Here is a 55482-nt window from a genome sequence, read left to right as displayed (position 1 = left end):
CCCACTGTACAGTTGTTGTAAATGTGGCTGTTTGAAATAAATTACTACTATTACTATTACTATCCAAAATGAAGTAAGATATATTTAAAAAAAAACTCCATTTTAAATTCTACTTTTCTAGGTCGGGAAAGTTTTTCTCAAATCCCCGCTATATTGGAGACTATTCACATCGTCATTTGGAAAACCCTATGCTGCGAAAGAAATACTTTAGGTTGTCTCGAAGAATCCTGTCCAATTTGAAGGTCAAAAATAAAATATTGTGTGTGTCCATTCTGAAGTTAAACAGCACCGAGTCAAAACTACAGTTTGTAGTTGATATCTGTACTCAGATTGAAAAGACATTTAGGTGGACAGAAAGAGTTTTCAATATATTCGAATATGTATTCGAAGTTGTTATTCCGTCTGGTTCTCACTACATTGAACAGTGTTGCTCCAAAATTGTTCAATGTTTTCAATCAGCATCTGTTTGATGATGAACCAGAGAGAATCCATGGTCCTGCTATAACGGAAATGATTCTGGAAACTTATTTCAATTTGAGGAATCACCACGAATTGAGAAATCGACAGAGTGCAAAATTAGATTTGAATCGGTTGAGAAGTAGATTGAAAAAAACTATATTTGAAAATCAATAGATTTTTCTAATAATATTTGAAACCAATAATTTTATTTATACTGTTTTTCTGTGATGAATATTTTCTATTGTTCTATTGAACCAATAGATTTTTCTAATAATATTTGTAAACCAATATTTTATATTTATATTCTGTGATAAATATATTCTGTTATTTTTTCTAATGTATTTTCTCTCTATTGCTTCATTCATGATCTGTTTTCATATGATTGAATAATATACAGTTATATTTTCCTCAAATCAAAGTCTTGTGGATTGTGAAATAATAATTTCAGTTTTAAATTGAAATTCGCATAGTGAAAAAAATTTTATCCGTATTTATGTTGAATTCTTCTTTATGTGCCGTCTCCTTTAAGAAGGTTGGCTATCATCATGGCGATTTTTACCCTTGAAGTTGCGGATCTGAACAACTCAACAGAGCTACTGTTGTACCACTGCCTTAGGTTTAGGTCAACCAGGAGATGCTTATGTTGAATAATTATCAGAAATTTTTTTTTCCTAACTTCACAATGACTAAATCACAAAACTGAGAAAAACATTGACCTTTTCTAATTACGAAAGAATTTTCATATATAAATCTCATTCTAAACCATTTTTGAGCATCAATTGATTATTTCGAAATAAATCAAAATATGTTACGCCACTGCTATAAACGCCAGTCAGACAAGGAGCTACGAATGTTGGCATAAAAAAAATGCTTCAGTTACAATACAAGGCGATTTCCATTCCTCTTATCAATGTTCTAAGGCTTACGTACAAACCAAAATACAAATTTTTAGTTTTTCTTCTTGGTTTGAAATGATAATGAATACTTTAATTAATTAATTATGATATTTGAAACATAAGGCATTGCGAAAACTATGGCAGCCTTAGTTTCAGAATTTGAATCTATCTTTATGAAATTATATAAGTATTATTTTTTCTTTATTTTTCTGGAAACGCTTGGGAATATCAAATTGCGGGGAAAAATAAAATTTATGCGAAAGACTTCAAATTCATTTCAAATTCTAATCTTGTACACCAAACATATGCTCCTTCAAAAATATGGGTAAATAAAACTCACGCCAGCCCTGTTTTCTCCGACCCTCACCATTTTTATAAGAATTCCAACACTAGTTTGTAGTGAAAACTTATAACAATTTTTCAAAGGTTATTTTGATATATTTTGTGGTTTCCAACAGAGCTGCGACGATCACTGAAAAAAGTGCTTGAGCACTAAGCACTAAACACTCGAAAAAAAAGGGCTTTGAGCACCAAGTACTAAGCACCGATTTTCACAAAAGACTAGCGATTACTAAGCCCTTTATAAAAGTAATTCAAAATTTCGAGCACTAAGTACTTTAGTAGGAACTCTTGAAAGTGAAGTTTTTTAATCGGAATAAATATTGTTCCTATAAACATATGTAATATTATGTACGGGTAAAAGAAAAAGTTCACCAGAAGTTCATAGAAGCGATCTGATTCGAAATAGGTAGTAAATTTTCGCGAATGAAAAAATGGGGTTATTATTTTTCAGAGTTGACAATATAAACACGATTATCAAAATAAAAAAGAATGGACAAAATGAAAATGAAAGAGAACAAGTTCAAATTTTTCAAATATGGTTTTGAACTTTTAACACTTTAATTTTTATTTGTAGAAAAATGTTTGACTATATTTTTAATAATAATAACTTTATTTAACCATCAAAAAATTATTACATAGTAAGTCAATATGAACATGTATATATAAGAGGAATTCGCAGAGCCTCTGAGAAACATTATTGAAACAATCACAATAACACATTAAAATTTTTAAAACTGAAATGACATAAATTCATCATCAGAATAAAAGGTTTTTTCAATGAGAATCTCCTTCATCACTTTCACGAATTGATTTCTTGATAATATCTTCAGATAGTTCGGGATCTTGTTGAATAACTTAATGCACATATGGTTTGTCACTACCTGAGTTCTTTTAATACGGTGATGTGGAATAAGCAACTCACCTCTTTTCCTCATTTCATACTGATGTCCCCCAGAGCAGCAAATTTTTGGCCATTCTCAAGTGTATATAACAGGCTGTTCAGTATATACACAGATGGTAAAGTAAGTATTCTTTCTTTTTTGAAAAGGTCCCTGCAGCTTGTTGTTCTTGAGACCCCACATGAGGCTCTTATTTCCTCCTTTTGCTTGAGAAATACTCTCTTCGCTGCAGAGCTGTAACCCCACAGTAAAATACTTTAGGTTGTTATGGAATGGAAATTAGCGTAGTACGTTAGTCTGCAAACGTCTGGAGAAGATATGGCCCTCATTCGCCTTATAGTAAAAATAGCCGTAGATAATTTACCTGACATCTCATCTATATACGGGTTCCAAAAGAGAGAGTTGTCAAAAACTACACCGAGCAAATTTATCCTTTCAGTATCTACACCACATCCAAAACAGATCTTTTGGGTTTTTTCTTTGTTGAGCTTCAGTCCATTAGTAGCGAACCAATCCTCTGTCATCTGCAACGACACAGATGAAAGCTGTTTCAGTTCATTTATTGAATTTGCCCTAGTTAGAAAGTTCGTATCGTCGGCGTAACGCAGTTTTACTGGTAAGTACATTCGCTAGTAGATCATTGGTATAGACGATAAAAAGAAGGGGTCCCAGAATGGAGGCCTGTGGTACACCTCGCCAGACATGGAATGCCTCCGAAGTCATTCCTTTCCAATCAATTACCTGGGATCAATCTGTCAAAAAGGACTCGAGTATGGAAAGAGCCTTACCCCGAACACCGTAATACTCCATCTTGTCTACCAGAATATCCTTCACCACACAATCGAATGCCTTGGATAGGTCGCAGGACAACACTTCGCATTTTTCTTTCCCGTCCAAGGCATCGGTAATTGCTTCCAAAAGACTTATCAACGCAGTTATGGTGGACTTTTCCTTGGTGAAGCCATGTTGATCATTACTCAAGATATTATTCTTCTCCAGGAAACTCAGCAACATCCGCCTGAGTAACTCCTCAAGAAGTTTAGACAGAACAGGAAGCACCGATATAGGCCTGTAATTGTTTGGATCATTGACATCTCTTTTCTTGAATATTGGCACGATGCTTGCTGCTTTCAACTTTGACGGAAAAACTGTTCCAGACATTGATTGAACACCTCACATAGTACTCCTGATATGTGAGGAAATTTCTTTTTTAAAACGATGGTGTTCATTCCATACACATCTTGAGTGAATTTGCTTTTCAATTTTTCTACAATGTTCTCAAGTTCTGTGACGTCTGTGGGATGGTTGAACATTGAATGATGAACTATTCCTGATTTATATTTTTGAAGCAGTGCCCTCGCTTCTACCCCGGAAGACTTACACGTGTGCGACACACTCTTTCCTATGTTGGATAGGAAGTGACCTATATCTTTAATAGAGAGTTGGCTATCATTCACACGAACTCCACTTCTTCTACCAGTCTCCTGGTTAATGAGGGTCCAAACTGCCTTCTGTTTATTTTCAGAGTTCTTGATGAAGTCAGAGTTGATCAACTTTTTACTCGAGGTATAGTATTCTCTCAATTTTTTCTTCAAACAATCTAGAAGTTGCTTGGAGTGACTATCATTAAGAACCCAGTGAACCGTCTCGGCTGCTTCTATGGCATTCTTCAAGATCTTACAGTCGTGAGTGTTTTGAAATTTACGGCTTCCGCGATTTTTACGTTGGACTTTTGTAAATGACTTCTGAAAGCAGCGTTCGAGCAGCTTATGAAAGTTGTCATAACTTTTTTCACCATTCATATCCAGTACCTGGCTCCAGTTGACTTTTTTTATCTCAGTCTCAAACTTCAGTATGTTGGAATTACTAAGGAGAAATTCGTAAGTGTAAGTTATTTCTGGTCTGGTGTTAAAAGAGAGTTTCAACTCCTGAACTCTGTGATCCGACAGTCTTGGATCGAATGTTCTAGTTTGATAAGAAAGACCATCTACACTTAAAAATAACCTGAAATGGTCACGATTTGTATTTTTACAGGGGCGGTAGAAACGCTTGAGCAGGCACTGGACCTCGATCATCCAATATTACTTTTTAGCATTCTATAGAGTTAGCTTCTTTCTGTTAGGGCGACAGTTTGGCAAGCGACCGCCCTGATTTCAGTAATAAAACTTGGAAGTTATTCAATTATTCTGCAGTAGTTAATTTAGAAAAACTTTCAGAACCCGGATTGACAGTGAATTCTCCAAAATAATCAATTTTTATGTCAATTTTTTTGATTTTCTCGGATTCATATCTAAGTGCCGAATAAGGTCCACTTTATTATTTCGAAATGAGGGCCGGGCCTTGTTAGGGGTACGGAATTAAAAAAAAACATACTCAGTTAAATGTTTTCCCCCCTCAATACCGAGGTAAAATAAGATTTAATGTAATAAAGCGTAAAAAAAGTTTCTTCAATGATGTTAAATTTGTAATCTGATTGATACATCTCCCATACGTACCTACATACAAAACAGGCGGCGATCCTTCGCTGCAGCTAGACAAATTTCGATGTTTTAGCACTTCAACTTTTAATTCAGAAGCGATAGACGGAATTTGATACGCCATTCACGTTCTATTTTTCAGAAAAACTAATAAAAGTAGTATTCATTCTTGGCCACCTTCTCTTGTTTTGAGTTATAAGTGAAAATTGGAAAAATGGCGATTACGAAAGAAAATTAAATCTCCGCTAATACTGATGATAGAACTCTGAAATTAAGACATTATACAGGCAGTTGTCTACGTAGAAGAAGGTGACCAAGAATGATAATAATAATAAAGGAAGTTCTTTATCTACAACAATGTACAACTATATGAAATTTCAATTATTATTTGTAAATTCCATTTCAAACTTTATGTTTTTCAATAAATTCTTTTTTTATCTGATCACGTTCTTCTATAGGAGGCAATTACTGCTCTTATTAGTTTCTCAGAAAAATAGAACGAGAATGGGGTATCAGATAGGAATTCACGACTTGGCTTGATTTTCAAGCTACTTGGTAGTAGTTTTTCAATCTCAAGTCAAGTATTTATTTATAAAGAACTTGAATCATATCAAGCTAGGTACTTGATTTTTAGCAGTTTCATTGTGTAGTATCACATCAATAAAAAAATGATGAAATGAGAAGGAACCTTGCAAAAAACACTTTTATTCATCAAACTTATTGTGTAAAAGAACCGAAAATATCAACTTTTTTGAAATAAAAACATGAATTGAATTACTATAAATCATAACAAATGGAAAAATAATAAAAAAATAAAGTTTCTGAATATTCAGAAACCTCCTTTGTTTGATTCCATAATTTTCCATCCAGTATCTAAAATACATGAGGCATCTTATAGATTTGTTGCCTTACCTATTGCGGTTTTTTATTAGTGTAAGAGCAGGTCTGGAAAATTGTCTTTTAACAGGTGCTGAAGATGCAGGCGTTGATAAAAAGTTTTCGGCCATTTTGGCCAAGAATCATTCAAATTGTTAACAGAATCGACAGTTATCACCTCTACAGGGCAGTCCGAAAGTGATAAAACACAAACCACTCTATTTTTTTTTAAGAGAATGCCCAATTTTTATATCATAATCCTAATCTCCATATAATTCTGAATACGAGATACCCCATTTATTAGCATTTATCTGTGGTACTTTTTGACGTAAGCCACAAATTTCAAGAACCCGCAATGTTTGAAACTAAAGACTAAACATCATATCTTGGAAACCGTTCGAGATACGATTTTTTTAATTGAATTCCCGAAAGGTTTTCAAGTCTTCTGCAAATTTACGGATCACTCTAGAGGTGGTGCGAAAGACACTGCAATTTTTTCAAAATGACGTTTAAAAATGTCAAAGTCCGTTTATTCAAATGACATGCCCTGAATTTTTTCGCCTGTCTGATTGTTTGATGATACATATTGTGCTTAAAATGAATAGTTTTCAAAATGCTTAGCATTTCATGTTTTGTACGGAGGTACTTATTTCTACTTCCGCAACAGCACTACTCACTATCCAAAATAAAAACAGTCTACTTGAAGCTTCCACATCACGAAACTGGTTTATATTGCTCCATCATTTTGAAGTGGGGCAACCGAAACAGACAAGTGTCAATTATTTAGTATTGAATCCTAAAAATATGATAAAATATATTTTTAAAATACTGCTATGAAAAGTAGCGTATTCTTCATAGATTAATTAATTTCAAAACTATTCATTGCTCATACTGTGAGAAATATTATTCCTAACGGCACGAAAATTGGTCGTTTGAAAAGTCGTTTCTATGGAAACATTGGAAACGCAAGAAATGCATAGGTACTGTCAACGAAGGTCATTTTGAATTGACCAAATTCACCGTCGCCATATTGTTGCGCGACAATACCAACTACCCAGTGTTCCCAACGAGGAAATATTGAGTTTACTAAAAAAATTCCACAATATAAAGTTTATAAGTGAAGTTTATATGTACCTTTTCTGGCTTCTACGCCAGATAGGCTTGTTTGGGACAATATTTTGCAAAAATTTCACTTTTTGGAAATAAAAACATTAGTGAAAGGTGTTTTTATGAACAAATTAACTGTGGCCGAGTGTATAAATGAAGGCTTCGCTCCATTTTTGGAAGTAGTCAGTGGAAAAATAATCTCTATGGCTGATAATATTTTTGATATTAGCGGTATTTTTCTAGTAAACTCAATATTTCTCCGTTGGGAACACTGGGTAGTTGGTATTGTCGCTCAACAATATGACGACGGTGAATATGGTCAGTTGAATCAGGTACATTACTTGTATTATTTAAATTTGTGAAGTTGTAGGAAAAGTTCTTTTCCATAAAACTGCTAAGAAAAGTAGCATACTCTCAGCCACGTGAGGGCCAGTCCATATTTGTTATTATATGTATATGCCTGAGAATATAGATATTAATGTTCTAAGGTCTATGTATAGAAACAAAGGACTTTTCAAAAGCACAATTTCATTGGTCTACCAACCGAGGTGTGGGCAAAGTGCCGTATGGAATAATATTTCTCGAAGTATGAGCAATACATAGTTTTGAAATTGAGTAAGCTATGAAAAATTCGCTTCTTTCCATAGCAGTTGTAGGAAAAAAACACTCGTGTGTTTGAGTCTTTCACACTCGTGAGAAAAGTTGGCCTTTCCCCACTTGTTGCACGATATACTATTTCTCCAATTCTGTGGTTATTCCGTTCATTCTTCCACATCTTGTAGAACAAAATCGTGCGAGAATATATCAGAAACGCACAGTTTTCATGGTTATATTTTATTATTCTATGTTGGTACTCCGAACTTTCCGCCACGGCTTTATCTGTCAATTCATCAATTTGCCTTAAAGAAATCAGTTCTACCAACCAACATTTTTCAATGCAAAAATCACTAAATTATATTTATGGAAATATTTCATTAATTTCAATGAAAATGCAATGAATTCGGGAAAATAATGTATAATACTCGTACAGAAGGCTCATTCTACCACTCGTTCATTCCAAAACTCGCCACTTCGTGGCTCGTTTTTGAATTTTGAACTCGTGGAAGAATACTAATGCCTTCTGCACTTGTATTATAAATAACTATTCTCTTTCGTGTTTTGGGGCACTCGCTTCTCCTCGTGCCAGAAACTTCCGCACTCTTGAGCAAACATTCCCCTTTCGTTGCACAATATACTATTTTAGACTAATTTTCAATGGATAGTAGTTCAAACGCTCTTCAAAAACTAATCATAATTTTAATCATTGAGTATTCTACAGAATCAGCATTTATTTACTGTTGTCTTTTAACCAATCGAAACTTAAAACCATGTATAGGCCTCAACACCAGCACGCTTTTCAGTTGTATTTCTTCTACGGATTTGTAGGCATCACAGTATATCCTATATTTTCTCATTATGAGACTGAGCTGCGTCTTCAGATTCAACAGTGCGAATCGTTGGCCTGAAAAAAAACAAATGTTACAAAAAGGTTTATTAATCCATTCGCTATTCAAATATATCTCAACTAATAAAATAACCTATTGTCAAATATTGCCGTTCATTATTTACTCGCTATACCAATGTACAGGGTGGGCAAATTTCGATGTTTTAGCCCTACAACTTATAAACTAGAGGAGATAGAAAAAATCTGATATCCTATTCTCGGTCTCTTTTTCTGATGAACTAACAAGGGTAGTATTCATTTTTGGCCACCTCCTTTTGTTTTCGAGTTATAAGCGAAAATTGGAAAAATGACGATATCGAAAAACATTCATATCTCCACTAATACTGATGATAGAGCTCTGAAATTAAAACATTATTGAGGCACTTTTTAACGTAGAATCCAGTGACGTGCTTGTCTTTTCTAACGAAGCTATGACCCAAAGTTATGTTTTTTCATATAGAAACACTAGATTTCTGTGCCATTTTTTGAAGGCTTAATTTTTTCTGATTTCAAAAATATATAACATCCTATGGTTTGTATTAAAATAAATAACAGAAAATGGTCAAAAACCTTTTTTACCTAGGAGTCTATATTTCTATGGTTTCAACTGTTGATGAGCACAGAAAATTGAGCTTTCTATAATTCTGTCAATCTGATTATTTCTATGCTTCTACCTAATTTCTACAAAACTCGAATCTATATATATATTTTATAAAAATAGTTATGAATATACATATGAATGAACTCGGAGAAAATTTCATAGGTTGCTTGAACACAGTTTCAAATATTCATCTATTGAATTCAGTGCGAAATATCGAGAATATGTGTCGACTGTGCATTTTGCAATTGTTGTCATTATTAGGTTAAATCTCGGGTTAAATATTATTTCTTGTTCGTTGCTTTCGTGATTGAATTGTTGAGGTCAATCATATATGCGTTGTTTCAGATGTCTTTTAAAATGGATTGGTATTTGTGCGTAATCATTCTGGAGACCTATGAAAATAATCTTCCGATACATCCATCTCATTACAACTCTTTCGATTGAAACATTCGATCTTGTGGATCTTTTCGTTATTTCCAAATCAATTTTTAGATAAAAAATTTATAAAATATATCTAGATTCGATTTTTATAGAAATTAGTAAAAAGCATAGAAATAATCAGATTGGCGGAAGGACACTGCTCTTATAGAAATCTTAATTTTTCTGTGCTCATCAACAGTTGAAACCATAGAAATATAGACTCCTAGGTAAAAAAAGATTTTTGAGCATTTGTTGTTATTTATTTCAGTACAAACCATACGATGTTATATATTTTTGAAATTAGGAAAAATTAAGCTTTCAAAAATTGGCACAGAAATCTAGTGTTCCCATTTGAAAAAACATAACTTTGAGTCATAGCTTCGTGATTAAGAACCCTTTAGCAAAGACAAGCACATCACTGGATTCTTCGTAATGCCTGTATAATGTTTTAATTTCAGAGCTCTATCATCAGTATTAGCGGAGATATAAATGTTTTTCGATACCGCCATTTTTCCAATTTTCGCTTATAACTCGAAAACAAAAGAAGGTGGCCAAAAATGAATATTTAAAAATTTAATTACGAAGCTATGAAACAAAGTAATGTTTTTTCAAAATGAGAACACTAGATTTCTGTGCCATTCTTTGAAAGCTGAATTTATCCTGATTTCAAAAATATATAACATAGTATGGTTTGAATCAATATAAATAATAGAAAATGGTCAAAAACCTCTTTTCATCGAAGAGTCTCAATATTTCTATGATTTCAACTGTCGATGAGCACAGAAAAATAGAGCGATAGTGCGAGAGTGCTGTCGCCTTATCACGATAGTACCTTTCGAGTAGTTCACATTGTGACGGTTGCTGCGATAGTTACTATCACTATCACACTATCGTGATAGTACTATCACCGTGAAAATGAACCCTAAGAGAAATTGAGTAAAAAAACATAGAAATGAAAAATTTAATAGAAGGAAACTGTAGTCATTATGCGATATCAAATTTTTCTGTGCTCATCAACAATTTAAACCATAGAAATATCGAGACTTTTAGAGAAAAAGGTTTTTGACCATTTTTTTTTATTTATATGGATGCAAACTGTTGTGTACTTGGTAATAAAAGGACGTAAATTTCCTTTTAGGTTTTATTACTAATACGATTATCTCGAATATACAATTATAATAATTGAACATATGCTTTCATTTGTAGTGGTAGCTTCATACTGAGTTTTCGTACTTCTTCGAGTCGGTCGGTCACCTGAATTTCCCTCTCTCCGTTATCGGCGCGTATATTCAAAATATGAACTTATAAAATAATATCTACATAACACCTTCCTCTCTTAGAAAAAAAAATTCTTCAATAAGTATAGTTAAAATGAAATAAAATATGAATTGTTAATATAAAAATATTACAATAAAAATAAACTTATTTATTTCTTCAAGTAATGTATGAACTTTAAATTTAATTGCTCAATTTTACTTTTCTGTTTGATCTTCTTGGAGCTGAACCCACAGTGTCTAGCTTCATTGTTGGTGTTTCACTTCTTTTCTTATAAGAAATTCCTCCTACAACCGGATCCTCCACAGCCGTTTCCACCTCCGAAGAAGATTCCATTAATTGACAAAATTTTTGGTCTATCAAAATACCTTTTTCAAACATGTCTTTTTCAGTTTTATTGAAAATTTTAATTATTTGGTTAATATGACGTTTCCAAACAATTGTATCATCAATCTGTACCAAGTAATGAAGTTTGCCAATTTTTTTTATTATCTCACCCTTTTTCCATTTAGGTTTACCATAATAATTCCGACATTGTACCTGATCGCCAATATTCAATATTCTCACATTTATTTTATCGTCATTCCACGATTTTTTTTCTTTGGCTTCAATTGGAAAAATTAGATCCAACCGAGATCTTATTTGTCTTTGAAACATTAATTCGCTAGGTGATTTACCTGTGGTGCAATGCGGTGTGATTCGATAGTGTAATAATAATTTTTGTAATTCTAAATTAATAGTATCTTTTGATGCTTTCAAACCCATCAAATTCTTTTTTAATACCTGCACAAACCTCTCGGCTTGTCCATTTGTCGATGGATGGAATGGTGCCGTTGTTTTAAAACTTATACCGTTGAATTTTAAAAAATTTTGAAATAAATGTGATGTAGATTGGGTACCATTATCCGTTACTTAAAGTTCGGGTAATCCAAAAGTGGCAAAAATTTCGCGACATTCTTTTATTGTATTTTCAGACGTAATATTTTTAACAATTTTAACGAAAGGAAATTTTGAAAATGAATCGATTAAAATGAAGAAATAATGATTAAGAAAAGGTCCTGCAAAATCGGCATGAATTCTTTCAAATGGTCTCTGAGTGGGTTCCCAAATATGCGTTTCTGCTTTCGTTGGTGCATTTCTGACTATTTGACAAGTACTACAATTGTGAATTAGATTTTCAATGTCGCAGTCAATGTTCGGCCACCAACAATAACTACGCGCTAGAGCCTTGGTTTTCACAATGCCAAAATGTCCTGCGTGTAATTCTTCTAACATTTTCCCTCTAAGTGAACTTGGGATGACTACTCTATGTCCGCGAATTATAATGTTATTTTTTTGACTAAATTCTTTCTGATCTAAATTGAAACAATCACTATCAATAAGCTTTTCATTCGACTTCAATTTGGATAATAGTTTAGAAAGCTGCGTATCTTTACTCGTCTCCTCTGAAATAATTGTTGATGAGACAGGTAACGAATTAACTAAATCTACCTGAAAAAGATCCACAACATCCTCCTTAGTTAAATCATTTACATCCTCTACTGGTAAACGCGATAATCCGTCCACATTAGCATGTAATTTCGTATTCTTATACATTATTTTATAGTCATAACCTTGCAGAAATAAGGCGTAATGCTGCATTCTCATTGCACTAAATTGCAGTAGCCCTTTTGTAGGAGAAAATATTTGCGTTAAGGGTCTATGGTCTGTGTATAATTCGAATTTATGTCCATACAAGTATTGATGAAATTTTTTGATTGCGTAAATTATGCTATATGCCTCTTTATCTATCTGAGAATATTTTTTTTGTGTGTCACTCAATATCTTTGAAGCGTATTGAATGAGCCAATATTGCACCTACCCCGTAGGAACTTGCATCACTCGCTACAATAAGAGGTAAATGAGGATCGAAATGTACAAGAAAACTATCATCGATTAAAGCATTTTTGGCTTTCTTGAAAGAATTTTCACATTCTTGTGACCAAGTAAATTTTGTATCTTTGCGTAACAATTTATAAAGAGGAAATAATAATGAGCTTAGATTTGGAATGAATCTACCGTAATAATTAATCATTCCTATGAATGATCGGAGTTCGGTTGTAGTTTTAGGGTGTGGCATATTCGTAATTGCTTCGATTTTCTTGGGTTCCTTGTGCTTACCGTTCGCATCTAATATATATCCGCAATAATTTATTTGTTTTTGAAAAAACTCACACTTTTCCTTATTAATTTTAATATTCAAGTCATGTAATCGTTTTAAAACTTCTTCTAGTCTTTCCAAATGTTCCTTATCGTTTCTACCCGTAATTTTGATATCATCTAAGAATACCGTAACACCAGGAATTCCCTTCAAAATGTTTTCAATTTCTCTCTGGAAAATAGCTGGTGCTGATGCAATACCATACATTAACCGTTTACATCTATAGAGACCTTTATGAGTATTGAGTGTTAGTAAATCTCTATGTTCTGGTACTACTTCTAACTGTAGATATGCTGAACGTAGATCAATTTTAGAAAAGGATGTGCCACCTGCCATTGACGCAAATAATTCATCGATAGTTGGCAGAGGATGATCATCAATAATTAAATTCGGGTTTAATGTAGTTTTGTAATCGCCACAAATTCTAACTGTATTATTTTTTTTTATTACTGGTACTATGGGTGAAGCCCATTCTGATGAATTAACTTTTTCTATTATACCATTTCTTTCAAGGTTATCTAACTCAATTTCTATTAAATTTAAAAGTTTGAATGGTACTGGTCGTGATTTATAGAATACTGGCTTGGCATTAGGTTTTAAAGATAATTTTGCTTGTATTCCTTCAATTTTGCCAAACCCCGGAGTTGTTATATTCGCGTATTTTTGTAAGAGACTCTTTATTGCTAAATCACGTGCATTTTCTTCCGTAACTTTATTGATAAAATTAAAATTGAACTTGATTTCACGTATCCATTCCCTACCAAGTAGTGGAATACTATTAATATCTGTCAAGTAAATGTCTAAGTTATATTGGACATTGTTGTAAGTAATATTTACTTTACTAGAACCGATTACTGAAAGTGAATTTTTGCAATAAGTAATTAACTGTAAATTAGATTTGATGACACGATTGTAAGGAAACAGATTTTTAAATTCTTTATATCCCATCCTCGTCGCCAGTTGTTGTGTACTTGGTAATAAAAGGACGTAAATTTCCTTTTAGGTTTTATTACTAATACGATTATCTCGAATATACAATTATAATAATTGAACATATGCTTTCATTTGTAGTGGTAGCTTCATACTGAGTTTTCGTACTTCTTCGAGTCGGTCGGTCACCTGAATTTCCCTCTCTCCGTTATCGGCGCGTATATTCAAAATATGAACTTATAAAATAATATCTACATAACACAAACCATACGATGTTCTATATTTTTGAAATCAGTAAAACTTAAAATGGCACAGAAATCTAGTGTTCCTATTCAAAAAAACATAGCTTTGGGTCATAGCTTCGTAATTAAAAGTCCTGCTGAAAAGACAAATACACTACTGGATTCTTTGTGAAAAGTGCCTATATGAAGTTTTAATTTCAGATATCTATCATCAGTCATAGCGCAGATATAATTTTTTTCGATATCGCCATATTTTCAATTTTCGCTTATAATTCGAAAACAAAAGAAGGTGATCAAAATGAATACTACTCTTATTAGTGTCTCAAAAAAGAGTACGAGAATGGGATATCAGATATCCTCCTATTTGAAAGTTGTTGTGCTAATACATCCAAATGTTCCCACCCTGTGGCCTGTATATTCTCATTCAAATAATTTGCATGTTGAATTCCTGAACAATCGTTTAATCTGATCGATAAAAACTATAACCAATTACAAAATAACCCATATCGATCAATAATATTACATATCAACTTAAATCGCTTTCATGGTCAGCTTATAATGAATAAATCTTATAGGTACGTGTTTGTTATTTATGAATTATATAAATTAGTCCTGGAAATTGAGATATCTGGTTATAAGCGATAAAAGTAACAAGTTTGACAATGTATAGCTAAGTGTTTTCAGCAATTATCTCATCTAAATATTATATATTGGAAACATGACAATGAAAAACTGCGAAATCATTTAAATTGTTCAACAATTATTTATTGCTATCTGAAGGTGAAGTGCATATCAGAAGTGCAATTTAAAAATTATCTCACCTTGTCAAATATTTTTTTGTATTGAGAATTACATTATAGTACAAATTGAAATTAACTCGATCTCACCTTTCAGCAATAACTAGAGGTTTCATAGGTATGACCAAAATTTTCATTGATATACCTACTGGGTAGCCCACTAAAGACTAATATCTCATTTTAAGGGTGTATATAAAGATAAAAAAATAATAATAATAATAATAATAAAACGTTTATTCACTTGTGAAGAAAAAAAAAAAATACATTCTTGTACCATCACAGATTGAATAAACACAAACCATCGAAAAGTGTTGAACACTTGTTTCGAGATAAGTAAAATAAGACAAAAAAAAGAAATATACAAATGAAAGTTAGGCAACATTAAGTAATTGTATATACATCCAAATTCAACAACAATGGAAAAGTCCACGCACACAATGCAAAACTATGACACACAATGCATAAAAGATCTAAAAATCGCACACAAACAACATCAACTCCGCAGTTCAACCAGATCGGCAAACACTCCCCGACGCTGGGTCATGATGAATTCTCTCAACCTGCTTCTGAATCTCGATAATCCAGTGATGTGCTGAATCTCTTGAGGTATAAAATTGTATAACCTTGGGGCAGTATAAGAAAACGATCGCTGTCCAACACATTTTTGCACCCTAGGTAAAATGAAAAGCTTTCTTCCTCGGGTCTCATAGGAATGTACGGGCAACGAAGAACTATTTTCGCCGCAACGGTATTTAATGGTGACACTGAAGTAGTACAACTGTCGAATATCAAAAACATGTGCTTCCAAAAACAAACTATCCGATGGGTATCTAGGATCTTTACCAAGAATCGTCTTCAAAAACCGTTTCTGCAAGACTTCAAGTTTGAGGATATGAGTCTTCAAAGCATTCCCCCAACAAACTATACCATAACGCAGATGACTCTCGACCAGAGCATGATATAGGATCTTCAACTGATGAACAGTAAGTAGACTCTTCAAGTATTTGAATTTATGTAGAATAGTTCTTAACTTGTTACATACAAATTGTATATGCTCATTCCATTTCAAATTGCAGTCCACCATCACACCCAGGTACTTCACTTTTTCTTCGGGCAGTATTGTACACTGTTCTCCTATTGTGGTAATATTGATAGATCTAAAAGATGGCGTCCCAGATCTATTACAGCTGAATGGCAGGTAAGATGTTTTCTTCAAGTTGACCGTGAGTAATTTATGTTCAAGCCAATTTTTCAGCTGAGGGAAACCTGTCTCTACAATGGTCCTGAGATTCTCCCAAGTATCTGCTTTATAAAAAACTACAATGTCGTCCGCAAATCCCAGAACTTCTCCCCCACATCTCACATTGAACAAACCATTTATGTAAATACTAAAAAGTAACGGTCCCAAAACCGTACCTTGTGGGATCCCGAACTCTACTCCTCTCCTGTCACTCATCACGCTGTCCACCCTCACAGATTGAGATCTACCTGTCAGGTAACTTTTAAATAAGCTAAGTGAACCACTTCTAATACCGACATCTTCCAGGGTCTGCAAGAGTAAATCATGGCTAACGGTGTCAAATGCCTTCGACAGGTCGACAAACATACAAAGACTAGGCTTGCCTTCATCCAACGCAGTGGACACCATCGATGTCATAGACAACAGGGCATCCTCCGTGGAAACTCCCTCTCTGAAGCCGAATTGTTTATCGGACAAGAATTTATACTTAGCGATGTAAGCAGATAACCTCTTTTTGAGGACCCTCTCCATTATCTTTGACAAATGAGTTATTAAAGTGATTGGTCTGTAGTTTGTTATTAATTTGTCATTTCCTCCCTTAAATATTGGTATGATCACTGTCTCCTTGAATGCTCTCGGCCAAACACCCTTTTTCAAGCACATATTTATTATATATGACAGAGGCTCCTGGATAAATGGTGATAAGGTTTTCAAGGCGTCCACCTGTATTTCATCGACTCCTGCTGACTTATGAGATTTAAGTCCACTGATCAGATCACCGACTTCATCCTTATCAGTTGGGAGTAAAACGAAGGAACCAGAGGAGCTCGGTCTTCTCGGGATGTACATTGGATCTCTCTTTATAGCATCGGCCATTTTTTTCCCATCTGGGAGTACACCTGATTGAACTCATCAGCCACCTGTTTCCTATCAGTCAATTCTCCGCTCTTTTCGCTCATTATCACAGATATTTCGTGTTTGTTTTTCCCTGTGTGAGTGATTTCCTGTACTATCTTCCACAGCGTTTTAGTGTCTGAGGAGCTAGCTTTTATTTGTTGCTGATAATATTCATATTTAGTTCTTCTTATCAGGTTTGTTAGTTTATTTCTGTAGTTCTTGTACCGTCTTTTCAGTTCATCGTTATCAGGGTGTTTCTTCAAATTCCTAAATAGTTGATTCTTTATGTGTATGGATTTAACCAGTCCTTTAGTTATCCAAGGAGCTATTTTTGATATCTTCCTTTTAGCATGTACAGTATAAGAGCACTCCTCTATGGTACGCATGATGACACCCACGAACCTGTTCGTTGCCTCATCTGGATCACGCGTCGCAGTCAAGTCGTGCCATGAAATATTTCTGGCTGCAATCACTAATCTATCGTGGTCGAGCCGGACCCTCGCACGACTACCAAGCGGCCTATTCTTATTAAAATCGAGAATCATCTGAAGTGCGATAGTGTAGTGGTCAGTGATATCAGTTTCCACTATTAAAGGCATCATGTTAGATAGTATGTCATATCTTGACCTGACAAAAATATGGTCTATACACGTAGCCGTTGCACCCTGCACTCTTGTATGCCCATTTATCACGGACGTATAGCCGAATTCATTGAGAATGCTCAAATACTCATTGGTGTAGTCGGTGCTACTCATTAAATCCACGTTGATATCGCCAACGAAGATGGAATAGTTGTTTTTATCATTATTTTCTTGCATATATTCTTGCAAACCTTTATTAAACTCATACACATCCGTTGAAGGTGGTCTATATAGTGCCGTTATTTGCAGGGTATTGTCCGCTTCCAGTTCAACGGTGAGCCGTATAGTTTTTATGCCCTTTATAGGTATTATTTTACAGGTGCAATTGTACTCTGACCTCACATACACAAAAGTACCATCGTTTTGATTCAATCTACCCTCATTGTAAAATAAATTATAGCCTGTTATATTAAACAGCTCGGGGTCATCTACGATCCATGTCTCGGTCAGTACCACACAATCCACATCGGAATCAATGTTGCTCAAAAACAACCTGAACTCGTCGAAGTTTTTATTTATGCTACGTATGTTATTATGTACTATCTTGAAATTGCTGAATTCATTATTTACCTTCATGATTTTGTTGAACTCCTCACAGTCCCGCAAGGTAAAAGTCTCCACAGTATTAACTGTGAAGTCGCGGATGTACTGATCCATTGTGCAACAGGCCACCACTGAATTGAGTTAGAATTTGAGAGGGACAATCAAAAACATAAAGCGCATCCACCATACCATCCGATAGTGCTATTGTTTAACGGATCGAGTCCTCGGCTTATCCTTCGGTATATTCTGCACTTGCTTACTAATTTGGACTGGGTGAGCTGGCTTGTTTTTCACCGGAATCTTTGGCGTGTCGGTCTTGTCGCTATGTATTTTAGGAAAAACTCTATCAATGGGGGTATCAGGGGCGCTAGCGGGTTTACTAAAAATTGTTATGTCCTGGTTTTCTCTTTCTTCCAGATCCTTCACCTCGTACGTTTTTCCATCCACAATCAATTTGTTTCCCCTTATTGAACAATCCTTGTGTTTTCCCCCTTGTCTAAACAGGAAAAGATGCTTCCTCAACAGTTTGCTTTCCTGCCGTTGCAATGGGGTTAGATCTTGAGATATAGAAATCTTTTTTCCCTTCAGTTTACTACAGTTGCGCAAAACACTCCTCTTCTTCAAATTTGAGACAAATTCCACCTTTATAGGGAAACTTTGTGACTTTCCAAGCGGATAAACATCACCGATATCACTTGAAGATAAGTTCACACCCAGCAGCGTTCCGATGTCCTTTGAAACATTTTCAGGTGTTATGTCCTCCCTCCTTCTATCCAAACCATGAATTATGATGTTCCTTCTTATCAAAGACCTTTTAAGAAACTCCACTTCCTCCCTCAGCTGGCAGTTCTCCTTCTCGAGTGTTGTTACAGTACTCCTTACCTCTTCGATCTTCAGTAAAAGGCGAGTTTCATGAGCATCTATGAAATGTTTTATCTCGTTACGATTCTTCAAGATTTCATCATATAATTGATCAATTGTTTTATTCTCTCCGGACATTTTCAAGAACAGCGATATAAATAAATACCGTGTATGGGCTCCTTTAAAAAAAAAAAATCCAAGCTATGCGTCGTCTGTCGCAAGCAGCTGTTCCGTTCGTACCCAGTGATAATTTTGCCGATTATAAACAATCGAACTCAATAATGAATAATTATATTTAATTTAATTTCGTGTACACACGAATTCCATATCGTTCAGTCAGACGATGGTGCTGTCACTAAATATATGCTCTTCTTTCTCTAATTTAGATTGCAGTTATTTTCTAATTAATTGATCACCCGAAACGGAGGAAACGTTTGCACCTTTCAACTTCAATCATTTCAGATATTCTGAAAACCCTATTTTGCGCTATGTATAGGGTAGTCAGAAGCACAATTTAAAATTATTTTCAACGAAGATATGGACAAAGACACTTTTTTCAAACATAACACCCTGTATATCAATTTAAAAATTAAATGGCAAGCTCAAATAATGATGAGTTTCTTCAGATGACTATCGTTTCGAACGTTTTTTTAAAAACAGGTCAACTGAAATATTTACGCGTCGAGAATGAAATATTTAAATTTTCATAAATCAGCAACTTCAATTTCTATTGAAACAAACTAATTTCGTGAGGAATAAGAAATATCGGAAACCATTCTTGAGGTCCATCTCCTAGAGTTTGTAGCAGCTCTCAAGGGGTTCATTTTCAGAAATAAACAAAAATGTTCTATTTTACAACCTTCTTATAAGTAGAGATAACAAAAATAGTATTCGTTGTGATAGTGCCGCTAGCATTAAATTTGATGTACATATAGTAAAATCAAAATGATGTTTATTTTTGTAATTGTATGTGAACGATTAAATTTACCTATACATCCTCTGAACCCTGCTGAAAAAGGTAGAAAAGTGTATGGATGTCTTTTGGCCATTTCTTCTGGTAGAAAACGGTCTGGGTCGAACTTTAGTGGATTATTCCAATATAGATCACTGCGATGAATGTAAAAAAAACAGATAGCAATAGAAGCTCCAACAGGAATAACTCCATCGGCTGAAAGAAAAAACTAAATAAGAATTCCAGTTTCAAAATATTAGCCATTAGGCTACCCGGGAAATAAATCTATTGAAAATATTGTTATAAAATTCAATTTGAAATATTATTTTTTTTATTCAAACTTACTGTTGTTTCTTCAATTTTGTTTTTTCAGCTTTGAAATACTATAATTGGATTCTGTTGGTTAAAAACAAAAGTGCTTTTGATTTATCAGTTCTATGAAATTACATCGAAATCGTTCTAGAGAAAAAAATTTAAAAATACTTTTTTTATTTTTTCTTATCTTCTATTTATTTCGGAAAGAGAATTTCAAAACAATTCTATCAAAACTGGAATTTTATGATAATTTGGATTTTTCTGAGGTTTCGAGAGAATTGTTGAATTTTATTTACCCGAAATCGGTAGCGGATACGACAAAACTACAAGAAAATAATAAAGTTTAACTATATCTTACTGAGATTTCAAACTACCAGTGGTTTACTAAGTGAACTAAGGAAAAAAGAGGCACTGTTCCAGCAGAAATATCGCCTGTAAATTTGCTCCCGAAACTGGCATGTCACCTGATGTAAACTATAAAATGGAATACCTTTTCCAAATTTCAGTTGAATATATTAACTTTAATACCCCGTATCTCGAAAACAAAGTGTTTGTGAGCTCATGTTTATAGCACTTTCTTTCTTAGAATTGCCCATCCTATCATTTTCGTTTCTACTCCATTTTATCGGAAGAATTTAGAAAATTGAAATTAATAAATCTCATACTTACAAATCTTCAAGTCTCCTCCTGTATTTTTTCGCAAAATAATTGGGGCTGGAGTGAAGAGCCTCATTGTTTCTTTCAGACATCTTTCGAAAAAATGCATCTCATTCAAATCTTTTACGGTGGGTTGTCCTTCTGGTCCTAAAACTCCCATGACCTCTTCATACACTTTCTCCTGTAAAATTGAATGATAATATTCTTGGTTTTCCCATAAATATGAAATGAATTTTATCCGAAAGGGCAATTGACGTACTGCCATGAAAAGATTTGGCCATATATGTATATGTACATAAATGTATTGGCGGCACAGAATAGAATAATTATGTACATGTGTGTCACACGAAAATTTATATTACTGTAATTGTATTATACAGAAAATTGGTAACAAGAGGTTTTGGGTGCAAGTTCATTCATGTGCCTCAGAACTGTTTAAATATATATAAATACGTTTATCTATGACTGTTCCATTTTGAAGCTATTTGACCACTGATTTTGGTCTATTTACATTGGGTAATGATTATTTTACACAAGTCAAATTTCATTACGTAAAAATTCAGACAATAAAAGACCTTAGGTATACTGAACCTTCAACTAAGATGACTAAAATCCTGGTGTATGGACTGATTAGATTTTGTTTTGCCAATTTTGAGAATATAAGTTAAGTTTCGTTATGTCAGCTGTAGGTAGCGCTTTTAACAAATTTTGTCAGATTCTTGTTATATATTATTTATGAATTTTATGATATTTTGTAGCTATGTATCTTTCATTATAGTTATGACCTTTGTAAGCAATTTTTGAAATAGTAAGAACGCCAATCAACTCTCTCTCTATTTCGAATATTTGAATTAATTCTAGTAAACATTTTGTGTTTTGTTCGCACGATCATACTCGGTTACACCTCGCTTCTGATTGGCTAGGATCAGGTTTTAATTAATGTATCCTGTCAAAATCAAAGGAAAAAAAGATCGAAATGACAATTATGACATTGCAGCGCCACCTCGAAATAAAACTAATATTTTCAAATTGGTCGAATGTCATTCCATTCAAAAATTGACGAGTGCGTACACCATGTTTTTAGACATCTTACCTATAACCAACACTACTCCTTTTATTATAAAACAGAAGTATTTTATTTTTGAATCACTCATTTGGACCGAACACATGATATACTACCCGAAAATTTCATTTAACGGCATTGTTTACAAATCTAATTGATAGAGGTTAAGTGGTTTTCAATGTAGTAAACATTTTTCGATGATCTCAAGCCAAATGATATCCACTAGAATATTTTTAGTTCAGTTTCACAAAATTCAAACATACATGTGTGATAATGCATCATTATATTATCAGTGTGTTTCAAAATTCGTACTACGCACTCGTTTGCAACTTCCACAGTCAGAAAGAAATGATAAATGATTCCTTCATCCCACTTGTTTCGAATATTAAATCAGTCCGTCCGCCGTTCAGAACTCTTCTTGGAAATAATAGGAGCTATTTTTTGGGTGTTATTCAGATACATCCTGTATAAAATGTATACATATAAAGTGTAAAAATGCAAAATTTTATCTTCTAGGTAAAAGAACCGACGGCAATTTTTTGATAAATCATATTTCATATAATATCGTATAACAACAGCTCTGCGGTCTGCAATAGGCATAATTTCTCTCAAAAATTACTGATAACCATTTAGTATGTTTAAAGATTCTTTTGTAAATTGAAACTGCAATAAAATTAGTGAATGCAAGATTTATGGATGGTTTTGATAAACCTCTAGATAAAGAATAAATAGAAAAATATAACGAGTTTATTTAATTTCGTGGTCAAGAGTGCTGTGGAGAAATCAGAGTTGATTTTCTGTGATTACAAGTAGCGCTTAGCTTGTACCATATTATTCCCTGATTAGACGTATAGTATGTAAACAAATGTTAATGATATAATAATAATAATAATAATAATAATTTTTATTCATGCTATTATCTTTCGACTTACATTCGTCACAAAAATTTGGAATTTACATAATTTTCTTTACAAGAAATTCTTCTATAGAATAGAAGGCATTTTCAGAAAGATATTTTTTAACAACACTGTTGAATTGATTCTTCATGTTCCTAATTGAATGAGGAATCCTATTATATAATTTATAAGCCCAAAAATTTGGACCATTTTGAGTCTTAGATAACCTACAGAAGTCATTTCTGACATCCAGCCTTGCTCTTGTATAGTGATGGTGAATATCTGCATTTAGGGCACGTGAGTGCTTGTCATGCATGAACTTCAAGCATTCAAAAATGAAAATACTCGGTAGAGTAAGAATTCCAAACTTTTGGAAAGAGCTTCTGCAATCTGCTCTGTAATCCAGATTGTCTAAGATTCTGACTACTTTTCTCTGAAGTGAGAAAATCTTAGCGGCGTGTGGAGTGTGACCCCACACTAAAATTCCATACTTTATTAGAGAGTGGCATAGAGCATGGTAGGACGTCAGCAATGTCTCTACTGAAACCTTAAAGGACAGTGTACGAATTACAAAAATATTCTTGCTCAACCTCTTAGAAAGTTCTTCACAGTGAACATCCCAAGTAAGTTTATGATCCAAATATAAGCCCAAAAACTTAAAACTATGTTTCAATTCAGCGTCCAGTGGTTTCAAGGTACACACCAAAACATTTGTTTTGTTCTGATTAAGCATTAGACCGTTCTTACCGAACCAATCCTTCGCCGTCGACTGCGCATCGCGCGAACCCTCCATAACCTGATCAAAATCGCTACCCCTTAAAAGAAGTGAAGCATCATCCGCAAATAAAATAGACTCAATTGTGTCTGGAAGACTAGTTGGAAAGTCATTTATATATATCAAAAATAAGATCGGTCCAAGAATAGAACCTTGAGGTACGCCCAGTTTTATATTTTCTATATGCGATTCCTTATCATCTTTAACGACCTTTTGACACCTATCAGAAAGATACGATTGGAGTAGTTTGATGCTGTTATCTGAAAATCCATAGTTTCTGAGTTTGGCCAGAAGAATTCACGGCGAGACGCAGTCGAAGGCCTTGCTCAAATCTAAAAATGATATTACAGTATAATCACCCTCTTCAAACCCCTGCATTATATGAGTAACAAGTCTCAAAATAGCCGAACCAGTGCTTCTATCCTTCCTATAGCCAAATTGATGATCGCTAAAAAATTTATTTCGTTCAAAGTAATTCACTATTTGTATGTTCAAAACTTTCTCCAATACCTTAGAAAAAATCGGTAAAACTGAGATTGGCCTGTAACTTGAAACATTATTCCTATCACCATCCTTGAAAAGGGGCAATACTTTTGCCACCTTCAAGTCTGAAGGAAACATTCCAGCTTTGATACATTTGTTCAACATTTTTGTGAGAGGTATACATAACGTGTTAATATTACGCTTCAATATCTGAACAGAAAGTCCGTAAATATCTCTGGATTTTGAATTTTTAAGAGATCTGACAATATCCCTGATTCCCGTGTAAGTGACCTCCTCAAACTAAATGATACAAGCTAAGCGCTACTCGTAATCACAGATAATCAAATCTTATTTCTCCACAGCACTCTTGCCCACGAACGCTCATTATAAATATCATATTCATCATATATATAATATATAATATCATATGCTCAAATACTGTTTTTACCTGTATGTCTTGGTGCATACCCATCATGGTGAGGAAGAAACAGGCAGTAACTGCACTTGTGTCGGTTCCCTGAAAATAAAACATACCCGTAACAATTACATAGTATTTCAAAGAAATGTTGAAATATTGATTTTGATTTAATTTCAAAATTGAAAAATTATGTTTCAATTCATGGCTCCTTTAATACTTCATTTAATGAAATAGGCCAAAAGGAGCATTAGGAAACCTTCTTCTTTTATTTGAGCAATAACTCTTTGTAGATTGAAATTGACCAAAAATCGAAATGAGACAAATATTATAGACGCATTATTTTGAGTCAACTAAAATTGAGATTATTGTTAATATCCGTCATGGATAAGGCGACTCGAATGCAGAAAAGTCGCAACCTCCAGCTGTTACGTATGTCTTTATCAAGTAGATATTTTTTCAGCAAGTAGTTCTTAACAGAGAAACTTTACTAACGAAAGTTTGTTGCCAAAAGTTGCTATAGTTTATAGTAAATAAGCCTACAAGAAGTACAATCGTTTCTCCTAACCAGCACAGCAGCTCAAAAGTGTTGTGGTTTAATTTTCTTTTTTCTAGGTCAAAGTTGAAAAAAATTTCGAAAAAGGTCTTAAGGTGCATTCACACCAGGTCGGTCGGAAAAATCGGTTGGAGAATTTCGGATTTCGGTGTTTTCACACTAGGTCAGAGCGGCGCAGAGATGTTTTTTATTTCAATACTAGGGTAATTAACATGTTCTCTGTACTCTGACACAAAGGTGCTGACGTTGCATGGCCCTTCTCACCAAGAATATTTCCAGGTCAAAATAGCGGATGGCTCCTATTCTCAACTCCGACAGCCCTGACTTCGTCAGAAAGGTTTCAACTAATTGGGTTCAATTTAACCCACACAGAAATTTCCCGGTGAGGGAAGTCTCTTTCCCACCGCCCTGGTGTGAATGCACCTTTATATTCAAATTTTTGTGATTAAAGTATTCCAAGAAGCTATTATCAATATGTTTTATGTCTTCGCCATATGATTGATTCATGACGTTCTTGAGCACTTTATGTTTGTGATGCATCGGGAAATAAGGACAATAAGAAGCTGTGAACCTACACAATGTGAACATCGTGTGGAAAAATTGTATTCAACTATTACATGATTCCCTAATTATATTTCACTCATAGTGGATTATCAGAAGATAGATAGATAATGTGATTAGAGGACATCGAGACAAAATGTTGTAAGTCACCTAATTTCCGATAAACAGCGTGTTTTCTGAACTTTTTTTTTTCTGTATATATTTTTAAATATTGATGAATTTGACTGAAAATTGTTTTTGACAAACAGCTACTACCTCAAAACACCTAAAAATATTGGCAAAAATGGCCAATTGAAGTTCAATCTGGAACTGGTATACTATTTTTCGCTAAAGTTCCTATCTTTTCAGATTAAGCACACATTCTTATCTCCAAATTATCAATTCGTCGTTATACCTCATCTCACATCTGTATCTTATTTTTAAGGATTTTTTTTGGTTTCCAGGTTGTACATTGAGAACGAAAGCTGGTTTTTTATTCAAAACTATTTTTATTCTGAATTGAATATAAAGATTCATGGTGTTCAATAAAACGCAATGTTCTGGATATATCTCGCATCAAGCCTTTCGTCTTAACTCTGATTATATAATACTGTGAAGTCTAGAGGTCGAATAAATCTTAAAAACAATGAAAAATGATAGGTCACCCGGGTCAGGAAATGTCCCAGTTGAACTACTGAAGTCTGGAGGTCACGGTTTAACATGCCGCCTCACAAGCTATTTCAATCGCTGCTGTATACTAAACAAGTTTCCAAAGGAACTAAAGCTGGTACCGATATTTAAAAAGGGAGACCGATACGATTCTAGATTCTATAGAGGTCTTAGTGTTGATGAATCTATCAGTCGACTTTAGGGGAGAATCCCCCAATGGGCACAGGTATGTTGATAAAACGTTGTGAAATGGTTGGGTAACCAACCGTTTATAAATACATAGTAAGAATGTTGCAAGAAATAACGTTTATTTATTATATATTAATTATTATATCGATATTGAACGTTGTTTTTAAACGTACAAATTCGATTTTATTATAATATCAACAGAAACGTTGATCGAACATATTTTTACATAATATATAACATTGCGTAGAATCGACAGTTTGGCATTCAATACCAAAACACCTTCCATTTCTATAGCGGAAGACTTCGCCCAAAAGAAATAAACTTGAAGCTTACAGTTTTTACATAATATATAACATTGCGTTGTTTCATCCTGAGATTACTGATAGAATCGACAGTTTGGCACCCAATACCAAAACCTTCCATTTCTATAGCGGAGGAATAAACTTCAAGCTTACAGCACGTGCTGTTCCTAAGCGGTCACCCATCTAAGTCCTAACCTCGCTCGACGGTGCTTGGCTTCAGGTAAACTGACAATTGCAGCGTGTTATGGGTGACTTTGTTGGACTAGCAAAGAGGCACTACAAATGAATGTATATACAGGATATTTCACGAATGATTGTACAGGCTTTCAGGGCAGATGCAGGACATTTTGGTGAGTCTGAATCAGTGTTCGAAATATATCCTAACTATATTCGTTTGAAAGATACAGGGTGTTTTATATATTTCATCAAAAAATTTCAAACCGCATAACTTTTGAACACTTGCATGGATCTTCATGAAAATTTGAGGGGAAAGAGTAAAGGCCAATGCCTAATATTTGCACCTAATGACTTGTCGATAGCGTAGGTCCGGACTGAGAAAATTATATTATTCATTCCACATCTTGTAAAACACCCTGTACATCGAATTTTCGAAAAGTGAAATTTTCCTCGGAATCTACGATGAATACTCTTTCGAACAAGCTCATTTGAAGTAATGATACACTTCGCATCAATATTTTATGAGCTATTGAATATCTAGAATTTTCGATTCATACTAAACGCGGACCTGTGTTTTTCCGCATAATGCGTTAATTCATATTGAGTGAGTTTAATTTCCCAGTATAATGACTCAAGGCAGCATTTCTGACCTTTCGAACCTGTGGGGGGCGCAAATAAATTCTTTCATACCCCTTCCCCCATCAATCTTCGTATGTGTTTTGTTCTCGAAAATTTTTCTATTTTTTTTTGACACCTGCTTGCTCTTGTATTGAATGTTCTGCAGCTTTCATTAGCCTTTCTTTCTGGTACACTATTTATCTTCTCAGATGCTGCTTGAATCGATATGAAGGTTAAGATATCAATTATTTTCAATGCTATGTGAAAGATCACATAAGACATTTGTTTACTCTGAATTCAACCCATTTCAAAATCTAAGTGGCTCATGCTAGGAAACGCAATTCACAACATCGTTTTTCTGCAATATTTGGCGTGGAATTTACAATAATCGCCTTATTGGACCATATATTCTTTCACACAGGCTGAAAGGAGTGACATATCTACAATTTTAACCGAGAATTTGCTAGGGCTCTTGAATGATGGAAGCAATATTCCAAGAGGAATGTACTCCCAACATGATGGAGTTTATCCAGATCATTGGTTGGAGGGGGACCTCATGACTGGCCTGCAAGATCCTCAGATCTTACATGCTTGGATTATTTTCTCTGGAGGCACTTAAAAAATGAAGTTTACCCTGAAAAATCATAGACAGGGAGCATCTGATTGATCGTATTCAAGCTGCATGTGAAGCAATACGAAATCGACCGGAAATTTTGAAGAAACCTGTAGCTCATTTGATCACAAGAGCTAGAAAATGCTTAGAAGAGAGAGGGGGTATTTTCGAAAACGAGTTATAATTTTTTCTCTTATTTATTGTCAATTTTTTTCAGTTCCACACATGTGTATAAGATACGTTTTATATTTTATTATTAAGGCCATTTTATAATAGTCCAATTAAAGGTTCAATGTTAATTAGAGTTTTCGGTCAAATTTAGTTGTGCAAAAAATATTTGATACTGCCCCTACATTCATGTATTGGATGGAATAATATGCAGCACAATACGTATATCATGTTACTGAGAATTTCAATCGATTCAATATGAATAGACACATAAAACAGCCTGTACCTCTGGAACGAATACTTCTGCCCGTATCTGCCCTGAAAGCCTGTACAATCATTCGTGAAACACCCTGTATAATATAGTAAACAACTGCTTAGGTAAATGTGTAAAATGTAAATGTTTGGACATTACAAATAAATATAGAGAAATATTATTCTTATACTTCCTGTTTACTCAAAATAGCTCTCTTTATTATAGATTTTCTTCCTTATAACAAACATGACATAATTTCACATTTTGTACAAGATGGTTCACGTGAGCGGGTCACTGGATTTTGTGAATAATTTTTGGAGCAAAATTAAAAAGTGACCCTTCAATAGAATTTTCATCAGCTATCCAAATATTTTATCCGAAAAACTATCAAGCACAAGCATGGAAAGTTATCAAGGAAATCCCGTTTTTCCAAAAAACAATTTTCTCTGCAAATTCGACCAATGGGCAAATAATGTTGCTTGATAATGTACAAATAACTGAGCTAATAGCGCATATATCAATGTGATATAGGAACATGATTAGATTGTAGTTTCATCATCGATTTGAAAAAACGGATATTTCATCATCACTGAGGAATTAATTATAAGATATATTCAATATGAACGATGACATAATGTTGAACAAAAACGTGCGAAATAAACGCCAAAGAGTATTAAAGTGAAATATATGTTCATATAAACGTTGAATGGAAACGTGATGATACAGTTATTAGAAAATCAACGTGTTCCATAGATAGGTGCTTATTGAATGATTTCAATGCAATATTGAAATAAAGTCCAATATGAGCAAATTAATACTATATACAAAATAAGGTATTTGAGTTATTAGAAAAATAATATCAAAAGAAACCGTTGAAAAAACACGTTGAATATGATTTTATCTGCACTTATCTGAGGCACGTTAGATTGTGAAACCAAAATGATAACGTTGAAAATTCAAACGTAAACGTGAATTTCAATGATATAACGTTGAATCAACGTACACATGCCCATTGAGCTGCAGGAGAGACTCCGATACAACAAAGCTTATAAAATTGGAGAAGATCTAAATGGTTTTGTTTCGAAACGTTCCCGCAATGACAATTTGTTTGTTCTGTAGCACATACTGGGGAAAAGATTGCTATCAGGCGATGTATCCTATCGCCACTGCTTTCAAATGCCAATGTTGAGGTAGCATTCAAAATTAGAAAAGAAAAAGAGAAACATATCAGGTGAAAACTGCACAAAATAATAACTTGATTGGAAATAATGTATTTTCGGAAATGTTTCTTTGAAACAGACTTTATTTATTTTGAGATATACTTGAGATCTTAAAATTTTTCGGCCAAATGAAACTACAAATAAATTAGAGATTTTTTCACTGAAAAATGTAATCGCTCACCTTAATAATTTTTTAGCTCAAATTGTAGTTTATTCAGTTATATGAAATAAGAATAAAAAGTATATTTAAAGAAATTTCAGAATATATCAGTTAATAAATTATGTACTTGAAAGTATTACCCCGACAAAGAAGGTGTTCACTTCATCTCTCAAATCTTTGTCTGTGAAATTCATTCCTTTATGGTCCAGTTCGAGGAGGAAATCCAAGAATACTTTCTTACCGATAGGTCCTGAAACACATAAATATAATCATAATCATATAAAAATAAAAATAACTAGTACGATACATACTAGTAGAGCCCTCATCTAGAACTGGCCTATACTCGTTGTTGTCTAGGTCTTCTTTAAACTTTCTTCTTTTTTCCTGAATGATCTGCAAAAAAAAAAGTGAACCCACATTCGACATTCGATACAATGCTACTGAAAAAATCGTTTTCGCCTGAAGAAACAATACTTGCAATCCCAGAATTTATATGATTGGATCAAATAAGATATTCAGCAGATTTTTCAAAACATGTTACAGTAAGATTTGATCATTTTATCGTGATGCAATATATAGCAAGACCTTTTTCGAAGATTAACAGGTTCGCATCAATATTATTATTTGAAGTATATATGTGATATTGAATGCTACACCAAAATGTTGAAATATTGACAATAGACTTGTTTGATAGAGTATTCCGTTAAATATACATATAAAGTATATTTGATTCGAAAAAATTCATGTTTCACTAGATACTATATCAAAAATAAAATTTTTTCAGTCCGTTATAGCTCTACTGATTATTAACTGAATATATGCCATTGTTCTCTACACTGAAAATTCATGAGAGCATACGCCGCGCGCCGGTTGAAAGTTTTTGATAAAATTCATAAAACTCTGTATCTATCTCATAAATGAATCTACTTCGACAATTTTCAACACTCATTCAGACTATCCAGTTTTTTTTCGATTTCACACTGAAAGCATGCACAGGGTGGGCTAAATTGAACACTTTCGAAGGGAAAGTCCTATTTCTCTACTAGATAGACGAAAACTGATGTCTGTGTCTGAGAGCCAATTTTACGAGAAACTCATTGTCGAAAACCGCAACTCCATAGCTATCCCCGTTAGATAGTTACCGAGTGTTTTTCGAAAATGTTCATTTTCAAAATATTTTGAAAATTTTGAATTGCTGTAAAAACAATATTGTAGCAACTTTCAAAGCAGAATTCAATTACGTTAACTGAATTTTCCGCAAACTGATAATCTCTATGAAATTTTTTTCAAATGAGACACCCCGTATATTTCTATATATGTATTTCGATAGAGCTTAAAATAAATATTCCGAAAATATATTCTGAGTATTCTTGATGAGTTCAATGGAAGTAAGAGAAACAAAACCATGAACATTTCCAGTTCTTCTCTAGAGTTGATCGACTTTTTATTAATTATATCTTCCACAAAGCTAAAAATAGGGGTTAGGTTACGGGACCTAGCTGGCCACCAGTTAGCACCGGTATTACTGTTGTAATTTCAAGCTCTATCGAAATATGTAGAAATATACGGAGTGTCCCATTTAAAAAATTCATAGCGATACCTCATAAAATATCAATTTTGCGAAAATTCGATCACCGTAATTGAATTCTACGTAAAAAGTTGCTTCGAGAATGTTTTTATAGAAATGAAAAATTTCCAGCAAAACAAAAACTACAGCAATATTTCAGTGGAAATTTTCGGAAAACACCCGGTAACTATGTAACGGTCTAGCTACGCAGTTGCGGTTTCCACTAATGAGTTTTCCTTAAGAAATTGGCCCCAAGACACCAACATCAGTTTTCGTCTAACTATTAAAAAAAGGCTCCCCCTTCAAAAGTGTCCGATTTAGCACACCCCGTAGAGTCTGTTTTTTTTTAATTTTAGCCGCTAATAGTCTCAAGCGCTACAGTAAACCAAAGTTGTTCAGGTTGGTCTGAAATGCATCTAGAATGTTTTTTCAATGATTTAGTGCTGATATTCATTATGGTGTCATCGAAAAGTCAAAAATCGAGCTCTTCACGCCTACGTTAATTAGTTTTCCATTGCTTGATCCAAAAAAGAAATTCAAATATCATGTAATTCTATAATTTCATGATTTTTCTTTTGCAAAGTTATTGAGTAGGTAATTGTAAATCATATTATGGATAGGATCAAGCAGAAATCTACTATATAGTTGTAAGATAAAGGTTTAAAATTTCATACTCAACAATAATTCTGGACTTAACGTCGGTGTTTTTTTTTATTTTTTTTATATCAAAAAATACAATCTTCTCTGTATTTTATGGCCAACTGAGCACATATTCTGATGAGAACTCATCTAAGAAATTTGGATATACCAAATCGACATGTCATGAGATTGAACTTCATCCAGATATAATTATAATTCAATGGAAATGAACATTTTTGTAAATCGTTTGTGATTAAAATTTATACTGAATATCGACTAATGGACATTCCAATGTCTCCAAAGACCTCTACATGCTTAATAATCACATCAATTACTATGCATTTGTAAACGATTAATTCAATTATCATTATTAGTGACAATTAAGAATTCGAAATGGTAAACCTCAAGAATTGTCAGACAAGAATTTTCCAAACTAAAATTATGTAACTTCGGGTTGAGGTTATAGTTTCATTTTAAGGATAGATTAAAAAACGTAAGAACGTCATCTCATATAAATTTTAGTAGGGACTAAAAACAAAAGGATATACATATAGAATTTATGAAATGGAGAGAAGTCTAATTCTCAATAATTTTTTGGAAATTAATTTCCAACTAATGGAAAAAGTCACTCTACAGACCAAAATGTTGAATTGAATTTATAAAATTCATAAACTGTATGTTACAGAATATTGTCTGGTCTTCAAAGAATCACGAATAAAAATACTCGTACCATTATATTCTTAAAATAATTGCACTTACCTCTTCTGTGAATTTATTTATTTTATATGTATATTTCTTTAGTAATTTTCCCATTCTTGTTCTGTAGAAAATAAAGTCGGGATAATAAAGTATTTTCACCATACGTATGAAACATGACCTCATAGCGCTGTGAAACGAAGAAATATTAAATTAAATCATTGCCCTTGTGAAAAAATTTATTGGTTGAAAAAATTAACAGATGCAATGTGTTATTCTAAACATATTATATAAAAGTATGATCTATATAGATCAACAGTCTCTGGCGTCTATCAGTGGAATGTATGCGAAGGGTATTTTTTGTTGTTGGCTGTAGGTTGTCGATTGTATAAAAGTAATCATTCTACATAGGCATACGACTTTGCTTCCGCCGTTTTTTCTGAAATTCGAGGCTCTATTGTAAAAAACTGGTTATAATTATTTTTGATTCAAAGTATTGTCCATCGCTGGCTACTACTTTCTCCCATCTATCGGGCAGCGTGCGGATCTCGCGTTGTAAAAATTCGTCATCTTTTGAAGCGATCCACCAGTCCATCCAATTTTTCACTTCTTCATAAGACCGGAAGTGCTGGTCTGCCAGGCCGTGTGCCATTGATCGAAACAAGTGATAGTCCGAGGGAGCAACGTCCGGAGAATACGTCGGGTGGAGTAGGACTTCCCATTTCAATGTTGTTTTGTCCACTTTCGTCCACTGTGGTTTAGCAGTGATTGTTACTGGTGCTCGATATCGCGACATGATAACACAGTTCTTCCTGCCAAAATTGGATGATATTGATGTGGTCAATATTGATGTGGTCAATATGTGGTTTCAACAAGACGGTGCCACATGCCATACAGCCCTTGATTACTTCAATTACTGAATGAGACATTTCCCGGTGGTGTACTCTCACCACAAGATTTATTTTTATGGATCATTTAAAATCACAGATCGATGTCAACAAGCCCACAACCAAGAGTGCATTAAAGAAGGAGATTCAAAGTAGCATCAACGAAATTCAGCCACATTTATGCAGAATGGTCATAGAAAATTTCGACAAACGAAAAACAATCCTATGCAAAGCATTGGAGGCCATTTGCACGATGTGTTTTTCCATAAATTACCTCATCCTACGTACTTTATGATTCAATAAAAAGATTATAATCGAAAGACTAAAAAATGTGTATTCTATTCAACTCAAATCTTATGTTTATTTTGGGACACCCTTTATTAGATTTACGAAAAAATTTATAGATATACATTGTTGGTGGCTCCATAAAGTTTTTGTATGATATAAATTGTATATCTATATGTTTGTGTTATTGTCTATACACCAATTAATACTTGGCTATTATTTATTGATGTTAACTAGCTGATCTATGTTAGATAGATCGATAGTTGGAGGGACAAAACCGTTTTTTTTTTTGCAAATTTTTACCATTTTGAGAAAATTACAAGTTTGATCGGTTGTTTATCGGTTGATCTCAGGTTCGGTGAGAAGTTTATAGATACAAAATTATAGCAAATTCAATTTTCTAAAATTTGGATGATGAACTTTTCGCTTGAAAGCGATTTGGTTTAGAAGTTATGAGCCAAAAACCGATAAAAGTCCGAAAATGTTGAGGTCCTTAGGCCCTCCTCAAGTAAGCACAGGGTCCTTCTGTTGGATAACTCGACAGAATCATCCTACAGCACAAATCATATTCAAAAATAAATGTCATGGACTTTTTTTTATCCAATAAAGCTCGTTTCATTGATATATTAAAAAAATATTTCTCTATTTCAGTATCGTTAGAAGTTCATTACAGTACTAAGAACACTTCTGTTGTGAATTCATTGCAGCATTGTTTTCAGTTTTTTCGTTTGGTGCTCATCAACACTTCCGATCCTATAAAATTTTAACACACGTCAATTTATTTGTCAATATTAAATGTGCTGTTGATTGTTGTGAACTCATTACAGCATTGTTTTCAATCATATTTTTATATTTTTGTGGTTTTTTTCAACACTGACTTCCGATCCTATCAAACTTCAACACACGTCAATTGTCAATATAAATTAATTTGGATATAGTGAAATGATTTGTAACATTAACAATTTCTCTTGCTTCTGCTGGTGTTTAAGCGATTTCGTCAGACATCATCCACAATTTTGTGCGTAAATAGTTATAAATGATTTTCAAAAGTCGGAACGTACGACTCAAATTCAAATTCTGTAAACTGTCAATTTTCGTTAAAATCACACCAATTGCCAAGATACAATACAAAAGTCAGTAGGATGTATAATCTGAATTTTTCATTGAATTTCGACAATATTTCACAAAACTTGACAGAAAGCAATTCCAACACAACAATTTCGCATTCGTGATGGAATAGAAGTCCATTCTGCAACTCGTTTTGGAATATACCATTCTGCAACTTGTTTTAGAATATACTATTCTCTAATTCTGTGGTTATTCCGTTCATTCTTCCACATCTTGTAGAACAAAATCGTGCGAGAATATATCAGAAACGCACAGTTTTCATGGTTATATTTTATTATTCTATGTTGGTACTCCGAACTTTCCGCCACGGCTTTATCTGTCAATTCATCAATTTGCCTTAAAGAAATCAGATCTGCCAACCAACATTTTTCAATGCAAAAATCACTAAAATATATTTATGGAAATATTTCATTAATTCCAATGAAAATGCAATGAATTAGGGAAAATAATGTATAATACTCGTACAGAAGGCTCATTCTACCACTCGTTCATTCCAAAACTCGCCACTTCGTGGCTCGTTTTTGAATTTTGAACTCGTGGAAGAATATCAATGCCTTCTGCACTTGTATTATAAATAACTATTATAAGCTACTGAACATTGATGGCTTGTTTCTGTGCGATATTTTCTTTTCGAAGAGAAACAGTTTATTTGATCATGACTTATGAGGATTTTCGAAAACCCGGCCCTCATTAGAAGCAATAGCTCTTTGACGATCTTGCTCAATGTTTTCAATGAAATTCACTCATTATAGGTGCACGTATTGTTTAGCGTCAATCTGGATATTCATGAGTCTCCTTTTTGAAGGTAATTTTATTTGTCGGTATTTCTACAATGTGATGTTTGTTGATTAAGTTTGAAAGGCCGACCCTGAATTTTGGCAACGGTCGTGTAATGTTTCAATACTGTTGTTATACTCAAAGAACGAATTTCATTGAAAAAATTGAGCAGGATCGTCAAAGAAGAAGGAGAAATCTGTTCATCTAATCTGTGGTCTATAAGCATTTAAATTTTAATAGTATATTCTAAAACAAGTTGCAGAATGGGCTCCCATTCCAACACGAATGCGAAATTCGAAAACGAGCGACGAAGGAGCGAGTTTTGGAACGCATGAGTGTTGGAATTGCCTTCTGCAACGAGTATTAGACGATATTATCTCTATTTCAGTCAAGTTTTGTGAAATATTGTCGAAATTCAATGAAAAATTCAGATTATATATCCTAGTGACTTATGTATTGTCTCTTGGCAGTTGGTGTGACTGTTACGAACATTGACAGATTACGGATTTTGAATATGAATCGTACGTTTTGAATTTTGAAAAAAATTACAATAACGCATTAAATTCGTGAATTATGTCTGACAAAATCGATTTAACACCACCAGAATCAAGAGAAGTTGCGAATAATGTTGCAAATCATTTCACTATATCCAAATTATATTATATTGACAATTATTGACGTTTATGGAAATTTGATAGGATTGGAAGTCGGCATAGACAACCACAAAACGAATAACATAACTGAAAACGATGCTGTAATGAGTTCATTACAGCATCTACAGCATCATTACAGTTCTACATTTTAGAACTGTAATGAACTCATTACGATACTGAAATAGATAAAACATATTTCAGTTCTCGGTGAAAGATTCAATCTCGACATAAGATCTATGTTTTTTTTTCTCGCAATTGATCTTGCCTAGTGTAATTTTTTTATGAGTTCATATTATTAGCCTGACTTAGGTGTCTCGTCCAAATATTGAACTATGTTTGTATATTACTCTCCTGAATAAATTGATTTGATTTGATGTCAATGAAAACTCGGTAAATATGTCTCGGCTTTCAAATCGGTGAAAATTCTGACTGAAATCAGACACGGATACTCGAAAAAACAACGTCTTGAGTGGCCGACTCGGTGGACGCCTGACTAGAAGCCAGGCTGCGTGCCTGGCTTCGAAATGCTCGAGAGAATGCCTCGTGAGGGGTTAGCATAAGGGACATAATGTTCTTTCCATTGACAAACTTTATCTGAATTGTTGGTTTGTTTGGGGGGATTGCTGGTTCGGCTATTCATTTGAACAGACTTTTTGAATGGAGAACTCAGTGATTTTTTTACAATAGGTATATCTAAAGAAGAGAGACTCACTTCTCTAGCCATTGGCCAAACGGCACATCCTTACGTTGTACATCTTTGTCAATTCCCATTGCGGTTTCTGAAAAAAGTATTCCTTAAAATATGTCACCATCTAACAACAACTGGTCCACTTACGCATTATGACATCGAGATTGACAGCAGTGAAGAGGGTATACCAATCTGCATCTTTTTTATCGACGTTATTTGGAAGTATTTCATCGACAAAGATGTTTCCTGTTTTGCAGAAGATAGGTAGGTATCCTTCCAGAATTTTGGCGTTGAACGTTGGACTTATGATCTTTCTATGTTGACGCCATTTCTCCGCTATAGAAATTGAATAGAAATTATAGAAACTGGTTTCTCACAACTTGTTTAATATTTATTCTTTGCTTTTGTTTTGCAGAGGTTAGTACTGAACGAAGAATGAACAATAAAATATGTACGTTATTGGGCATTAAAAATAATTTAGAAGTTAAATAATCGGACCTATCTATAAGCCCTTTTCTGAATATTTGATTTGATCATAAATACCAAATTTTCATTGGATTATCCGTTACGCATAGTAGGAAGAGAGAGACCTTATGAGCAAGGGGCGAAGAAAAGTCTGAATTGATCACCGAAAATTAATTTGCCATGCAGTTTTCATGACAACACGCTGTCATGCAAAATTATCGGTAATTCTGATGCACTTGTTCAATTACTTACGAATATTTCCCTCCTGTCAAAAATTCTATGTATCTGGAGAACAATTATCGAAAATTACAGCGATAATTGCATTGTAGGAAGCGAAACTGCACTGCGATAATTGTTCTGTTCATAGATGCTTAGTTTCTATGCATCTTACACAGTTCGAATCTATGGCAATTCCATTCTAAATCAGTTTGACAGGTAATGTAACAGTTTATTCGGGAAATATTCCCCCGAATTACACTCGTGCATCAAAATTACCGGATAATTTCGCATTCCAGCGTGTTTTCTTTGAAAAACTGCATTCGGTCATTTTCATTTTTGGAGAAAGAGCCCTCCACCTTCGGTGTCGGGCTCTTTCTCCAAAAATGAAAATGAACTCATGCAGTTTTTATGACAACACGCTGTCATGCAAGATTATCGGTAATTTTGATGCACTTGTGCAATTACCTACGAATATTTCCCTCCTATCAAAAATTCTATGTATCTGGAGAACAATTATCGAAAATTACAGCGATAATTGCATTGTAGGAAGCGAAACTGCACTGCGATAATTGTTTTGTTCATAGATGCATAGTTTCTATTCAACTTACACAGTTCGAATCTATGGCACTTCCATTCTAAATCAGTTTGACAAGTAATGTAATAGTTCATTCGGGAAATATTCCCCCGAATTACACTCGTGCATCAAAATGACCGGATAATTTCGCATTCCAGCGTGTTTTCTTTGAAAAACTGCATTCGGTCATTTTCATTTTTCCACCTTCGGTGTCGGGCTCTTTCGCCAAAAATGCAATTCGCCAATTATCGCAGTGCTGTTTCGCTTCCTACAATGCAATTATCGCTGTAATTTTCGATAATTGTTCTCCATATACAACATAGAATATTTGACAGGAGGGAAATATTCAGTAGAATATCTTGTGTAGCTACTAAAAGAGAAAACCTTGAAAAGAATTCTAACTTCAACACACTGTATCTCGAAAACAAATGAGAATCGTATAACAACATATGAGTTTTTTTATAATTATTTTCACGTGTACAATACGCTCCTGGAGTTTGGCTCGTTCCTCCCGACTCACCCTGTATATTGATAGGGATTAATTTTTTTTCGTTTGTTCTTTTTTTGAAAAAATCGGAAATGACTATTTATTTCTGTGTGAATTATGAATTCAATAGGCCACATCTGGGCCGAGAATAAGTGAAATTCTCTTTTTCTTTTATCATATTAGAAAATGGACTGAAATAGTAAAAAATATAGGTTGTAATTAGAAAACTTTTGATTTGGATGAATTTGACTTGTCCAAGTTCTTCTCATAAACACCCATTTCTGGTCCAAACCGCAAGCTGTCTTATGTTACTGCATATTGACAGAATCGAAAAAAGGCTTCTTCGAAAAAAACTTTTTTCGGCAACCGTCCGGGAAGTGCTCACTTCCCGGACGTTTTTTCTCTGAGAAAGTAGCATTTCCCGGCCTAGTCCGGAAAGTACGTACTTCCCGGACTAGGCCGGAAAAGAATCATAGAATCCAAAGCAACCGAGATAACGGCTGACAGTTCATATGAAATTAGTTGTCAAAAATTTGCATGTTTTCTTATCGCAATCGCAATAAAATATGGAAAGCAGCAGCGATAGTGTTATTTTACATGGTTGCCGAAAAAATATTGTACGCAACACGCCCGAAAATGGTTTTTTTGGACTCACAGACTTCCAGGACGAGCTTACGCTCGTCCTGGAATTTTGTCTATTCGTCCAAAAAAACCCTATTTTCCGGACTTGTTACGTAAATTACTATTTCTGCAGAAATATTTTGAAAAAATTGAGTCCTCGTCGCAACCATTTGTTTCATCTCATTAACTCATGAACCTTTCAGTTGATACTCAAGTTGTGACATATTGCTCAAATTGTCATCAAACAAGCTATCCAATGTTGCAATAATATAATGGGTGTGACATTTGAAATAAAGAAAGTTGTAGTATGTTTCCGGTATATCCGGAAGTTGTTGAGATCGAAAAATATTGAAGGGAGAAAGATCATTATCTCAAACCCCAATATTAAAATTTTCAGCCCAAAATTATGATAAGTTTTCCATAAATATCTATGATATGTAAGGGTAAATATCCTGAGTGCAAAGCAAAGTCACATATTTCCTGTGAAAAATGCAATGTTACTTACGTAATATGTCTTAACGAGGACCGAAATTGTTTTCGACGTTCTCAATTGGAATGGAAATATGAAATGTCTTTTATCACACTGTATTATGATATGCTGTTTCTTATAAATTGATTTGAATAAGTAAAATGTAAGATGTCTAAAAACATGGTGTATGCACTCGTCAATTTTTGATTGCAATGACATTCGACCAAATTGAGAATATTAGTTTCATTTCGTGGCGACGCCGCAATGTCATACTTGTCATTTCGATCTTTTTTCCATTGATTTTGATTTAAATTTGATTGATGTATCCAATCAACAGATGAACTCCAAGGATCAGTTTCCTATATAAAATAAACGTTTGTTATATGTATTTTATTAACTTCTCGTTATAATGGAAATGTACATAATGTCACTGTGGCGAAAGAAAATATAAAATCCACTAATGACAGGAAAAATAACGGAAGCACTAAAGGTTTTCGAAATTTTTTTCATGTAAGGCTCTAATCTAAGAAAACAAAAGTAACTGAATTTTAATGAACTAGTTATTTGTATATAATATCTTGTATAAAGAAAAGTGCAAGGAATGATCATTTTGCAAATATTTGTATTTCCTAGTAATTTCAAGAAGAAAATAGTGAAAAGTCATCTCCATTTGGTACCTCTGCAGTGAAATATTCACAAAACGTTTACTAGAATAAATCCAATTATTTTAAATAACAAGAATCTCTCATAATTTGTTAATAGCGTTACCTACAGTTGACATAACGAAGCTTAACCAGTATTCTCAAAATCTAATCAGTGCATTCACCATGTTTTTAGACATCTCAGTTAAATTTAAAAATATTTGGCACATGTCATAACATCAACTTTTCCACGGAAAATTTGAACGAGAATTAAAAAAAAAAATTATGGATATATACATACCTTAAACACAACATAAAAAAAATTCAAAGAAAATGGCCCATCGAAAGAAAATGATATGTACATCGAATACATAAAATACCTGTTAAGAGCTTGAAGTTTATATAACAAACCTCATGTGGGATTAACCAGAATACATTAATTTCAGACTACATACGAGGTGCTGTAAACAGCCCTGTTCCAACGATGCCATGGGTGAAGCGATAAAGTTCATTCTTAGTCAAACAAGATGGGCTTTGTAGTATTTTCTCCACATCATCGGGCTTTCCAACCACTATGAATATGTGGTCCAGGATCCATACTGCAAAGTTCGGGCCGTACTTGAAGCAAATTCTGATAATGTGACTGTGTACGCCTGTAAAGAAAAATTGAATTAATACTTGTTCATTATATTCAAAAAACAAATAATTCTCCTTTTTTGATGATTGTTCTAGAATTGGTTTGAAATGATGAGGTTCGACTCACGGAAGACGCAACAAGCTAAGAATTGATTAGAATCTCCTAATAATGTGATGTCATCTGACTGAGATGATAATCAGGAAAGCACATACCTTGGATGAAAGAATACAGCTGACATTGAATCACATCAGACAAGAATTTTGAGCACCCTTTGGAAAAAATACAAAGTAAAATATCATAAGACAATGCGTCATTTGCACTCGATATCGTTCAACAACATGAATGTAGAAACTGGGAAATCTACCAAGAGAAAGAGTGACGCCATATCGCCCCTTCACCAATGTAGGAATAGATTACGCTGGACTCATAAAAATGAGGTTGTCAAGAGGTAGAGGACCCAACCTTTTTGGAGTTTACATATCAATTTTCGTCTGACTCGCAACTAGGGCGATACATCTCGAAGCAGTGAGTGACCTTTGCACAGACGCATTCATAGCTGCCTTTAGAAGATTTACATCACGACGTGGACTATGCTCTGCAATATTCAGCGAGAAAGGAACCAATTACATCAGAGCTCAACTAATCATAGATAGTGAACGACAAGTTATTGATGAATATTCATCAGAAAGCGGTAGCTGAGAATTCGGTAGAATGACAACGAATACCTCCAGGTTGCTCCCACTTCTGTGGACTATAAGAACCGAAAGTGAAGTCCATGAATATCCACCTACAAAGAATAATAAGGGATGACAAATTAACATTCGAAGAAATGAGCACATTATTATGTCAAATAAGGTGTAGTAAAGAGAAATCCATTATTTTTCTATCAGATGGCTTTAGTTATCTATATCTCGCGTTCTGTAAGTCCAATGGGACTCTACTAGATGACGTCAGAAAGATCAGATTTAAAACTACAAAAACTCTTATGACAGTTTTGTGATTAGTTGAATCAGTTCAGTTTGAGCGCGGCAAAGATAGTCAGTAGCAAAGAAAATATGCTATATTTTACAGTTTTTCTTCGATAAAGGCGAAAATGCAAGCCTGGTGTCTGAAAATATGAATAGTTTTCATGGTCGTGATATTGCAACAGCTAGTTATGCACAATTTTGGTTTCGACGGTTCTTGTTTAAATTTTCAAAGAGGTAAATATTCCGCCAAAAATTGTTTGAAACCATTCGCATAAGGCTGGTCTCAAGAAGAAGCTCGATGTATAGGTACCACTCGAGTTAACGCAAAAAACCTCATGAACCAAATTTCCATCATCGAATCGCTGCCGAATTGCAAAAAATCGGTCGATTTTTGAAGCAGTTGGTGAGTGGTGATGAAAAAAGGATCACTCACGACAACGTCAAGCAAAAACGGTCGTGGTTGAAACGCGGTGAGTCGGTGGAGACGGTAGCCAAGCTAGGATTGACGGTCAGGAAGGATTTGCTATGTATTTTGTTGGATTGGCAGGGGATAAACCTTGAACAACTCTCCTAAATTAGTAGGATTGAGACCCAGGTGCGGTACGAATATTAACATTTGCCGCTTTGGTTTGTGGGAGGCTAAACTCATTGGCGAAAACCGTTATTTCATAGTTACAGGGTGTTCTTCGAAAATGTTCATTGTCGTAATGCATATTTTAGAACTCTTCTTATGTTGAAACTTTTTTTATTCGTATAAAAACATTTTTATAGCAATCGGTACAACCGATTATCAAACTAACAAACGATAATCGATACTTCCCATTATCAAATTATAAATCGATAATAAATTAATAGAATTCAGATTCGGATGCGGTACGAATATTCGCATTTGGCTCGCTGGTTTGTGGGAGACAAGATTCACTGGATTTTCTTCAAAAAGAACTTGGAATTAGAACCTAAGCTGAAAACCATCAAAAAATAGGGGTAAAAACCTATATCGTTGAATTAGAGAGTGAATATGAGAAATTCAAGGTGATGAGAAATAAGAGTAAATTGAAGAAATATGAAGGGGAAATGATTGACATCAACGACGATATAATGAAAGCACAAATGGAGATACAGAAAAAATTGAGGGAATTTGGGAAAGAGGAGAAAAAAGCAGGCAGGACGATTTTCAGAAGTTGATCATAGACAACGTGAAGTATGAATGGAATGAGGAAAGGGGAAAAACAGAAAAATCAAAGCCAAAAAACTAGAACATACTTTTCTCTCGAGGGCCAAAATGGATGAAAAAAAACATGGAATAGGACAAGAGAATGGTAAATCGAGGAAATCAAAATCTGATCAATATGGAAGATAGCAACTTGGAATGTAAGGAGCCTTCAAGGAAAGGAAGATGAACTGGAGGTCAAATTTGAGGATATGGGACTGGAATTGTTGACAATAACAGAAACGAAGAAAAAAGGCGAAGGAGCAATAAGAACAAAAAACAATCATGTATTAATCTATAGTGGAGTGGAGAAAAACATGAGGGCAAAATCGGAAGTAGGATCTCTAATAAGTAGGAGAATATCTGAAAGTATATATGGATGGAGAAATTGGTCAGAGCGGATGCCATCGGTGGAAATTAAGGATCAAAATAATAGAGTGAAAACAATAATAGTGGTATATGGTCCGAATGAGGATGACATCACTGAAAACAAGGAGAAATTTTGGAAAGATTTAGGAATGATCACGGAAGAAGCAAAGGGAAAGGTGATTATATTGGGTGAACTAAATGGTAGAGTAGGTAGAAGAGACAGGATGTATGAGGAGGTGATGGAACCATTTGGTGAAACGATCAGCAATAATAATGGTGAGCGACTACTCAATTTTTGTTTACTCAATAATATGATCAGTTAATTATATAAATTATAATTAAATTAACAAATACACTATTTGAACACAAGGACATTCATAGATTCACAAGGGAAGTTAGCAGTCGTGGAGAGAAATCAATAATAGATTATGTTCTAGTACAGAGGGAACAAAGGTCAAGTATTCTTGATACAAGAGTGAGAAGATGGCCAGAAATCGGAAGTGATCACTACGTGGTTATAACTAAGATTGAAGTAAAAAGATCAATTCAAAATAAAAAAGGAGAAATGGAAGGAGTATCTAAGTAACAGAAGTACAGATAATTACGAAAAATATAAAAAACAGAGAAAGAGTGTCAAAACCCTCATAATGCCGTTGAAAAAAGAAAAGGGAAAGAGTTTGGGGAAAAATGGAGAACTTCTGTTAGACGAATCAAAAACTCTTCTACAGAACTATTGAATCAAAAAGAACAGAAGGCAGAAACGAATGTGAGAATATAAGGGGTAAAAATGGAAGTTTGTTGTCAGCTGATAAGGAAATTATGGAGAGATGGAGAGAATATTTTCAAGAACTATTGGATGATGGGCAGAACGAAAGAGAAGATCCAAAAGAAAAACCGGAAAATGTCGAAGGTAGTGAAGATGGAAGAATAACATTGGAAGAGCTAAAGCAGGTGATAAAAACATTGAAGAATGGAAAAGCGCCTGGATGTGACGGAATAACATCGGAAATAATCAAGAACTTGGGACAGAATGGATTGGAAATCTTGGTGAGGATCTTTGAAAGGGTATGGAAGGACGAGACGATCCCAGAAGATTGGCAAACAGCATTGATAGTTTCGATTTACAAAAAAGATGACAAACAGGATTGTAGTAATTATAGAGCTATAACTTTATTGAGTACGGCTATGAAAATGTACGATAAAATATTGGATAAAAAGATGAGAGAGAAAATAGAGACAAAACTAGAAGAAACACAGAGCGGATTTAGAAGAGTAAAAAGCATTTAAGATCATATATTCACCATGAAGATACTTTGTGAGAAAGCAAGAGCGGAGAACAGAAAACTATATGTAGGCTTCATAGACCTGGTGAAGGTCTTCGATAAGGTAAAAAGAGGGAAGTTGTGGAAAATAATTGAAAAAGGAAGAATAACTGGAAAGATGATGAAAGTCAGGCTCCAGGTAAACTGACGATTGCAGCGTTTTATGGGTAACTTTGTTGGACTAGCAAAAAGTCACTACAAATGAATGTATATACAGGGTGTTTCAAGAATGATTGAACAGGCTTTCAGGCCAGATGCAAGACATTTTAGTGAGTCTGAATCAGTGTTCGCAATATGTCCTAACTATATTTGTTTAAGAGATACAAGCTATTTTATGTATTTCATCAAAAACTTTCAATCGGCATAACTTTTGAACACCTGCATGGATCTTCATGAAAATTCGAGGGAATGAGTATAGGCCAATGTCTAATATTTAGACCTGATGACTTGTCGATAGCGGAGGTCCGGACTGAGAAAATTATATTCTTTATTCCACATCTTGTAAAACACCCTTTACATCGAATTTTCGAAAAGTGAAATTTCCCTCAGAATCTACAATGGATACTCTTTCAAACAAGCTTATTTGAAATAATGGCACACTTCCCATCAATATTTTATGAGCTATTGAATATCTGGAATTTTCGATTCATAGTAAACGCGGACCTGTGTTTTTCCGAATAATGCGTTAATTCATATTGAATGAATTCAATTTCTCAGTATCATAACTTAAGGCAGCATTTCTAACCTGTGGGAGAGCCCCCTAAGGGAATGCGAGCATACCGAAGGGAAAAATTTTAGAAATTTAAAAAAATTGAAAACTGGCTGAAATCAGACACACACATACAAAACGATATACTGTTCGACATCTCATTTACATTTCCGCAAATAAATTTTTTTATACCCCTTCCCCCATCAATTTTCGTATGTGTTTTGTTCTCGAAAATTTCCTTTTTTTTGACACCTGCTAGCTCTTGTATTGAATGTCTGCAGCTTTCATTAGCCTTTCTTTCTGGTCCACTATTTATCTTCTTACATGCTGCTCGAATCGATCTAAAGCTTTATCATTCATCTTCAATGCTATGTGAAAGATCACAAAAGAAATTCGTTACTCTGCATTCAACCCATTCCAAAATCTTAGTGGCTCATACTAGGAAACGCAATTCACAACATCGTTTTTCTGCAATATTTGGTGTGGAATTTACAATAATCGTATTGGACCATACATTCTTCCACACAGGCTGAATGGAGTAGCATATCTAACATTTTTAATCGAACATTTGCTAGGGCTCTTGAATGATGGAAGCAATATTCCAAGAGGAATTTTGCGAGAACAAAACATACGAAAATTGATGGGGGAAGGGGTATAAAATAATTTATTTGCGAGAATGTAAATAACATGTCGAAAAGTATTTTTTTTTATATGCGTTTCTGATTTCAGCCAGTTAGTATTTTTTTTTTGAATATCTAAAATTTTTCCCTTCGGTATGCTCGCGTCCCTTTAGGGGGCGCCCTTACAGGTTAGAAATGCTGGCTCAAGTCATGATACTGAGAAAAGTAATTCATCCACTATGAATTAACGCATTATTCGGAAAAACACAGGTCCGCGTTTACTATGAATCGAAAATTCCAGATATTCAATAGCTCATAAAATATTGATGCGAAGTGTGTCATTATTTCAAATGAGCTTGTTTGATAGATTATCCATTGTAGATTCTGAGGGAAAGTTAACTTTTGGAAAATTCGATATACAGGGTGTTTTACAAGATGTGGAATAGATAATATAATTTTCTCTAATTCTGTGGTTATTCCGTTCATTCTTCCACATCTTGTAGAACAAAATCGTGCGAGAATATATCAGAAACGCACAGTTTTCATGGTTATATTTTATTATTATATGTTGGTACTCCGAACTTTCCACCACGGCTTTATCTGTCAATTCATCGTCAATTTGCCTTGAAGAAATCAGTTCTGCCAACCAACATTTTTCAATGCCAAAATCACTAAATGATATTCATGGAAATATTTCATTAATTTCAACAAAAATACAATGAATTAGAGAAAATAATGTATAATACTCGTACAGAAGGCTTATTCTACCACTCGTTCATTCAAAAACTTGCCACTTCGTGGCTCGTTCTTGAATTTTGAACTCGTGGAAGAATATCAATGCCTTCTGCACTTGTATTATAAATAACTATTCTCAATCTGGACCTGCGCTATCGACAAGTCATCAGGTGCAAATATTAGGCATTCCCTCAAATTTTCATGAAGATGCATGCAGTCAAAAAACCGCTAAATACCAATTTTCGTTCAATTAGGGTCAATATTTCGAAAGTTATTCAAAAAAAAACTAGAATGAAAATAAAACCTTAACACCTTGTTTCTTGAAAACGAGGCGTTTCCGGGTATATATTCATTTGGACAATTCTTATTAGAATATTGTGTGAAATCACTCCCTGAAGTTTGACAAAGTACATCCATTTAAATTTGGTGAAAGCCCAATGCTAAACCCTAAAGTGTCTTAAAATATATTTTATTCCCTAATTTTTTTGAGATTTACTTTTCTGGTAAATGGTATTAATCGCCAATAATGTTATCATTCAATTATCTTTGATGAATAACAATACGCCATTTTTGATTACCCGATAAATCAACTACCAATAGAAGAGAACACTGTCAAATACTCAGTCTAATTAACTCCTTATCTTATATATCTTTAATTTGATTTCGAATTGTTTTCCGATGTATTACATGATAATCTATAAATTTTACAATGAACAGAATAGTAATTTACGTAACAAGTCCGGAAAATAGGGTTTTTTTTTGGACGAATAGACAAAATTCCAAGAAGTGAGCACTTCCCGGACGGTTGCCGAAAATAGTAATTTACGTAACAAGTCCGGAAAATAGGGTTTTTTTTTGACGAATAGACAAAATTCCAGGACGAGCGTAAGCGAGTCCTGGAAGTCTGTGAGTCAAAAAAACCATTTTCGGGCGTGTTGCCTACAATATTTTTTCGGCAACCATGTAAAATAACACTATCGCTGCTGTTTTCCATATTTCATTGCGATTGCGATAAAAAAACATGCAAATTTTTGACAACTAATTTCATATGAACTGTCAGCCGTTATCTCGGTTGCTATGGATTCTATGATTCTTTTCCGGCCTAGTCCGGGAAGTACGTACTTTCCGGACTAGGCCGGGAAATGCTACTTTCTCAGCGAAAAAGCGTCCGGGAAGTGAGCACTTCCCGGACGGTTTCCGAAAAACGTCATTTTTTGTTTGAATTTTATGTTTACTGGGTACTGGGGGTAAACGATGATTTTTCATTGGAAAAATAGGACTGATTTTAGTCACTGTAGAATCGTGATATTCATCTCCTTACTACGCCAGCAATTGGAAGTGTCATCTTAGAGCAAATTTAATACCGTTTCCAGATATTTGGCCAAAATTGATGTGGCTACAAGAATAACTGAAATATAATTGATTTTAAAACATTGAATATTTCTTGCCTGTAATTTTTACAGGCTCGAAAAAGGGCACTACCCGAAACGTTGCCTATCAAATGACAGTTTAAATCTTTAAACAATAAATATATTCAGAAACAACCCTGGAATCAAATTTCACCATACACTAAAAAGTGAACAGTGAACAAGAATAATTAAATCAATAAATTAAATATTTCGGGAAATTCAGAAATGTTAAATTGAAGAATAACCATCAACATTTCGACCATGCGTTATATGACATTTTTTTGTTGCAAACCCCGCATACAGGGTTTTCCAATAAAAGATTCCATTTTGAATTGTATACTATCTGGGCAGCTGTCACTTTAAAAACTGTAATCTTTCAACATTTGTTAAATATAAACTACGCCATTACTAAAAATGTTAAATGAAACAAGCTTCAACAACACATTGGCTTTGTTAGAATTTACTCCAAAAATGGTTGAAATTCTCTAGTCACAGTTCGCAAAACTAACGCACTTTAGAAGTACTTTAAAGTATGGTGTGCCAACCGTTGCCGTGATGGCCATCAGACTGATATCATTTTCCGACGTTAAAATATACTCTTTTTTCAGTTTCAAAAAGAAATTGGAGAACCCTATATTTAGAAATACAGTTCTCTACTGGTCTTCAAAGGCTCAATAGGCTCCTGAATTAACGAGCGCCAAAAGCTCCCGTCAGATCTAATTTGGACTTACTTATTAGTTTTGCTATGATGGTTTCCAACCTTCGAAAGGAGATGGAGCTAGAAGAAGAAGAATTAGTTTTAATTCACTCACCGGTTGGTGTTCCCATAAATTGGAGAGCATGCCCAATAAGAGGTAGATGCGCGGGGGTCTTATAATTACGAATCACTTTGAATATCCTTCTGGTTCTCAAATTGTAATCCATATACCATTTTATGAAGTGGTATAAACTGAAGAGTAATAAGGAGAAAGTGCTGATGACCAAAATCTTCCTTAGGTTCAGATCAATTCTATCCATATTTCTTAAAAAAAGACAAATGTTCAAATTATTCATTTGCAATCCAAAAAGTAGGTACACCAATCCGTGTATGAATAATCCGTGTCATATACGTATATAAAGAGAGACAGTATTGCGCAGAGAATGGTGAACACATGGAAAGCGGAAACCTGTGCTTAGAGTAAACACGTGGTGAAAGTGAGAAGTAGATACTGTGAATGTATTGTTCCGTTACGGCTCAAAAGGCTTTCATGGGCGCCCGCAGGGGGGGGCCAGGGGGGGCCATGGCCCCCCCTGAGATTTTGATTGCCTCATTTTTCAGCACAAAACCCCCAATATTACTTTCTCAATCCAAAGGGCATGGAAAAAAGGAAAGTAATGGATTCTCAACAATTTTCTGGTTTTCAATGGCAATCATGGACGCCTTATCATTTTTCAATAATTTTCATTTTGCCCCCCCTGAGAAAAATTTCTGCGGGCGCCCATGGAGGCTTTCAATACTTTCCATCAGAGAGATGTTTTGGGAGTGTAGTGATCCCCAATATTCCATTACAGCTCAGGATAGAAGAATGATATTGTTTAGTGTCCGAATCGAATAAATTTGTTGCGTATTAGTGTGTTCAAATTCTCCAAGATAGAGGAAAAACCGACCAAACCAATAACAATTGAAGATATATTGTGATCTATGAGAGAAATTCGGGAATTCAGTGCGACGGTAGCAGACCTCAAACAGAGAAACGCTGAACTCGAATCGAGGCTCATGCAATATTCTGCATTTGGACACGCAGTCTCTGGATCAACTTGGATCAATGAGGAGGCTGCCAATACCAACTTCGTACGACATGGAAATCGATCAATCGAACAAACGAACAATAAGGAGACTACCGATTGGATAGAAATGGACGCCAAGTATCGGATCACAGCTTAGTTCCGACCATAATTCTCTTTTGGTTCATCTAGGGGACGAATTCGATGAGGTTCGCTGAAAATAAAGTCATGGACATACTGGCAAGTTGTCAAGAACCAAATGACGACAAAAATAGGTCCGATGAAGCTCATATCTGACCTAAAATAACTAGACTCAACCGTCGCGTCAAGCTGTTAACGTTATAGAATATTAAAACGTCTTTGGACGCTTCGTTCGGAATTTCTTCTTTCTATATTCAGAAGAACTCAATCCCTGAAGATATCAAGGAACTTATCAGGAAAAAGCACTTTTTTTTCTAACAACTATTATCATCACGTTTCCATCCAACGTTGATATATTGAGACGATGTAATTCTGTAGGATTTATTTCAAGAAAATTTCCATTGAAGAAAAAACCGGACGCACAAATGAAAAAAAACTGATCAGAGATCGTCTCTAAACCATTCAATTCCACTGGTCGAATTTACAAAATAGTAATTCACGTAACAAGTTCGGAAAACAGGGTTTTTTTGGACGAATAGACAAAGTCTGTGAGTCCAAAAAAAACCTTTTCGGGCGTGTTGCGTACAATATTTTTTCGGCAACCGTGTAGAATAACAAATCAATGAGACGAAACATTTCTTTTATATACATTTTAATTTTTATTTAAATTAAACACAACAGAAAATACCACATATTAGCAGAAACATTATAATTCTTATTTATATTAGTATTTATATTAAAATTCGAGAATTACTAATATTGAAAGGATTCAATTTGTTTGAAATGCCTGGTATATTTAAATTCCTTTTGTTGAAGCCAGAACGAGACGGCAAAGTTTCCGTTTCACATCGATTGTTTTCTTCTGATGATTTTTGAACAGTCTTGGCAATTTTAATTTTGTTTTGAATTGAATTATCTATATATCCTTCAGCCACATTAGTAGACTTCCAGCCATCGTTTCTCTTCAAATTTGTGATGTTTCCACCATTGTCAGCAAATAACGTCGCCGAAGTTCGACGAATGCTATGGCCTGTGTAATTTTTAGGATTGGGTAAATGTAAAAATTCTGCGATTTTCATTCCGAGACTCTCAAAAGTGTGGATACCAACAGGCTGAATCGAACATTTTCCTTTTTTGTAATTCAAGAATAATCTGTTATGTGGAATATGGGAATTACTAGGAAAGTTCTCTCAATATGTGTTTTGGAATCCGGTATTTTCACAAGCAACATGTCTTCCTTGTCGTTTATTACATCAATTGACATTTTTGTCAATTCTTCTCTTCTAAACGCGCCAGATAACCCAAAAGTTGTTGCTACCTACAAATCAAATTGATACTTTTATATCCTACAATCGTAATATTTCGTTAAAATCTCCTTCAGCATTAGATGTGTTTCATTATCAGCTTCCCTGATGAATTTGGCTTTGTAGCCAACATTCTTCCTTTTGAGAAATGCGAGAACTTTTGGGAATGAGGCTATATTTACATTCTTCTTGCTCCACAGAGTGGAGGATGTGACTGTTTCTTATTTATGCGCCAAATAAGCCAAAAGACATCCTCTGTTATGGTTTTGCAGTGCTTCATATCCATCCATTCCGTGAACTAATCATAAACCTTTTCGTAACTTGATTTTGATTTTCCGGGTAAATATTTTGCTATAGCAGCGGCTGCTATATTGGAAATTTCCCAAGGCACATTTTCATTGCCACTATTGCTGCTTCTTTCCATATTTTATTGCGATTGCGATCAAAAAACATTCAAATTATTGACTACTGATTTCATATGAACTGTCAGCCGTTTTCTCGAATGTAAGATGTCTAAAAACATGGTGAATGCACTCGTCAAATTTTGAATGCAATGACATTCGACCAAATTGAAAATATTAGTTTTAGTTCGTGGCGGCGCCGCAATGTCATATTTGTCATTTCGATCTTTTTTCCAATGTTTTTGATTGGATCAATCAATTAAAACCCGATACTGACCAATCCAAAGCGATGTGTAACCGAGTATGATCGTGCAAAGTCGTGAAACAAAACACGAACCGTTTACTCGAATGAATTCAAATATTTGTAATAGAGAGAGAGTTTATTGGTATTTCAATTACAAGAATTGCTTCCATAGATCATAACTATAATGAAAGATATACATATATAGGTACATAATGGCACAAAACTCATAAATAATAAATAACAAGAATCTTAATTTGTTGATAGCGCTACCTACAGTTGACATAACGAAGCTTAACTAATATTCTCAAAATTGGCAAAACAAAAGTTAATCAGTTCATAGACCTGGTTTTTAGACATCTTACTCGGGTGCTATGGTAATGATCAACTGCATTTATTAAAAATATAACTACCAAGATTTTCATATTCACAATGACATGATTTTTTTCCGGCCTAGTCCGGGAAGTACTATCCGGACTAGGCCGGGAAATGCTACTTTCTCAGAGAAAAAGCCTTGCCGCATAGAGAAACGTTTGAATTTTATGATTGGCGCATAGAGACGAAAACTCTCCGTGAAAATGTTTCATTTACGCTGGTAGGAAAAATATTGTTCCTAACTCATGTGGAGACTACCTTTTCCTCACTCGACAGCTTTATGCCCGCCACTCACGAGGCGTTTTTTCGAGCGTTTGGAAGCAGGCGTCGAAGAGATTCCAGTCGGGCAGTCAAGTTCATTCTCTGATTTACGGTCGTGCGGCCGTGTCCCGAGCTGCCTGACTGTAAAATCATCCGAACGCTCGACTATGGGAGCCTCGTGAGTGGCCAACTCTACCGAACTCCGCTTCGTGTCGTTCGGTCAACTGCAGTCTCTAGCGAAAAAGTATCACTTACCACACTTGTTAGGAAAATAACTATTTTGTGCGCTCAGCCGCATAGAGAAACGTTTGAATTTTATGATTGGCCTAGAGACATGTCAAAATGTTATGATTCTTTTTATATTTGCCTTCGGAAAAAACCTTTTTCATTCATTTTCCGCATATGCTTGCGGAAACTAAATAGCAGGGCTTTTTTGCGTTCGGTCGACTGCAGTCTCTTGAGGAAAAGTATCACATTCCACACTTGTCAGGAAAAAAACTATTTCCTCTTGGATAGTAGAGTAGTCTTTTTATGGAATGTCCACCAAGATCTCTTAATTTAATATTAGGTATTTCAGTTCCTTCAAATCTTGAATATGTTCATTCATTAAGGGGATTTTATATTCTTAGTTCTTCATTTTTGGAACAACAATCCCTGTAGCTGGAGTAGTTTACCGCTTAATGTTATTGGGAAAATAAAAAATTGTTCAGTTTATTTCGCCGATTAGTAACAATTATCAAGTAACGCAACATAGAAAAAAAAAAGAACAAATGAACTACCTGAAAAATAATGTACCGTATCGCCATAGAAATAACTCTATATCCAAGAATATAAGATCAAAAATGTCCCTATATGAATAAAAAATCACTATTCTATGTGTACCTCAAAGTAGCTAACAGTGGAAAAATTACCAAAATTTGCGAACTTACTGCAATAGTTGAATAGTGGTGGATCAAACTGTAACTACAATTCTCTTATTCGACATTAAAAACGAAAAACCGAACTTCAAACAAAAAAAAAACACTCTACGGAAATATCGCATTGGAAGTGAAAGTGGACTGTATTTGCATTACTTAAATAATGAATTCAACTCATTGAATGATTCCATGGAAGGCACCGCCTTTCCATCCCCACTAACATAAATACATGCAAGAATTGAATTCAATTATGCAGTTGAATAAGACTCACTCCACATTTCATGGTTTTCCGATTTCAGTTTGTCAGTAAACTTTTTCAAATTTGATATTACACCGATAGTTTGCACCCAAGTTCATTCCGAATACAAATAAGATGCCTAGAACTTTTTGAGATAGTCCACCTGTTGCTTTGGCAAGAACTTACCAAGGTTCGGAAGGTGGCGCTCTTCAAAATTGTTCGAATTCCCGTTATCTGTCTGGCTCCAATCAAAAATGAAATTACAATCGATATAAATTATTAGAATATAATGACAGACGACTATTGGTCTATTCAAAGTACAGAAAATTGTCACGAGAATCGAGAATCGTGAGAAATGTCAAATATAAACGATGTATATGACATCTAAAACTCTAGTTATCAAGTAGGCATAAATCTGAGAAATCCCCCATTTTGTCTGAAAATTTTACAGGTATAAGTAGACAGACCAGGGTTTCTAGGCATCTTAGATCCAAAGAATTACTTTTTTCTAAAATTCATGTACTTTCTCTAATTCTGTGATTATTCCGTTCATTCTTCCACATCTTGTAGAACAAAATCGTGCAAGAATATATCAGAAACGCACGGTTTTCATGGTTATATTTTATTATTCTATGTTGGCACTCCGAACTTTCCGCTACGGCTTTATCTGTCAATTCATCAAATTGCCTTAAAGAAATCAGATCTGCCAACCAACATTTTTCAATGCAAAAATCACTAAATTATATTTATGGAAATATTTCATTAATTTCAATGAAAATGCAATGAATTAGAGAAAATAATGTATAATACTTGTACAGAAGGCTCATTCTACCACTCGTTCATTCCAAAACTCGTTTT

At 34.3% G+C, this 55482-nt stretch overlaps 1 protein-coding gene across 2 annotated transcripts; it reads right to left on the bottom strand.

The window, feature by feature from the left end:
• Positions 1–8335: 8335 nt before the first annotated feature.
• On the bottom strand, positions 8336–54420 carry LOC123675221 (cytochrome P450 4C1-like). 2 transcript variants are annotated; one of them, XM_045610543.1, is made up of 13 exons: positions 54395–54420; positions 50680–50686; positions 49795–50003; positions 41459–41656; positions 37675–37863; positions 37552–37618; positions 33173–33299; positions 30519–30600; positions 30348–30457; positions 24776–24844; positions 21123–21291; positions 20175–20354; positions 8336–8557 (listed from the first exon to the last, which is right to left on the bottom strand). In XM_045610543.1, the coding sequence occupies exons 3-13, from the start codon at positions 49997–49999 to the stop codon at positions 8388–8390; spliced, it is 1566 nt and encodes a 521-aa protein (XP_045466499.1). In that variant the 5' UTR covers positions 50000–50003; positions 50680–50686; positions 54395–54420; the 3' UTR covers positions 8336–8387. The 2 variants fall into 2 exon arrangements, with proteins under 2 accessions (XP_045466499.1, XP_045466500.1); XM_045610544.1 differs by lacking the exons at positions 41459–41656; positions 49795–50003; positions 50680–50686; positions 54395–54420 and adding an exon at positions 40399–40550.
• Positions 54421–55482: the final 1062 nt, after the last annotated feature.

This window comes from Harmonia axyridis, chromosome 3 (assembly GCF_914767665.1).
Source record: "Harmonia axyridis chromosome 3, icHarAxyr1.1, whole genome shotgun sequence".
Taxonomy (NCBI): Eukaryota; Metazoa; Arthropoda; class Insecta; order Coleoptera; family Coccinellidae; genus Harmonia; species Harmonia axyridis.
This window is presented reverse-complemented; position numbering and strand designations above follow the sequence as displayed.

Coding starts and splice junctions, on each gene's coding strand:
- LOC123675221 (XM_045610543.1), bottom strand. CDS start 49,999: ATGGATAGAATTGATCTGAACCTAAGGAAGATTTTGGTCATCAGCACT. Junction 37,619..37,674: donor CAATCTCGATGTCATAATGC/GTAAGTGGACCA, acceptor TACTTTTTTCAG/AAACCGCAATGGGAATTGAC. Junction 30,458..30,518: donor TCTAGATGAGGGCTCTACTA/GTATGTATCGTA, acceptor TATGTGTTTCAG/GACCTATCGGTAAGAAAGTA.